The following is a 70,369-nucleotide window of genomic DNA, read 5'->3' as shown; positions in this document are numbered from 1 at the left end:
CTTGTCTCCCTCAGAGCCAGTGATCCAAGAGGAACCGAGCCTGAAGCTGCCCTCTTCCCGGCCAGGCACAGACACCAGCGCGGGTCCCACCCCGTCGGTGTTAGAAGCTAGTTGTCAAGCAACCGCCTTCGCGCGGAGGGGCTGGACTTTATTCGTAAGGCAGGAGGTCAACTTATCTGTGGACATATTTAAAAACCACCACACAGATGGAGAAAAGAAAAGAGAGTCGCCGTTAGGCTCCGTGTGTCCTATCTTCCCTGCGACACCTTCCCTTTTGGCCCAGCCTGGGAGAAGGAGGCCCTGCGGCCCAGGGCGAGTCAGGAGCAAAGGATTCCAAGAGGCCAGCCTGGGCCGGGGGCCGGGTGAGGCTGCGTCTGCAGGTGGCCGGAGCGGGTCAGCAGGAAAGCTCCTGTCTGCGGAGCCCACCCCCGCGGAGCTGGGGGCCGTCCAGCCGGCCTCTGGGAGCCTGGGGGTGCTCTGGGCTGAGCCTTCATTCCAACCGGGACACCGGGCCCAGGGAGAGCAGGGACACGCTCCGGGTCACGGACGGCGCTGCGGGGACAGGTGCGCAGCGTGACCGCGTGCGGAGAAGGCTGCCTTCTGCTGGGTGCCGGCCAGGCGCCGCTCCTGCAGCCCAGGGAAGGGCCAGGCTGGGGGCAGGAAGGGAACCACCGGGGCCGGGAGCGTGAGGACGGCCCCTCCGTCCAGGAAGACTGGATCCCATCCTGTTGGCAGCGGTGGCGTTGGAAACTGTTTCAGGACAGCGAGTAACCACACAGAACGACGATGCCAACACACTTTCTCCGGGCTCTGATTTAGGTTCGAAGACACTGTGGTGGCTCCCGGGGGCCTGTGGATGGGGCGTCTGTGTGTCCTCGGGGCACGGTCCTTTCCCTCCCCCCCGGACTCAGTCCAGCGGAGTGACTGCCACCAGGAAGCTTCTCCTGGAAGCCTGGCAGTGTGCAGTGACCCCCTTCTTTATGCAGACTCACCCCATCCTTGCACACTCTGTCCCCCAAGTACCCCCACACACACCCGTCCACCTCTGGCTGCTCCTCTCGGCCTGGTTCAGCACTCGGGGGTTTGGTGCTGGAACCTGTGTTGGGGCGGCTCCCTCTCAGGCCCCTCCAGTCTCTGTGTTCACCTGGGTCCCCCCCCAGCACGGGGACCTGGGGATCAGATCATCGGATCTCCCTTTGTCTTGGGTGGCAGCTTCCGCCCAGATTCTGCTTTGGTGAAATCCTGCCTCTACCTCTGTGCTGGGCGAGTCCCCTCCAGAGGCCGCCCGCTCCCCAGAAGAGGCCTTCACCCCCATAATTGCAGTGCAGCAGCAGCCAGGGACTGCAAATGCTCACAGATGCCATCTCCTCAGACGTTCATATGTCGGCCCTGACTCAACGGCGCCACCTCGTCCAACCCTCAGAACAGCCTCGCAGGCAGCCAGATGATCATCACCGCTGCTCAGGGCACAGAGAGGCCAGCTCGCTCTCCGGTTCCCGGGCTCCTGCGTGGTGGAACGGGGGTTCGAAGGCAGACCTGTCAGGCCGCAGGGGCCCCAGCTCGAAGCCCTGGTGAGGACAGCTGGGCTGGACCCTGGGGAGCACTGCAGACGGAACCCAGTGGATTAGAGGCTCTGCTCATAGTCCAGCCCCCGGCTTCTCACGGCGGTGGCATCGTGGGTGGGGTCCTCCCCATGCGGGCAGTGCCGAGTCTGTCCTGTACCCACGTCCTCAGAACCCGGCAAGCGTTAGGCACCTGAGGATGGGCGTCCAGTCCAAGCCGAGCCATCCCCTGTGCGGCAAGAGGAAGAAGAGGCGGTGTCTCTCCCAGCCAGACCTGCCCATCGGAGCCCGGGACACGCGTGGGCCCTGAACAGCGCAGGGCAAGCCTTCCCTGCAGTGGGCCAAGGGCACTTACAACGAACGCAGAAGGGTGGTTCCCAGGGACATCACCGGGTGCCAGGATCTGGCTTTTCTGAAGCTGAGCTGAGCCTCATTTTATTTGCAGAAGCCAATACAGGGCCATTTTTGTCTGAGCCAATCGACTGAGGCTTCAGTCGTTTGCCACCAACGTGCCCTGATGAGTTCTGGGGACTTGGGTGGGGGCTTTGCTTGAGCGGAAACCAGTCAGATCCTTACCAACCCTGCCTCCCCTTCCAGAGCTCCGAGCTCTGGGTCCTCTGGACCACGGGGTCGTGGCTGCGTCCCCTGCAGGCTGGCCCAGAGGACACCGCGAGGCCGGACTCGGCAGCAATTAGCACAGGGCGGGAAGGGCTCGTTAGTCTCCACTCCATCACAGACGCAGCGGCCCGGTGACCGCCGTCGCCCTGAAAGATGAGCCTGGAATTGTCATTAAATTATGCACGTGTCCACTGCGCCTGGTTATTATGTCTTTGACAAATCAATTCTTTGTGGCGTTGTAATCAAGATCAAATAAATAAGGAGAAGGAGCTCGTGGAGGGCTCTCATCTCCCGACTTCCTCTCGTGTCCCGCTGCTCGCTGTCCGGGGGCGTGGGCCTGCCTTCTGCCCTGCTCGTTCCGGCTCACCCCCTGAGTCAGTGTCACCGCCCCAGAGAGGCCCTCCCTGACCACCTTGTCTAAGGGAGCCCCGTGCTTCTGCCGCCTTCCCTGCCTCGGTCTCGACTGCATTCGGCATCCCTAGACGTACGTGGTTGTGTGTTTGCTCGCTTGTCTACCCTACGCTGCCCCTGTTTGAGTGTGGGCTCAGGAAGGCGGCCAGGGCCTGCCTCCAGGTGGGACTCCCTCTCGCGAGGGTGAGTGGACGAGGTTGTTATTGCCAGACAGGTGGGGTTAGGACCCCCAGAGTCAGGAGAAAGGAAGCCTGCGGGATCAGAGAGGCAGGAGCCAAGGCTGGAGGCAGGGACAGTGGGCTGTTTGCTTCGGAATAAGTGAACCCCAGCCGGGGCTGGAGGCAGGACGGGCTTCGAGCGGAGTCGTCTCGGCTGCCTCATTTGCTCTCCTGGCTGCCTTCTGTACGTCCAGGCGAGCGTGCTCACTGACCAGGCCCTTTCTAGCAACATCTTCCCCGAATGACAGAGGCATCCGTCTCCTGAATACTGTCCAAGAACCTGCAACGTGGGCAGAACCGCAGTCTTTTTATCCTTCAAGACCCATCGTGTTGATGGGGTTTCCTTCCTTCTGCTTAAGCTGATGCTAAAGTATTTGTGTTTTGGTTAAATATGCCAAATTCAAAGAACAGTCTAAAGCAGGAGCCTGGGCACTGTGACCTGCAGACCAAGTCTGGCCCCCTGCTTATTTTGTGCATAAAGTTTTATTGGGACACAGCCGTGTGCATTAGCCTACATACGATCTATGGCTGCTTAGGGGCCATGAGGCAGAGTTAAGTAGTTTTGACAGCAGTCCATATGACCTTCAAAGGCTAAACTATTTGTTATCTGGCCCTTACAGAAAAAGTAAATAATTGGCAAAAATCACTGGAGTTTGTCAGGCACAGAGACCCAGGCCCATCCTTTAGCGGTCAGTGAGGGCTGATCCCACAACCTCTGCGCATCTGCCTTTGGAGACAGTGGCATGGAGGGGCCACGTTCTGTCCCACCCCATACATGCTGTCCCTGCTTAGCCCCAAAGGCTCCCTCTGGCTTCCCATTAAAGGTCAAGTTGGAAACAGGACCCGTTGCCAAACCTGAGACAAGGTTACATTTATCTGGTGGTTCAAGACATTAGGGTGTGGAGCCAGCACCCGGCAAAGGGAGAGAAAGAGACGAGACCTGTGGGTACGGGGAAGGGACCCCCACACCTGCAGCCGGGCCAGGGCTCAGCGGCGAGGAGGGCACACCGGGGCACACTCCCAATCCCTGTTCACGCTTCTGCCTGCGCCTTCTGGGGAACGGAGCTCCGTGAACAGCCACTTTGCAGCTGTCCCGAGAGCCCACTTCTCAGGGAGGGAGTTCCCGATTCCCGAGAAGAGTCCGGAAAGGGCCTTGAGTGTGACTGGAGGGAGGACGGGCCGGTGTAATTAAGGCAGGGTGGCCCCGGCTCGCTGGGGAGCCTGCAGCCTCGCCCACGGAAGGGACCGCGACGCGGAGCCAAGAATGACATAATAAAGCTCCCGAGCCGGTCCAGTGTAATTTCCCCCGGCACCCTCTGTGCACGCACAACGCACACAAACAGGAGCGATCAGATTTGAAATATCCCTTTAATAATCTGTTTGCCAAATCAAATATTAAAAATAGAAGATGGAGAAAGGAACAGCTGCCCTCCCCCCCCCCCCAGTGGCACCAGCCCCATAAGCGTGGCTTTGTGAAGCTGCTGGCCTGGGTTCAGAGGGACGGATTGCAGGCCATGGCCGAGCTCCAGACTGCTCGTGTGACGAGGCGTCCCCTCGTCCCTGCTCCCCCGTGCTGTGCTCCCCGCCACAGCGAGGGGCCCTGGCTGACAGCAGGAGCTGCCCTGGCATCTGCCCGAAGGCCGTGTGTTTATTTCTTTGGAGAGAAACCCTCCCCATCCGTTCGCCAGTGGCTCCCATCCCAGGCAAACACCAGGGAATGAATGATGATGGCATTTGACTTTCCCAAGACCTTCCCTTGGCCAAGTTCGCACCCGCCCTCCAGGCATCTTGCTGGGATGGGAGGCAGGATGGGGAAGGCGGAGGCTCTGTCACCAGCCCAGGTCCAGGGTCTGCAAGAAGGTGGCTCCGTGGGAACCCAAGCCCCTGCCAGCCCACTCTTGACTCCTTGGCGAGGGCTGCAGAGCAAGGGGAGGGCTGCACTGCCTCTGCGTCTCTGCGTCATTTGAGGCCACAGACACTTACAGTTGGGTCCAAGACTCCCTGCCAAAGAGCAGGAGGAATAATTGCTGACACTCGCTCGTCAGATACAGTTCTTGGACTATCAGGGAGGTACACTCCCGTGACCCAACAGCTGCGAGCATGCTGTTTCCCCAAGTACGTCGGTCAGGGAGCCGGCACCTGTCGGCTCTCAAAGGTGCAGAGTCCAACTCGAGTTGGTTGGGGATGAGTGTCCACGGTCACAGGTACGCAGTCCTGGTTCCCAAGTCCACGAAGTCTTTCCCCTCCACTTCGTCTGTCTTCTGGCAGAACACCAACTGTGGAAGGTGGAGCTCAGACATACTCCCAGTCGACCCCCGTCACCCTGGGAAACGGGTTTGCCACCCACATGGGAACGCACAAGGGGGGCCATTTGCCAGGTGTTGCAAACAAGTTACATTTAAAGTGTAACAAAATAGCCCTGGCCGGTTTGGTTCAGCGGTTAGAGCGTCAGCCTGCGGTCCTGAGAGACCCGGGTTTGGTTCCCGCTAAGGGCACGTACCTCGGTTGCAGTTTGTCCCCGGCCCTGGTCGGTTGTGCGGGTGGCAGCCACTCGATGTGTCCCTTCACATCGATGTTTCTCTCTCTCTTTCTGTTCCTCTCTCTCCCTTCCACTCTACCTGAACAAAAAATGGAAAAATGTCCTCGGGTGAGGATAAAAAAAATAAATAAATAAATAAAATAAAGTGTAACAAAATAATAGCTAATTTAGATACATTTCTGTTTAAGTGTGTCCTCTAAGTAAAAGTTATGAGTCACTTATCTGAAATTCAGAGCACACTGGGGTCTTGTGGTTCACCTGGCAAATGGAGCGCAGGGCAAAGCCACGTAACTGCTCAGTGGCAATGTCACTCACATGGTTGTTTTGTGGTTTTGTCCCCAATTCCCTGCACCTCAGGATGACTCTTTGCATCCACACTGGGGCTGTGGGGGGGACAAATACCAACGTGACAGGGTTGTTGGCCAGGCACAGAGGACCTGGAGACCAGGTCTCAGATCTCAGCACGGCCTACAGCTGCCAGACCAGACACCGTCCCGTGGTCTGGGGGCTGACGGAGAACACATGACCAGGACTTGTGCCACCAAGACGCAGAGCGTTCTGCTGTTGGAGACAGAGAGAAGCGGCTGCTTTGACGTGGGCTGAAGTCATGGGGAGACCTGGTCTCTGTTGCTGTGGGGGTGACAAGTCCTGGATCAGTGGGGTTGCCCTGTTTCTGGCCACCCTGCTTTGAGTCACCTGCCACTCACCAGCCTGTGTGCCCCGTCCCAGCGTATAAACCTATTATTTCTCTGCTCTCTTTCCATCCACTCCGAACACCAGCCAATGGACACGCCCTCAGTTTGGAGCACACACAGTTTTGTTTCTCCCTGTCCGAGCCATCCCCACCTCTTTCACTTTCAATAGCATCTGCAAAATCTATGCCAGAGGGTCTTTAGAGACCCCCTTGTGTTCTCTCTGATCTGGGGCTCCCTGCAGCGTCAGGAATTACACCCCACTGTTAAGCAGGGTCCTCTGAACGGTCCAGCAGGTGACCGTGGTGTTAAAGGCCGCAGTTAGGGAGCCATCATCAGGATTTCTACTGCGCGCCTCGGCTTTGAAGTTTAGGACCTGGATTCTTTAGCTCATCACTTGTTTTGCAACCTGACATTTGGATGTGTGGCTCAGGATGAGTCTTACTTAAAAAGGAGGGGGGCTTCATTTGAAAGCAGTAAGTAGAGGGGTTCCCAAGTTAATCCTCATACAGGCAGGAAAGTGGAGGTGTGTTAGCTGGAGGAACAGCCTACTGCGCCCCAAGCCCTGAGGACAGAGACGCTAATAAAGAAGGAACAGCCCTTGGCTGGGAGCTCACCGTCCAGTGGAGGAGAGTCACCTGCAGTGGGAGGAATAATCGCAACTCATGGAACAGCATGAACAGGGGAACGGAGGGGTAGGATGCTCAGAGGTTCAAGAAAGAAGAGTGATGTTGTGGTTTGTGACCAGGGAAGGTATGTGTGTATGGGCAAGTCTTGAAGGAGGCTGTGCCCTGGGCTAAGGGGCTGGGACTCCATCCTGAGCCAAGGAAGGAGGCCCATTTCATCACTGGGATGAGAGGGACAAGTAACATCCATACTCAAAGCCCTGTTTTAGAAAAAATTTTTTGATGTTTCCAACCTGGACTGTCTGGCTGGTCACATTCATCCCCCCTGTTTGTAGGAGGCAGGGAGACCAGCTGGGGGGCGATTGTAACAGTCCAGGGCACAGGGGGTGGGAGGAGAGAAGGAGAAGGAGGCAGCCTACAGAATGAGAAATTCTGCCCACCTCCCCCAGCGCGGGCGCCCCAGCAAGCCGGGGGAGAGGGACTCTCCCTCCTGTTCATCCATCCGATTGCACACATAACTCTCACAGCGGGAACCTCCTGAGCAGGGAGAACTCATGCACTTGACTGTATTTTCTGTACAGAATGACTTCCACACACAGCCCAGTGCCTGGTGCTGCATCAGGGAAGCAGAATCCATTCCAGTGTCTGCTGGGAGTTTCCAAGGTCCTTCTGAGAGCAATTTTCACCTCCTGCACTGACTGCAGCATCTAACTGCTGTGTAGGATATAACTCCACACTCCTCTGCACCCCTCTTGTATTCTCTATATAGAACTAGAAAGGACCCATGCCACGTCTAACGAGAGAGAGAGAGAGAGAGAGAGAGAGAGAGAGAACCTCATCAAACTCTTCTGCTTCTTCCCTCCCTAGAGGCAAAGACAGCCAGACACGAACTCACGGATGGCAGCCAACTGGTGCTGTTACTTAAATCTAACTTTTCCTTGGTCATTAATCCTCTAAATATGTCTATTCTGTGATGGCTGCAATTACCAGTTTGCTGCTTGTCATAACAGCCATTAGGAGTGAAGATATTACCAAATGGCTCCAGAGGGAATAATCTGGAAGCTTCCCTGCTTTTCTCTGTGGCATTGGGACTGTGTGTGGGCTGAGTGAGGTGCCTTACCAGACCGGGGGCTGCTCAGGGTGTGGTCATGGGGAGCAGTCACATGCCTGGCAATAAACACTTCAGAGACTTGATTGTTTGTTTGTTTTATTTATCTATTTTTTTTTTAAAGAGAGAAGAAGGGAGAGGGAGAAGGAGAAACATCGATGTGAGAGAGAAACACTCATCGGTTGCCTCCAGTTTTCACCCTGACTCGGGATTAAAGCCACAACCTGGAAATATGCCCTGACTGGGAATTAAACTGGCAACATTTTGGTGCCTGGGATCAGGCTCAACCAATGGAGCCACACCGGCCAGGACTGATCATGTTTTAACATTTTATTTATTTTTTTAAAGGTACGGCTTCCTTGTGGGTGGAATAAGAGGACTGGATGAGATCAGTGGTTCCCAAGTGCCACTCCGCCAACTGGTTCACTCACGTCTGCAAAATGAGCAGAGCAGGGACAGGCTGTGCTTGGGTGAACAAAACAAAAGGTATCTGCGATGAAGGACTTGCCTTTATTCCAAGATTACGTCCTGCAGGTGAGCGAGAATAGATGGCAGCTTACAAAAATATCTTTGATTAGCAAAATGAAAGGAGTGGACAACTCGATACCAGTCCCTAAGCTCCTTCAGCCCTCTCCCCCGCCACTTTCAACTCCACTGTGGGTCCCGGGCATTGAAGCAACTTACCTTCCCCGAGCAAACTCTGGTACTTTCATGTGTCCGAAAGGCTGTCTCTCTGGGGAATTTCCTCCACTGGTATAATTTGCTACTCATTGAATGTAAGGTGGAAGGATCTTTAGGTGTGCACATCTCTCATTTTCTCATCTGTCTTTCCACCTCTGCTACCTCCCAAATATCGCTCTACTTACCTCTAGAGGGAGGATGCCAGTAATGACGGAGCCCCAGGGTAAGTTACAGATAAAAGTAAGTTATTTTTAAGCACAGATATTTTGGGCTGGTCTGCCTCTTTCCTTGCTGTGTGACCTCAGGCAGATCTTTTAGCCACTCCGAGCCTTGGTCTTCGTTTGAAAATGAGAATAACGGTGATGCTAACTTGGAAGGCTGTGGCAATGATTCGGGTAGGGTGTGTACAGTGCCTGGTGTGTGGCTGGTGCGTAGCAGTTGGTAAACGTTAATTCCTGCACTGTTGAGGATGCTGGTTGGAGGGATGTTCCAGCCAAGCGATGCTTTGGCTAAGAGGAAGGACCTCTGCTGGAGCCTGGGTTGTCCTTTCCCTTTGCCTGTACCCTTCATCAGGGAACCCCCCGCGGTCCAGCTTGCACACTCGGCCCTGGTGGTGCAGGGGCAGGTTGGGATCAGCATCCTTTGAGGGCCTCCAACCAAGACCGGAGCTGTCCAGGGTGCCGACACGAGAGCCACGACGGGATTAGCATCTTCTCGGGGTCGCCAAGCCCGGGTGGCGCTGTCCAGGGTGCTGACACGAGAGCCATGGCGGGATTAGCACCTTCTCGGGGACGCCAAACCCGGACGGCGCTGTCTATGGTGCTGACACGAGGGCCATGGCGGGATTAGCACCTTCTCGGGGACGCCAAACCCGGGCGGCGCTGTCCAGGGTGCTGACACGAGAGCCATGGCGGGATTAGCATCTTCTCGGGGACGCCAAATCCAGACGGGCGCTGTCTATGGTGCTGACACGAGGGCCATGGGGGGATTAGCACCTTCTGGTGCCAAACCCGGACGGGGCGCTGTCCAGGGTGCTGACACGAGGGCTACGGTGGGACTAGTATCTTCTCGCCGACGCCAACCCTGGAGGGGGCTGTCCAAGGTGCTGACACAAAACCAGCCCTGTCCAGCTCACTGGAGTGGAGGCCACATGCACTCCCCTTCTGACTGAGCATTTTGCTTGTAGCTGGACCCTGCTGTGCGCCCAGGTGAGTGACCCTGCTGTGCTGAGTCACCAGAAAAGCCTCCCTCCCAGCCTTGGCTCTCTGCCCAAACACGAGGTCTGTGGTTTAGGGACACGTGACCTCCAGGACAGGAATGACCATCTGGAGTAATGTTGTCTATCTCTGTGGTTGGGCTAAAGTGAAAGTTCATTTCCTTCAGCTTTAGAGGGGTCTAGGCCCCTTAGAGGTTTCCAGAGACTTCAGGAGGAGCCCCAAGTAAACCTGAACTTTCTCTGCCTCCCGTTTCCTCCCCTCCACCTCCCAGAGTCAGTCTGGATTTCTCATTCTTTCGAGCTTTGGCCTATAAAAGGAGCCCTGCAGGTGTTCTCCTTGCCATAAGCAGAGCCCTTGTGTGATAAGGGTTTCTTCTCTCTGCTCTCCCAGTACCTCCTTCCCTCCTGGACCTCATGCTGGTCCCTACAGGGGAGTGGGGCTCCCTGCCTCCTACCCCATGCCCTTCCAATCATGCATAACCTGAGAGAAGAGACTAGAGAGGCCATTTCCCTAGTAGTGTTCTGGGGCCACCCGGGGAGCAGAAGAAAGCAGGGGGCTTTAGAAACGACAGCTCTTTCTAAGTACAGACTTGTGCACCATCCCTGGCTGAACTGTACTGTGTTTGTTATATTCATCCATCACCGTAAACTGCCTGCTGCTGTTGCCTGAAATTTGTTCTGGTGGTTCAGAGATGTTGGGCTTTATTCGAAAGAATGAAGCAAAATAAAGGATAAACAGAAATTATGGGTGGACCCATTACCTAACAGATGGAAAAAGACACGGCAGTTTTCTCTTTCTATGCATGGTTGTCCATGGGGTTTGTGTGAGGTTCTGATGTCCCTGAATGTCTGTGTGTTGGAGTTTAGGGATAAGAAGGCGAGAATTTGGCTTAAGGCAGGATTTTCCTGTGTGTTTCATGGAACTGAAATTCCAGGGTTGAAACCCTGAGGGCACATGGTGACCTTGGTCCGGCCCTCCATTCTTTTGAAGATCACAATGGCTTTAGCACATCATGCAGGAGGACCCTCAGGGCTTCCACCCAGAGGGGTCCTGAGCCTGGTGCTCTGCTCGGCCATTCTGAATGATTCTGGAAGGAGGGCCCCTGTGTTTTCATTTTGCACCAGGCCCCACAAATTGTGTAGCTAATCCCAAGCACAGCGAAGGCTCTGATGTCCGCTAGTAAAGAAAACTGTTTACTTCTGCTCATTGCAAAGTTTATTTCCCAGAGTTGTTTGAATTTGAAACATTATTTTAAAAGGTGATGATTAGCCACCTGTGGAATTTGTTTGATGGTGGCATTGGAGTTTCTTGAAGTTCACCTCCAGTTCTTCTAGGATACAAATCCTGGAGAAACCGGGTGCCCCTTGGCGGGGGGGGGGGGGGACCTGGGTAGAGTAGAAAAAGCTGACCTTGGACTCAGACCCATCACTGCCCCCAGCATTGCCACACTTGGTCAGGCTGCTCTGAAACGTCATCGCTGGCAATGTAGAGACGAGTCGAATGGTCATTTGATGTCACATGGACAAATGGGATGTGGATGGTTGATTTACTTCCACAGTCCTCTAACCACTTTCCTCTCAAGCCACTTTTTGGGGTGTTAATTCTGGCCTCCTGGATCTTCAGCCACCATTCAGACAGGGAAGCCAGCTCTGCTCTCATGGCAAGCATGTTGAACACCTCTAAGGAGCCATCTGGGGCCATGTGGCTGGCGGGCGGGGGGACCACAGCCCACCTGCTCCCCTGGCTGGCCTCACCCCCAGTAGTCCTGATTCATGGCAAGAGCTGGCCATGGCCACCATGCATAGAGACACCCCTGGAGGGCCCAGCCCACAGCCTGGGCCCCAGGGAAGGGTGCGGGATAAGCGTATGTTTGATTGCTGTTCTGCAAAGGAGATAAATGTGTTCTAAGTGACTGATTATTGTGAAGATGCCAATCAAGTGAAAACACTGAGTGGTAACTGGTTAGAGGCATTTCCGCAGGAAGGAAAGCTAACACAGGCCAGCACCTTGACTCTGGTCATTTAGCCAGGTGCAGAAAATGTACGTTCCCACAGAAGCTGGGCAGGGAAAATGAGGGAATGAAACAGGTGGCTGTCACACACATGGGAGCTGTGGGGACTGTGGCAAGCTGGGGAGCTGAAGGGACAGTCCCCAAGCAGCCACCGCCGACCGCCGTCACCCAGGGTGCCACGTCCGTGAGAGTTAAGTTTCTGAAAGACATGAGAATTCTGAATTTGGATACCTCCCAATTTCTAAACATTGGGAATTAGTTGAAAACATTCCAGAGTGAGTTGAATCATTGGCTCGCAGGCCGCCAGGGTGTCGTGACTGAGCTGAGAATGAAGAGGTGCGGAAAGGCGTCGCCGGGTCTCGAGCCTCGGAGTCAGAATTCTCAAGTGATTTGGAGGCATTTGCTGGTCTCTTACAGGAAAGGGATGGATGTATTCAGGACCTGCTTGCAAAACCAGGACCAGCACTGGCCGCTCTGTGGTGGCACAGCCTGGGCACCATGTGCAGCCTGCAGAAGCCAGTGTCTCCTGTGGGCATGCCCGCCCTGGTGTCCCCTCCTCTCTGCAGGCTCATGATGGCAGGGATACTGCCCCATTCACCACCTGGCACATAGTAGGTGCTCAATAAATCGTTGCTTATCATAAGGACGAAATACTCTGTAGCTCACTTTGCACTGGATACGGGGATTTTTCTGGAGTTGGTGCTGTAAGGTAGGTTATATGAGCCAGTGCAGGAAGTTTAGTCTGAATAAAGTGAAGGAAGCATCTGGGGGGGCTGGCTATGAAGTAGCCCCAAGGCAGAGAGATCCAGTAAGGAGGCTTCCACGTGCAACATCAAATGTCCCCGTCTCTGCGGAAATCGCGCAGGTTCCCGGGGCGGTGCTTCCGTGGCATCGCGCAGTGGAGGCGAAGTCTCTGCCTAATGGGCCTTAATGTTATCACGGCCACTGCTGCCTTCCCCCAATTTCCCGCTCCTCCCGCGCCGCCTGCCCCTGCACACTCACCTGTTGTGGCCGCAGAGCGCTGTCTCCTCCGGGCCTCTTGATTAATTCTTTGCAGGTTTAAATCGACAATTATTATGCGTCCCATTAGTCATCTCCCCTCTGGGCTGCACAAATTCAGTTCTCCTGCTAGCTATGAATCATGGGACAAAGTGCTCATTTGCATGATGCACCAGCTCCTTCACTCAAACCCTGTTTTCATAGCAGCGCATTGCAAGTCTCCTTGACATCTCTGTTCTGAATGTTACATGCAGAGCTCGAAGGGCGCGGGTCTGTCCCTCCCACTCTCCCTCCTCCCACACGAGGCCTGCAGCACCTGGGGTGGGCGGGGCTGGACGCCCCCCCTCCCCCCCCCGCACCTGGGCCCAGGTGGGGAAGCAGATCAAGGCTCATTGGGGGGCTGACAAAAACTGGTAATAATGATCCCATTTACACGGAAGAGACTCGTCACCAAGCCAGTTACCAACGCGTGGGGTTGCTGGGTTTTTGCCAATAAACTGGATCTCTTATAGTGAGCAGTTTTCCACCAGCTCGGGGGGACTCTATCCAGCTTAAACATGCTTCGGGGAACTGATCTCTAGCGTGGAAAGAGAACAGAGTCCACGGTGGTGTATGCGTACGTGTGGGGGCTGCCCAGGGGCGCTGAAGGCGTCACAGACAGGTCACCATTGCACTGAGACCTGGGCCTGCAGCTTTGTCCTGTCCCCTGGGGACACGCCGAGGGCTGCGAGATGGACAGGGTGAGGCAGTTAGCACAGTGCCCGGTTCATAGTAGGTCCTCAGTTACTATCTCAGCACAGCCGAGGAAAAGGAAATCCTCCACGAAGTCATCAACGTGATTGATTTTCACAACAAGGAGGAGGAAAATGTCGAAGCTGCTGCTGGCCCTCCAGGAGGTGACACCTCTGTGGGGAGGAGATGCTGAAGGCGCGGGCAGAGAGGGGCGGGGGCTGTCTTCCCTCCACAACACAGTGATCTCAGTCCTGGTCCAGATTCCTCCCCAGCCATTTTGGGGCTCATCTCTCTCTCCGGGAGCTTCATCTCTCCATCTGCACTGTGTGGGAGTGAGCAGTGACACCCCAATATGCCCCGGGCTCCTGGAGCACATGCCAGCTCGGTCCAGGCCGGTGGCTTGGGCGGCCAGTCTTCTGCCTTTGGCCACTGGGACGGTCAGCCTTGCAGGGAGACTGGCGAAGTGCTTTGCAGGGCTGTCAGGGTGAACGGGGCTCTGGGCACGCAGCTGCGCAGTGAAACTGACCCTCCAAACCATGGCCAAGAGTTTTTCACTTTAATTGGCTCAGCATATGACTCAAGAACTTTAAAAAATCACAACTTAGGTGATGACCAGCCTGCGTGGTTGACTCAGTGTGACTCTGTCATGTTTTTTCCAATAACCAGATTGGCTTCCTCTCTTCTTCCTTGTTCGGACGGATCTGGAGGGTTTGCAATGCGCAGAGCAGGTAGACTGGCCAGCTATTGATCGGGAGTGAATTATGAGCCCTTCAGGTAGAAAGCTTCCCATAAACACAATTTAGAAGCTGCTGCTCCCGGACTCGGCAGCCAGAGACGAGTGTCTCAGGACTCCTGCAGAGAGATAATCAATACCTAATATTAGTATTAGCAACACAGATCGCTTTATCTGGTAGCTCTTTGGGAGTGTGAAGGGGGCTCCCCACACCTACCTGATGCGGGAATGACAGCTATCCACAGGATTTCAGGTGCCTCCTGCATTGGGCTGTGGGGTGGTGTCCTGGGTGTGTCCCGGTTCTGTCCCCTGCTGGTGGGACACATCAGTGTGTGTGTGTGTGTGTGTGTGTGTGCATGGCCCTTTGCTCTGGGAGATGAACCCCTCACATCCCCTGGTGAGGACTATTTATTGCCTAGAAAACAGCTTTTTCCTGTTCACTGAGGACATCTGAGACACGTGTCTTACAACATCCCCTCTGGAGATTGTCTCACGCCAATTGGGGAGTCCTGGTCTTGGGTGCACACTCCCAGCAGTTGAGGGGGCATTTTTATGGGACCTCCAGGTGCCACGGGGGCTAGTCCACTGTCCCTGCCAGCAAAGGACACTCAGGGAGACGCACTGCAGGCCTCGGGCAAGGGTGGGCGGAGACTCCGGGTGCTGGCTTCCCCTCCCCCATTTCCGTGCACAGGCTCATCCGAAAGGAGAGAGCAGCAGGGTCTCTGTCACCCCGCTCCCTGCCTCGGCACCCCGCACCTGCGGTCTGGGCTGGGACAAGGGAAAGGTCCCACCGGGGCTGATGAGACGAGACCATTCCAGACTCCAGGCTCTGGAAGCACAAGCCAGAGAATCCATTTAGAACAACGGAAGGTCGTGTGTGCTGCCTGCTCACTCCATCTATTCTTTCACTGATGTGCTCATTAGTGCCGGCCACGTGCTGGGGCCTGGAGTCATGGTGGGTCCTGCTGAGAACAAATCAGACAGGACCCTGCCCTCCTGGAGCCCACCCTCTCCTGGGCCACGCGTGGAGGGACTGAGGTCAGCACCTGGGACAGCGACGGGCGCACAGGGCCCTGAGGTTTGGGGAGGGGCTCACAAAGCTGGTGGTGCCTCAGCCGGCTTCTGAGTTTCAGAGATTGACCAGGTTAAAGTGGGGCAGGGGCTCCAGGTGGGCACATCACTGAGCAGTGAGAAGGGGCAGGGCGTTTGAGGGTTGCTAAGTGGTGGCACGGCGGGGGCATTCGGTGTCATGGGGTGGTGGTGGGGGTGGCGAGAGGTGGAAGTTGCATCAGAACTAGTTGCGAAAGGTCCCATGAGCTGCGTTGTGGATGGAGAGCTTTGCCTTGCAAGGCCACGTGGGCGATGAGAGAACTCTGTGGAAGATGACGTGGACGGGGAAGATGACGTGGACCACTGAGGTCAGGAGTTCAGTGCAATAATCAAGGAACTCAATAGAGTGCGAATATAAAAAATCCAATGCAAACTTTTATGGAATTTGCCAAAATCACTTCTAAAATGTGCTTGGAAGAATGAAAACCCAGTGATAATCATAATCATTCTAAACATGAAGGGAAGAGGTGGTACTTTTTCTATCAGATGTCAAGACATGTTATGAAGTTATGACATGTGTTTCAAGTGTGGTATTGCTTCCAAGGTAATGGTGTTAGAACAAGTGAGCCGCCCTCACGTCTGCCTTGATCACGGTGCCTTCCCCTTACCGTGACCGAGGCCGCAGGGCCCACAAGACCTCAATTATTTACTATTTGGCTCATTATAGGAAAAAAAAATGTACCAGCCCCTGGCCTAGAAAGACCCACGCATTTATGGGAACTTGGGGTATGATTCAGGAGAGAGGAGAGACTTTCCAATAAATCCTGCTCAGACATCAGCTTTCCTGTGGGGAGGAAATGAAAATGAGAGTCTTACGTCATTCCATAAACAGATTCCAGATGGATTAAGATGCAAATGTGAAGAGCAGACCTTTGTCACCTTAGGAAGGTAAGAGGAGATCAGTCTTTGTCAGCTTAGGGTAGAGAAAGACGTCTTAGACGAGGCACAAACAGCACAGCTCGTCAAGAAAAAGATTATGTGACAGCTACTGCTGTCGCTACTATTGCCACACATGAGCCCACACATGCACGCATGCAGAAACACGCGCGCATACACACACATGTGCAACACACGCGAACATGCCCACACACACGTACACACACGCGCAAGCATGGGCTCACAGCCTATTTGCTGAGAGACGCCATGAACCGAGTTTACGGTCCGAGTGGAAGAAGACAATCACCATGCAGGTAATGGCACGGTGCCCAGAACGTGGCAAGAAGCGAATTTTCTTGGCAAAGGACAAATAACCCGATGGAGAAGTAGGGAGAGATGCAGACCAGAAGTTTCAGAGAAGAGAGACCATCAGTGGCCCCAGATCAATGGAAAGTGCCGAGCCACGTTCGTTATCAGAGGAACGCAAAGTGAAACGACAGTTGTCACATCCAGTTTCACATTCGTCCAACGGGCAAAGCCAGAAAGGCTGACAACTCACCCCCCGTGTGGCCAAGAGAAGAAGCAGCGGGTGGAGGGTGGCAGCAGCCACTCAGCTGCGCCCTAGTCACACCCGATACAACCGGAACCGGCCCCTCCAGGCCCAGACATGCCGTGTCCCAGGGCATCTGTGGCGCCCGCGCAGAGCGGCGCGGGCAGCGTTGTTTGTGACGGTGGAAAACAGACATCGCACACCCTGGATACGAATGGATTCAGATGATGGTGCGCTCAGGTGCGGAACTACTGCAGAGCAGGCACGGCGGCCAACATCCACCTGAAACTCAGGTGAGAAGTAAGCCGTGATCACACCTGTGGAAATTAAGATTCACAGAGCAACGTGTCGGTTGTGTGCGGATCCATCCTTCCCTTTAAAATTAGGACTAGTTCTCTTCGCCGAAATAAAATGAAAATACTTATAAACAAGTAAGAACAGCTGCAGGGGGTTGGCATCGGAATGAAATCGGTGACGTTCTAGCTTTTTGCACAAAAGCTATTTTTGGCAGGCGAGCACATTTTCTCTCACCGACCGTGGATGGCAGGTGTCTGGGTGGGTGAGAGCGGCGAGCACACTGAGCTTTTCAGGCTGCGAGAAGACACTGCGATTCTTGGGGCCGTGAGCGTCCCCGAGGAGGTGACGTCTTAGCTGAACGGATGGAAAGGGGGCAGCTGTGCCCAACGACAGGACGAGTGTGGCCAGGCCGCGACCCCGGGCACGTAGGCTCCGCAGGCTGTGGTCAGGCGCTCGGGCCGGATTCTTGCGAAGCGAGAGGCTGACGCAAAGGTTTCAGCAGGAGCGAGTTCTCTGGTTTGCATTTTGAAGAGAAAGTGACTTGGCCGGGAGCGAGCGTGGGAGCTGGGTGGCCAGAGCGAGGCCATCCGTGTGGCCAAGCCTGGTGCCGGCACTTGGAGGGCGGACGTGGGGACTGCACGGTCTGTGGATTCCAGACCTGTTTCCACCTGCTCTGGGCTCGACAGGGCAGACGGATGGTTTCTGTCTGGGGCTAGCAGGTGCGCCTCCCTCCTAAATTACTGCTTCCGGCAGGAGACGCCCTTGACGCAGACGCAGGAGACTTGGTCTTTCGCTTTGTCACTGTGATGTCAGGGAGCCGTGCGGCACTGTGCTGGGGTCCGGTCTGCATCCAGGGCAGCAGGGGGATACATGCAGTTAGAAGCTCTAGGACCACTGCGATCATTTAGGGAGACAGTCGACAGGGGGACGACCATGGGGCCAGGGCCTGTCCTGGGAAAAACCTACACTGCGAGGTGGGTTGGGTTAGGTGAAACTCACCCAGCGGGGTGAAGGAGAGGGGCCAAGAAAACAAGGCACCATGGAGGCTGAGAGCAGGCGGGAGTGAGGTGGGGGGCTCTAGGACTAGCCCTGCTCAGAGATTCAGCGACATGATGATGACCATTGGCTTTGGGGGTAAGGAGGCCGTGGTGGGGTGCACGCTGACCAGCTCAGGTTGGAGCAATTGAAGGTGACGAGGGAGGTGAGGAGGGAGCCATGCAGGACCGTCTTCCCTGGAGCATTACATTCCAGGTCCCTGGCAGGGAGGTGGAGCCCTTGACTAGCATTGACCAATGAAATGTGAGCAGCGCCTGCCACTCAGGGGCAGAGGCAGTGACCAGGCCCTGGACTGGGTCCAGGTGAAGCAGCTACAAGATGTGGAGGCTCCTGGTCTGGATCCTGAGTGACTGTGTGGAGTGGAGTGGTTGCAGGGCGACCACTCTGTCCCCGTGTTCCTGATTCTCTGCTTTCATCTCAGAGGCTTCGGTAACCAGAAGGGGCAGGAACCTGCACCACCTGCACATTCCCGGCTGGGTCCCCCCCCCCCAGGCTCAGGAGGGGAAATATAGTCACTCTTCTCTCTATGATCCTGGCGCACACACTGCTGTGTCTCTTCCAGGCCCACCTCATCCATCAGCAGCCAGACACCTCTCAAATCAAATACCGTGCAACCCCTCCCCCCAGTACCAGACCCCTCAGAGCACGTGCTGCCGCTGTCCATCCCCGGGACGGCCATCCGTCAGCCAGCTGAGCGGCCGTGATTCACAACGGGTGGGAAATACCCACTTGGCGGCTCCGTCATTGTGATTGCCCTTAACTATGACTTAGAGAAGAAGCATAGTCAATACCCTTAATCTATGGCTTTCTCTGAACATTTCGCTAACAATTCATTTCAAGCAGTAGGCAGTATCCAAGGACCGGTGCCGTAAATCTGCAGTTTAATCCCGCCGGGTCTCCTCGCCGACGCGCCGCACCGAATGCGCACGGTCCCTTCGGACTTCATGGCCAGTTCACGGAAGCTCATTTCCTGCCCGTCCCCCTGCCCTGCCCTCTCCGGGCTGCACCGTGTCCTGGGATCAGGGAAAGCCCAAGCTGGTCTGTTCCGATCACAGTCACTGCTGGGCCGTTGGCAGCCAGAGCACGGGCACCGGGGATCCCACCGCTGAGCAGCAAACACGCCACATGATTCAGTTCTCAGGGCTCAGCTTGCCACGCCAGCCGCTCTCCGAGGCAGCCGCGAGTTCTGCAGCCAGTCTGCCGGGCCCCGCGTGGTCTCGCGGATGCAATTGGCCCCATGGCCCCGTCCTGCGTGGGTCAGTCTGCAGAATGACATCAGCACCAGGGGCCTGCAGGACGGGGTCCGAGCTTGTCCTTCAGTGACTGACGTGCGCTGTCTTTGTTTAACTGTCAATTTTCTTAGCAAATCCTTTGTTTTAAATTAAGTTTTTTCTTTATTGATTTCAGAGAGAGAGGAAGGGAGAAAGAGAGAGAGAGAGATGGAAACATCGATGAGCGAGAACATCGGTTGGCCGCCTCCTGCACGCCCCCCACTGGGGATCGGGCCCACAACCTGGGCATGTGCCCTGACCGGGAATCACATGGGCGACCTCTTGGTGCAGGATCGATGCTCAACCACTGAGCTACACCCCCCCCTCCCCCCCCCTTTTAATGCAAAGAACAGAAGCAAACTACAGCCTGGTGTTGGTGGAATGCGCCTGCCTTTGGCCTTGTGTTCTTGTGTCTTTAGATATTCAAGCAGAGACTGTCTGTTCCAGGGACACCTGCTAAACCATCATTTTTAACTGAGCAAGTATTTGAGGGACTGCTATGTGCCTTTTTTAGTGAGTTCTTGAGTACGATTGTGTTGTAAGAAATACTTCTGGAAACTTCTTTGAGTGAAGGGGGTAGTGGTGGTGGGGGGGAGCAGGTGACGTGACTTCTCAGGACAAGCTCAGACTCCCTGGCGGTGGCCCCTCCCGCAGGCGAGTCGGGGGGACACTCCCGGGCATTACACGAGTTACGCTGTCACGGTGCAGCCTGGCAGGCGGTTACATGGGCTCTTGCTCCTTTAACACGCTGAACGTTTGGTATCTTCAGTCGCCCGTGAGGCCGGTATGGCAGAGGTTGTAGGGCCCCATTTGACGGGAGAGAAAACTGAGGCCCAGAACGGTGAAGTTCTCACCCAAGCCCCACACCTACTAAGTGACACCGAGGCCCCAGGACCCCTGGGTGCCTTCCTCCCTCTTGCACAGATCAGCAAAGCAAAGCAGAGCTGGTGGTGCCTCCACAGAGTGGCCTCCTGTCCCCCACCCCACCCCCATTCTCTAGCACAGGAGCACGGACCATGCTCCCTTCCCAGCACCCCGGGTCTCCGCCCGCTCATCGGCTTCCTGGTCTCTTGTTTGCCTCTTCTTATTGGCGTGCCGACTGTTGGTTCGGGGGTCATCTGCGGCCCCCAGCAGGTGTCCACGGAACACTGGTTACAGGAATGGATCTCTAACAGGCAGTACGGCTGTGTTCCGGAAGCTCTATTTAGAGTTCCCAGTAAGTCGATAAAGACTTTTTTTTTTTGTTTAATTTGCTTTCTTTACTGATTTGAGAGAGAGAGAGGAGGGGAGAGAGAGAGAGAAACATCGATGAGAGAGAACATTAGTTGGCTGCCTCCTGCATGCCCCCCACTGGGGATCGGGCCCACAACCTGGGTGTGTGCCCTGACCAGGAATCGAACTGGTGACCCCTTGGTGCAGGGTCGACCTGCACCAACCACTGAGCCACACCTGCCAGGCTGATACTTTAAATGCTGACTTACCCAAGGTCGTAACCTGTCTCCCTCCATCTCCACTTCTCCCTTACTGTCCCTGTGACCATCCTGTCCTTCCGCCTCCTCCCGCGCCCCCTCTTCCCTTCCCTGCCTCCTCTGTCCCATCCCCCCCTCTCTCCTTCCCTTCCTGGGAAGCAGGTGACTCACGGGCAGACATGGGGCCACAGCAGCCACCATCACGCCTGAGGAAAGTCTTTCCGCTCGATCACAGACGGACCAAGGTGAGGGAGCCCCCAGGAAGCCTGGGCCAGCCCGGGCACTGGACAGGCCTGGAACCAGCTCCCCTCTGAAAAGCCTGTCCCTTCTGGGACCCAGCAGTACTGTCACGTGGAGTGCGTTTGTCGGCGACTTTTGGGCCTGGCTGCTGGAGACGAACAGTGACAGTCACTGTGGGCACAAAGGCCAAGCAGACCGAGCCCCTTGCTCCGACAGGGAGTTTCATACACGTTGAACGCCCTGCCTCGCCTGACCCCCTGGGAGGCGTCTCTGGAAAGTGGGGTTCTGCCTCCCGGATCCTGCTGATGGAGAAAGTCCCAAGGGGACCCGAACTTGAAAACAGAATAACTACTCCTTCGTCCTAACCTTAAATCCAGCGCCTTGGCTGGACCCGCTGAGCACGGGTAACGAGGGTTGAGAGGCGACCTGAGGACCGTGCTAGTATCAGACCCGGACAGGCACCAGCCAAGGGGTGTGCGGTCTGGCCCCGCGGGATGGCCATCTCCCACAGCCCCTCACGGCGGCGGGGGCCGGGCGGAGTGCCCGCCGGCAGAGAGCAGCGTGATTGCGGAGCCTCCAGCAGCCTGGGTTCGTGTTCGGCGCTTCCTCGCCTTGGCTGCCTGCCAGATGTGGTGCAACACGCATTTCTGAGCTGCAGAGTGGTAGGTGGGAACTTGCCTTTCGTTGTGAGCAGGTGCAGGGTGGGTGGTGTGGAGCGCTGTCCAGCAGCTGCCTGAAGCTGCACTGAGCGGGTCTGCGAGGAGCACGTGATGGGGGGGCGGGGAGCCCGAGGTTTCAGTGACTGTCACGTTCTTCGGAGACGCGGGCCAAAGCTCTGCATTTCTGGGCAGTCCTCCACCCAAACATCCCTCCCACGTCACACATACACGTGTGCGAGTGCACACAGGCACACATATACATGCAGGCACACACGTGCACATGCAGTCACATGTACACACAGGCACACACGTGCACACATGTACACAGGCACGCACATGCACACATATACATATATGCATACTGGCACACACTGGCACACACATGCACACATGTATATGCACATGTGCACACAGCCCCTCTTCCATTTCATTACTCTCAGGCCAGTCATGTCCATCTACCTGAGACCTTTCTTACAAATGCAGTTTCCTAGTTTCTACCCCAATCTCATCTGAACATCAGGGGTCTGTGTGACCAGTGAACCCTCTAAGTATGATTGTTGCCAGATAAAATTCAAGACACCCAGTGAAATGTAAATTTCCATTAACAACAGCTAATATTTTAGTCTATGTATGCCTCAGGCAATATTTGGGGCATACTTAGACCAAAAATTAATTTATCTGCAATTTCAGTTTTCACCTGTGTTTTGTTGGCTTCGTCTGGCCACCTGGGCGCTGTGTCCAGGAAACTGTGGGGTGGCATAAGCTCAGACCCTCGAGGGTGTTTGCAATGCCCACCAGCATGTAATGACCCCAAGAGGCCCTGCAGAAAGTTCATTAAAATGTATCTGAAATCAAACTCCCCTAGCACCCTCCATTTGAGATATATTGAGATGTAATCCACATGCTACAAAATTCACTCTTTAATTGTACAATTCAGTGTTTTTCATTTGAGAACATTTCATCACCACCCCCAAAAAACCCATCCCCATCCCCATCCCCCAAAACCCCCACTTCTTCCTCCCAGCCCCTGAAAACACTGACCTACTTTCTGTCTCTGTGGATTTGCCTATTCTGGATATTTATATAAATGGAATCGTATAACATGTGTCCCTTGAGTCTGCCTCTTTAACTCAGAATATGTTTTCGAGGTCCATCCATGTTGGGGTGTGTGTCGGAATCTCCTTAGCTGAGGAACATTCCATTGCATGGAGGTGCCACATTTTGTTAATCTGTCCGTCTGTTGGTGGACACTTGGGAGACCCCCCAAAACCTAAACAGAGTTAACTCTAAGTAAACACAAAGGTCCTCAAAAAGAGGGTCCATAGAACTCAGGAATGACTGTCCTGCAGACGTAACCAAATTAACAACCTATGTCTCCTTCAGAGCGTGCAGGAATGTTCAAAGAACACAAAGTAAAACTCACGAAATCATGTCCGTTTGTGGGGAAACCCCAAAGACGCAGCAATCGACGTGGGGCGCGCCCTCCGGGGGGGGGGGTTGGATTGTCCTCAAGAGCATCATCCGTTTTAAGCGGCGACTTGCTGCAGCGGGAGCTTCCTGCTGCTCCATCTCAGAAGACGCCGAGAAAAAAAACAAACCATTTTTCATTCTCGTTAACATTCAGGACTAATGCATTATTTTTGTTGATGGATGTGTTGAAATTTGTGCACGTCTGTGCGTGAATTAGGTTTCATCCCGCAGCCTGAAATATGTTTTTGGTGAACGTGCGAACCTGAGGTCTTGGAGAGGGGGTTCCCTTGCCGCTTGGGGCTAAGTTGTAAGATCTGACTTCAATGGAGGGTTAGCCACCGAGTGTTTGACTCCTGTCTCTGAAGCTGACGAGTGATGTTTGCGATGTTTATGGACCATTCCTTCAGAATTCAGACAGAAAGTCACCAGCCCCTGGGACGTGCCGTGATGTGCTGAGCTCCTTGGCTGCGCATGGGGTCCCTCTTCTTTGGGGAGTATAAGAGGCAAAGCAGGACCAGTTCATGCCAGAGTGGGGCACGGGGGGCTGTGGTGGTCCCAGCCTGGGCACCCAACGGCCCCAGGAGGCCCAGACCTGGGACTTCGTTGTTTTCTGGGCTCCTCTTCAATATACCGCCAAGGATGCGTTAGGGATCCGCTACCAGACAACCATGTGACCTGGGGCCAGTGTCTTCTCTCTTCACCTACCGGGCAGGGATCAGACAAGATCAACTTTGAGGTGTCTTTTGACCAAATATTCTTCCATTTCTCTAGAAAGCTCTGTGCAAGGACTTCCCTGTGTCTGGAGGACTTTTCCTCAACAGTTGTGCGAGGCAGATCAGGGTGGTATGGATGGATTCTGACGGCTGCCCTGCGGGTGAAGCTGGTTCCTGGGGTCCCCCTGCTCTGTGCCCTGGATGCTGCGGTGGCAGGAATGGGGCACAGCCACGGGGGAGGGGCAGGAAGACCACAGGGAGCCAGGCTGACAAAGTGGCTGGCTGGGCACTTGTGGCTGGAGACCTCAGGGTTCCTCAGTGAGAAATAACAGATTCGGGCTTGCTCAGGTAGAGGGGACCCACTGGAAGGAGGGTTCGGAAGGAGGCTCCCAGGGAGCTCCAGCAGCAGGGTGCTCTGGAGGGCAGCACAGGCCTCTTTGGGGGGTGCGTGCACACCAAAGAGAAGTGCTGTCCTTCTTCCAAATGCAGAGGGGGGGGGTGGCGTCTGTCGGCCCTCTTCTGTCCCTTGGGGGCCATGACACATTCAGTGCCTGACCTCTGTGCTCGGTTGGGGCTGGGCGTGTCGTCCTGGCCAATGAGTTCGCAGCAGACGTGCCATGTGACACACCGGAGCACTGATGCTGAGGAAGACCTTGCAGAGTTTCTTCCCGTCGCCGCCTCGGCCGTCACCAGAGCAGGTACCGGAGAGCAGCTGCTTCGCCGTCAGCCGAGCCCCCTTGACCTGGGAGGATGTGGCCTGAGAAGAAACTGCCTTTGACACTCCCGGCCACTGAGGAATTGGAGCTGCTTATTACGGTAGCATTAGCCCCTACCCCACTGACCCGGGAGGCGCCCCACCGCCTGGGCCACACGCTCACCCCTGGAGAGAGCAGGACACCCGTGGGGCCGCTTAGTCTATCCAGGGGGGACAACGGGTGTAGCATTACGAAAAGAACAAGCAGCACGTGCCATGGTGGTCCCGGGACCCGCCCAGGAGCCAAGCCCAGGACGCTGACCTCACAAACGCCTGGTCCGTGCAGACAGCTGAGCTTCCATGATGACACGCTTCTCGAAACAGCGGCCGTGTGGCCCTCAGCCTCAGCACTTTGGACACCGAAGCAACCCCTGCCTCTGAGTTCTGGCTGCTCCCAACAGGCACCGGTCTCCGGGGAGGCTCAGAGGGACCCATTTGTCACCTCTTGTATTTAATTTAGTTTTAAACCACAAGATCTTTTTGGAAGAAAAAAGTTCAACTTTACAGACCACATTAAATATTAACGTGCATCGCATTAACAGGCTGTATTAAAATACTCAATAAATCATGATTTGCTTGTACCATGGGTAGCACATGAATAATGCATCGAGAAACTTTTGTGCACTTAATGGGATAAGAAAATCTTACGGCACTTCTAGACTTTTCTTCTCTCTCCTCCGGCAAGGTGGTGCCTTTGTCACCCCCTGACACACTTGGCCGTCGTCTGGGTCCCCATCTACCTCCCACTAGAGTGTTGGGTAATTTAAAAGAACAAGAATAAGTAGACATGATAAATCCAGAAGGCCTGCTAATTATGTGCATATTGTACTATGTTAACACTGCTAACAATTCAAAAGACAACCAATGCAGGAAAAAAGCATCTAATTTGCCATGCTCTCCGAGACCCCTCTTTAGACCCCACCTCGGGGAGAGGCGGGGGTTCGATCGCACGCCTTTCTTTGGTCTGGGAGAGTCAGGAAGAGTGTGAGATGGGGATGGGTCTCCACACTGTCTGGACCTCAGGTGTCTGGTGTTTTTTGGGTGTTTGTGTAGATGGGGAGACGCAGAGGGTCCGGGGAGGTGGGGCTGCTCATTGTGCCAGTCGGGACTCGGTTCTGGTTCAGGGTCTGCGAGAGGGTTGCTAGGTGACGAGATGTCCGTGTCAGTCTGTGTTCAGGGCTGTGGTTGCCAACTCCCAGGTCTGGTTAGCGCTCAGGGAGTGTCCCTGGGCCGTAGGTGGGGGCTCAGTGGACAGAGCAGGTGGCAGAGCTCAGGGCCTGCTGTGCAATCTGGCTGCAGGGGTCCAGGGCGGCTGTGGGCCTATCGGGGGCGCTGTGTCCTAGCGTGACGGCCACCGCATCACACGGCACACTCCCTGGGCCCCGCCCCCACCGTGGCCAGGTGGACACCAGAGCCCCTGCAGGAACCGATAACTTCCTCAGGTGAGTCCACCCCTTTCAGACCCCATTCTCCTCCGGAGCAAGGCAGAGCGCACCTGCCTTTGGCGAGGGGAGAGAGGCGGCTGGGTCTCGGTTCCCCGCCATGGGACAGTCTCGGCTTGGCTGAGCGTGAGCACTGGAGTCAGAGTCCCGAGAACTGACGGGCTGCGGGGACGTGAACATGTTCAAACCTGCTCGGCCAGTGTGGCTCGTGCATGGAGCGACGTCCCGTGGACTGAGAGGTCCCAGTTTGATTCCTGGTCAGGGCACATGCCCGGGTTGCTGGCTCGATCACCAGTAGGGGGCGTGCAGGAGGCGGCCGATCAATGTTTCTCTCTCACATCAGTGTTTCTCTCTCTCCCTTCCTTTCTAAAAAAACCCAATAAAAACATATATATATATTTTAAATCCTCACTTGAGAATATTTTTACATTTATCTACAGACAGAGTGGGAGGGAGGGAGAAGAGAGAGAGAGAGAGAAACATCGATGTGAGAGAGACACACTGACTGGTTGCCACCTGCACGACCCCAACCTGGGCCAGGACAAACCACAACCGAGGTACATGCTTTTGGCGGGAATTGAACCGGGACTCTTTGGTCTGCAGGCCGACGCTCTAATCGCTGAGCCAAACCGGACAGGGCAATAAAAACATATTTGGGAAAAAAAAAAAAAGATGTGCACCCCTGCCTCCCTCCACCTTGGCTCCACTTAAATCCGGAGCAAGGAGCTCAGAGCCTGCAGAGGCTGGGAGAGGAGAAGAGGGGCAGAGGAGGGAGGAGTGGGGGAGGGGAGGAGCGGGGGAGCACGCATGAAAGCTCACAGAGGGGTGCGAGTTAGAGAGAGGGGCCCAGCTACTTGCGTCCTCTTTTCAGAAGCTTCATGAGGCCCCAGCTGGTTTGGCTCAGTGGGTAGAGTGTGGACCGCAGACCAGAGGGTGGTGACTTTGATTCCTAGTCAAGCACCTACCATACCTGGGTTGCACGCTCGATCCCTGGCTCCATGGAGGGTTGCGGTAGGTCATGTGGGAGGCAACCAGTCGCTGTGTCTCTCTCACACGGATGTGTCCCTCTCTCTCTCCCTCCCTCCCTTCTACTCTAAGAATCAATGGGAAAACATCCTCAGGTGAGGATTAACAATAACAGAAAAAGAAAAACAAGAAGCAGCAGCAGCTGTGTGAGCCAGGCCAAAGGACCCGAGAAACACATCCTGGGCCGAGTGAGGCTGGGGTCAGCCTGCTGTGCCCCCAGAAGTCACTGTATCGATTTGGAATCCCTTAGTGCCCTCAGAGGGCCACAGTCCCTGATGACACTGCTGGACATATCTGGCAGGTGGATGGTAAGAGGAGGGCACCTTGGCCGGGGAATGAACCAAGTTAAGAGCAGTTGGGTGATTCCGAAACCTGGAGCACATTGCTGAGGAGGGTGACTCTTCCAAGCGGACACATCTAATTGGCATGTCACAGCCTCATGCACGGGCAGGAGGACCTCACCCGGACCCAGGGGAGGCTCCGCCTGCAGCAGCTTTGTCTGATGAAGCTATTCATTACCACAGGGCCACCAGCCCCACCCCCACCCGCCCCACCCCCACCCGCCCCCCCCCACCCGCCCACCCCACCCGCCCCAGTCAGCCCAGCCATTTGTTTGCTTGGCAGGGAAGGCACTGCCCTCGGCCAGGCCACAAGAAGCTGACATCCATATTTTTATCAGCCTGACTTTGGGCGATCCGCTGGGATCATCATCACGGACGACATCTCCATGATGTGAGCAAATAAAATTGATTAAAATGTGCTGAATCAGAAACTCCGGCTGAACGGTGAAAAGCGACGACACGTTACTGTGTGAGATCACGTCTGCCTGCCTTGGTCGGATTGTTTCAGATCAGAAGACCCAAGAGCTGTGCAGCTCCAGAGAATAGAGGTTGTAGAAGGGGTGTGACCGTGGCCTTTTACAAATCCATCAATAAAAAAATAAATCCTGGGAGACCAAGCACCCCTCTTCACGGGCTGCTGTGAGGATGCGCTGAGAGAATGTGTCTAGCTCAGGTTCAGAGAACACCCCACGGATGGTAGCTGCTGGCACTCCCCAGAGCAAACAGGCTGAGCCCCCCGCCCCCTGCCCTTCCTCTCCCTGAGCCACCTGCAGGCAGAAGGATCCCAGCCGGTGTGGGTCCTGCAGGTGGCCCTGCACCCGGGTCCTTCTCTCTGGGGTGTTTCACCATCACCGCCCACCAGCTCCCTTGGGGTTTCTGTGGCACCCCAGGGAGGGAATGCCAGTTAAATGTCACCAGGCAGCAGGTCCGCCTTTCTCTGTTTATTTCCATTCTGGGATTGGACTCTGTTCAAGGAAGAGGCTGGCAGGGACGGAGGAAGGTGTTTACGGCTCTGCCCAAGCGGGTACCCCTCCCAGCTCCCAGCTGGCCCTGAGGCCATCGGCACCACGCTGGGGTCTCATGTGAAGATGAAAATTAGGGGATAAATAGACGGGTTTAATACTAGTCCGTCATGGTGCCCCCGCCCCTGCTTGCCTGTGATAGTCTAATCCACTTCGCAGGCTGTCGACAGGCAGGACTGAAAAGTCTCACCCAGGAGGTAATGTCTTCATCTAATAGCCTTGCACTGTGGCGACTCAAAACACACACGTTTATTTGCTTCTATCACTTCGGACTAAAGCGAAGGCCCCGTAACGCTCTCCCTTACCTGCCCCGCTCAGGCAGCCTGGGCTCCTCTGCCGCTGCCTCCTTCCTGCGCGTGGAGATGAGCCAGCTTAGTGCCAGGGGAGGGGCTCCTCGGTCTGTGCAGTAATGCCAGCCGTCCTCATGCCCCTGTGCCATCCCCTTACCTCACTTAAGGTTTTAAATGAAGTCTATGGGGGTTTCCTCCCCCTCCTCCCTTCCCCTCCCTTCCCCCTCTTTTTCTTCCTCCCCCCCTCCCCCAATCCCTCTCCTCCCTGCCCCTCCCTCCTTCTTCCTCCCCCACTGCTTTGTGGCACCCTTTGTGTAGCAGGCACAGTGCTAGGTGTGGGGTCGGGGTCAAGGGGGGCACAGTGTCTGGTCAAGGTTAAGGGGGAATGGATGGGACACCCAGAGGGGGGCCGACGTGAAGTCCAGGGAGGAAGAAGACACATCACTGAAGAAGAGTTTGGATTTTGTCCCCTCACTGGGACACTGGCGGAGCTGACGCAAGGCGTGGGGGCTGGGAGGCCAGTGGAGAGAAGAGGGGCTACCCGGTGACAGTGACGTCCAGGTCTGGGCTGAAGGCGGAGAGATGGACAGATTGGGAGTGCACGTGGGGTCCTAACACCGCGGGCACCATAGCTCAGCTTCCCTTCCCCTCCTTTCCCCTTTCTTCCCGCCTCCCCACAGGAGAGAAGTGGGTTCAGTTTTCCAGTGAGCTGGCTGCTTTGCTCTAGTCTGGGCTTAAGTGAATGACACCCCACGGGCACACACATAACAGCTAGAGGTGCCCCCTGGGGAGCGGAAGGCGGAAGGTGGAGGCAAGGTGCCGGCCACTCAGCAGACCAGGCGCCTGTCCGCTGTCCCGGTCCCGCTCAAAGGCCCCACCTGCCCCACGGCAGGGAGAGGGGCAGCTGGAGAGAGAAATGCCCACGCCCCTTTGTGCCCTCGGCCTGTGGACTCCTGGAGTCATGGGGCTGGGTGTCCCCAACTTTAGGCACAGGGACAGAATCCTAGAAGAGGCAGCCCCTCTCTGCCCACTACTCGCGCGGGCACTCAGGTCAGTACTCGTTCCTGCCGCGTCATCACTGAACTGCATGGAGCTTCAGCAACTTTCTCTGTAAACTGGGCCGCTGACCTCCACCAGCCTTCCGAGCCCGGGACGTGCCCGCGATGGGGGCCGGCTGGTGCCACTGCTCTGCTCCAGGGCGGGGCTGGGTGTGTGCACAGTTCTCTCCGTGGGAAGGAGCACGTTACTCCTGAGCCCACCTGTGCCAGCCCACAGCCTCAGCCGGGCAGTGCCCACACCTGAGCGAGAGGGGGGAGCCAGCGGGTCCTGGGTGACGGTGAAGACTGGCCAGAGATCCATTTACCGAGGACGCTGGGACCTGAATATTTCTGGAAACTCCGCTAATATTCCGTATTGGCAATGAATTCACACTCAGAGATTCTGTGTGGACCAAACACACACCATCACACACCATTGGAGGTGAAATTCGGCCTGTGGGCCTCCAGGTGTGCTCACCGCCCGGAGTCACATTCTTTCGTTCTCCAGGACGAACACAGACTTGCTGGTGGCATTTTGTTCTGGCTAAAGAAGCCCCTGGACAATCTACCCTTTCGTTCTCCTGGGTGACCTGTGAGTAGAGGCGCAAATGGCACCAGGAGGAAGCAGCCTGCCAGTTTTTCTTCACATGCCCTGGGCAGTGGTTGGCTCAGGAATGGGCATTGACCATTCACCCAGAGCCAGTGACATGGGACGGGGCTTTTTCTAGGAGCTGCGGAAACCATCTTGCAACCCCTGGAGGGTGGCTTATCTGAGAACTGACGCTGCACGAGAGAGGAGCCAAGAGGCAAAAGCCCCGTTCTGATGACAGTGGTCCAACCCCTGGATCAAGCTGTGCCTGAAGTCCCACTGCTGGACATGTCCGTGATAAAATCCCTTTTTGAGCTGTTTCTTGGAATGAAAAGTAATCTAGCAGATAGAGGAAGATGTGTGTCTGGTCAAGAAGATGAAGGTGGGTCCAAAGTGAGGTCACAGGCACCTCTCCAGCCACAGGTGACCAGCACGAAAGTCCAGGCTCAAGGGCCACTCTAGCAGTCAGGAATTCGGCCAGCTCTGGAGGCCCAGACGTGAACACAGGTCCGAATACGCGGGAGAATAATGAGTAGGGCATCCATACCTCGGCTTTGCCACCAACTTGGGTGTGACTTCCGAAAAACCCACCCTCACCCCAGGGCCTTGGTCTCCCTGTGTGTTGTAGCGGTGAAGTCGTGAAGTCCCCTTTGTTGACGGCTGACTACGTGCCAGCTCATTTCACTGGGTCCCCCTGGCAGCCAGCAGGCACTGCAATTGGGCCTCCTGGCCTTCCCCTGGGTCTTCACCGCAAAGGGTCAGCTCAGGACTGCCCGCAGGGGGTGGGCTCTGAGGCCCGTGTGGGGCCAGGTGAGGGCAGGGCCCGCCTGCTGGGGGAGGAGCTCCGCGTCTGCTCTGGAGGTCCCGGAGCTTCTGCGCAGCCGCGCTGGGACAGCTTCGCACTCCTGGGGTTCAGTGCGTCCTTTTGGGGGGCAGTTTTGGAGCTGCCACTGGCTTAAACTGAGAAATAAAGAGGATGTGGGAACATCGTCCTATTCAATATTAATGTTTCCTCTTTGCTTTAATTAGAGTCTTTCCCGTGGGGCAGGCAGAGGGACAGCCTCACGACAAAACCCTTCGCGATCAGCGCCCTAATGAAGGAGGGGTGTGTTCCCAGCTCAGGCGGCTCACCGTTTCCGCCTGTGCCCATGGACCCATCTTTACGACAGTTTAAAACGTTAGGTGCATTTTGCGAACCATTTGTGAACAGTCCCAGCAATGGGGGGGCCACTGGCTGTTTGGGGCGTGGGGGGAATGTTCCCCAAATGGAGGCCCCAAAGCTCAGCACCAGCTTCGCCCACGCCTGTTTAAGACTCTCCGAGGAATACAGGCAGGAGGTTACAGAGAGCTGGGCATGCTCTGCAGGGCGGCCCCTCCCCAGGCCCACCCTGTCCCCACAGGAGCACAGCCTACCAGTCCGACAATGCCCAGCCAAGGGGCACCTCCCCGGGAAGCCCTCCAGGACCCCCAGGTGGAGTGATCCTCCTCCTCCGGCCTTCCACAGCCCTTTGTCTGAGGCTTCCGAGCCGGGCCACTGTCCATGTTCATCTGAGGCTGCTGACGGGATGCTGCCCCCACTTGCCTGGGGTCCCTGTTGGGCCAAGGAAGCCCTGAGGTTCTGCAGACACCTGATGGACGCGTCCACCGGGAGCAAAGGAGCGAGAGAGAGAGAGAAAGAAGAAATAAAACCCCTCACTGTTTGATATTTTAAGATGGAGATCATTAGATAGAAATACACTTGTTAAGTACACCCCTCCCTTGGGGAAGAGAGTTGCTTGCTGCTTGCAGTGATGGGTATGCAGACACATGGATCAAGGTAAAAGCGCCACACTTCCGCACGGGAGGAAGGGAGATGGGGGTGGGTGGGGAGCCGGGACTGGGGAGAAGAAGGGAAGAGTCCAGGAGGAAGGGATGGAGCCAGGCAGGTAGCGACAGAGGGACTTGGGGAACAACGGACCCCTTTCAAAAGGATTCTATGAAATTGTTTCCATGAGGCGTGATGTGAATTCTCCACCTCACCTTTCCATGTGTTGTCCTGTTAACGTGTGGGCCTGTGGAGCTGGAAAAGGCTGTTCAAATGTTCCAGATATCTCATGGAAGCCACTGCGGTCTGGAATAGCGGCCGGGGCACTGAGCAGAGATGGTACCTAAAGAAAGAGCTGGGCACTGTTAGAAAGTGACCAGAAAAGGAGTTCTGGGATGGCACCTACTCTTGCTCCCTGCGTCGGTCAGTGGTCGGTCTCCCTGCACTGTGCCAGGCTCTGGGACCGTTTGGGGAGAGCCCAGATAATAATCTTCTCGCTGGTATCTCTGCTCACTGGCCCAGAGCAAACGTCGAAGCACAGAGAGGGAGACCAGTCTAGGCCGTTCCTGGGTGTTGAATCAGACGTGGGTGTGTGTCTGGATTCTAGAGATGGACACTGTCTGACAAGTTTGTGTAGTTCTAACCTGAGGGGCTTGCTGGGTTCGCATGAGTGTGCGCTGCTTGGGGTCTCGGGAGCTCTCCCCTTCCTCTGCCCGTGGCTCAGCCACCCCGCCCTGTCCTACAGCGGCCCGCACAGACAAGGGCCACACTCTCTGTCTTGTGTGTGCTCTGTCTCTCCATCTCTCTGTCTCTCTCCCCTCGCTCCTCTCTCATCTCTCTAATTTACACAGTTCTTTAAAAAAAAACCTCCGTGTTTCCCTGCTGAGACTGTCTAATGAAGTATTTTATCGTATTCTGTCCTTTAAAAAAGAAGGAGGTGGAATGTTTATTAAATTAATTTTTTGCTTTAATGTACTCCCTCCATATTTCATGCTGTGGACACAACTGTTTCGGCAAATGACTTTTTCCAAGACGCCTGATTTATTTTTAATTGCCTCTGTCCCTCAGTTTGGTTCCGAGCTATGCTTGTTATTTCTTTTTGTTTGGGGGTTCGAGCCGGGCTAGCGCGCGTGAAGGCTTCTCCCTTTGGCCAGGCGAGGCTGCGGCTCAGAGGCAAGGATGCGTCCCTCCTGAATAGGGTACAAAGCACACGTTACTCTCCTGTGGCTTCCAGAATTACAACACAGTAGCATTCCGCCCAGGGTAGGAATTCTGTAACAGACGCCTGCCTGCGGCACCACAGTCTCCCATGCGCCACACATTGGTGAGGTCTCCTCCACAGCTGTGGGGACCGACCTCCAACAGCATCTCTCCACTGCACTACAACAATTCCTCCAAGGAGAGAAAACCACGCCCACTCCCTACATATTTCAGTCTTAAATACAGGTGGGGCAAAAGCAGGGTTTCACTTGTGAGTACCCAAAGCACAGAGCTTATTCTTGCATGACTGTGATTAATTATTGTATTGTTTTCCATACACAACTAACTGTAAGCCTGCTTTGTCCCACCCTGTACGTGTGCTTTCTAGAGAAAATATGTATACAGAAGTCATCTGTGTTCACTGTGGAACTAGGAAAAGGAACCAGAAACAAGGTGTGTGCGTGCAGGCAGACAGGGGGAAGGGTGTGTTGGAACCAAAGAGGTCATCAAGCACGCCCCCTGCAGGTGTCCTAAGGAGGGAGGTGGATAGTAATAACAGTGCTGGGAAAACACGCGTGGGCCCACAGTCTGCACGGCCCGAGACGGTGCTGAGTGCGTGTTCGCTCACCTTCCCGTGAGAGACACGCTCTTCTGACCCCTTTCCTGTGAGAAGGCTGACGCAAGGGGACAGGAAAGAGGGGCAGAGGCCAGACATCTTCCCGGGTCTGCTGAGTCCTCCCGGGCTTCCCGGGCATGGGGAGCCTGCAGGGGACCTGCCCCCAGAGAGGGAGGAGCGGGGTGACGGAGGCAGAGCAGTGAGCACTGCGGGTGAGCACGGCAGGGGCCGGGAGGTGGGGCAGCAGTCCCAGCCTCTCCCCCTTCATCATCCCCATCGCTTCCAGCTCTGCCACGACGAGGGCCAATCATCAGTTATTTGGACTCAAATTTGACAAATTAAATTGCGGAGAATTAAATAAGTTGTAGATCAATACATCAGAACATTCAATTAATTATTCCTCCTAATTAAAACGACGAATCCCTAATACCTTTCCGTTATATTTTATTGCCCACCTTCTAATTCAGAGCTTTTAGGCGATTGTATTGATTGCAGGTATAGTTATACCTGGGAGTCACATAATTTATTAATCAGCACAGCTCATTACGGGAGATCCGGTCTGATCACCGTCTCCGGGATGCAGAGGGCGTGTTTAATGCAGCCCAGGCTCTTCCTGACTCGATGAAGGTTTGTCGTTTCATTCCGCTCGGTGGCTCTGCACGCCACATGAAGTCCCTTCTTCTGAGAAAAAGAATTACAAGGAAAAGTAGGGGCGCGTACTCATAAAGCAGGTAAATGGACGAACTCCATTGGTTCTTCAGAATTATGTTTTCACTTTCATCTTTAATCATGAAGGTTTTGCAACGGGATTTATGGCCGGTAGGCTGGGAAAAGAGCGCTTGAGATTCAGGGATGAAAGGGCCTTTGCATGTACAAATGGGGCCTGCTACCTGATTGCTCAGAATACTAATGAAGGCGCAAGCTCTTTGCAATCTGCCGCGTGGCAGCCATCAATTTTGAAATAAGTACAAATAAAGTTTCTCATTTAACCTATGAATCTATTATTCCGGTGGCGACGCTGGACAACTGGCAGTTGTCAGAGGAGGAGACTGAAGCTCAGAGTTTTAGTAACTGGCCCAAGTGAGTCAGGCAGCAAGCGGAGAAGTTGGGACCAGACCTTGGCAGCTGACTCAGCAGCCCTGGGGCTTAGCAAGGATTCTATACAAATGAGTTAAATTAACTCAACACATTTTTCAGGGGGCACCTAGTACCATCCAAATGTGACAAAGTAGGCGTTTTCGGGGCCCCTGCAGCAACTCACTTGGCAAGAGATGGATGTGCGGCTGATGGGGGAACTGATATGGTTTTCCACAAAGCCTGACAATTAATCATACTTAATGAATGTGACTAACGTGTTAAAGGGACGAGCGATTAAAGTATTAGCATTCTGAACTTCTCCCTGGCTAATTTCTTCTCCTCCCCAGGGTTACCATCTTTCAAAGAGGTAGGGGCACAGAATTGCCCATAGGGATTTTATGGAACAGAAATGCATTTGAAATGGCTTAAATTGGGGACAGGCTGTGCAGTTCTCAAGTGGCTGTCAGTCTTCATGTATTGCTGCCCAAGCGAGGGACCGTTGGCTGAGCAGAGAAGTTGAAGCTGTCATAATGCCTAGAACTGGAACTGGGAAGCCAGGCACTTTCTGGCATAATGGTGTGTAAATAGGGCACAGACACAGGGCCTTCACGGGGGAGGCAGATTGCCTGTCTAAGCACAAGGTGGGGTGACAGTGGCCAAGGAGGCATGTCCCTGGGGCAGGGCCACAGGTGTCTCACTGGCTTTGTCCTTTATCCAGGATCATAACACAGAACTGCTGCATCATAAACGCATCTTGAGGACCATCTTCCGAGGATCCTGGCGCAGCCTCCTAAGAACACACTCCCCTTCCTGACTCCATCCACAGCCCATTGTGCAGATGGAAGCCTCAAGTCCGTAGAGAACAGAAGTGTCTCCGGATACAACTCACAGACTCGGGACTGGAAGGTTCCACCGCTTGCTGGCATTTCACTACTTCGGCAGTCGATCAGATTGGCTCATGGGGTTGTAAATGCCCGGGGTCCCAGACTCAGCGGCCTCAGGGGACAGGTGGGGGATGGAACTGAATGCAGTGGACAAGATGGGAAAAGGGACAGGAATGACTGAAAGACGGAGCCCTTCACATTCTAAAATCTCACTTAGGGAAACTGGCATGGTTAGGAGCGCAGACTCAGAGGGGGACGACCCCACTTCACCCCTTTCTGCCTATCCAGCCCTGGGCACAGGACCTCGGTTTCCTCATGGGAACATTGACTATCAATGAAAGAATGAAGCTAAAGCACAAAACCTAGTACATAGTAAACGCTTAATAAACATGAGCCGTTATCACTATCATCATCATTCATAAGCTTTGCACACAAGTCCCTGGCCTTTTAAAACCTATATATACATATTTTTTATCCTCACCCGAGGACATTTTTTAATTTTTTGTTCAAATAGAGTGGGAGGGAGAGAGAGGAAGAGAGAGAGAGAAACATCGACGTGAAAGGGACACATCGAGTGGTTGCCACCCGCACGACCCCACCAGGGCCGGGGACAAACTGCAACTGAGGTACGTGCCCTTAGCGGGAACTGAACCCCAGGTCTCTCTGGACCGCAGGTCGACGCTCTAACCACTGAGCCAAACCGGCCAGGGCCTAAAACCTATTTTTTAAGTAATGACAATAACCATTATAGTAAACACATAGCAGCTAATATATGGTGGTCTCTCTTCTAGGTTTTATATGTATACCCTATTTTACATCTATTAGGATATATATTAGCATATTCGTGCACATATGTTGCGAGCTATTATTATCCCTATTTAAACTATTATGAAATGTTATTCCTCTCCCTAGGTCCCCATACACGATGTTTTTGCCCTAAGGGGAGACATTCCCGGGGGGCCTCCACCGCCCCCTTTCTTCGGGTCAGATTCCAGCACAATGACCACAAGCCGCCCGTGCAGACGGACCGGGAAGCGGCTCCGCCTCCCCGCGCGGCCCCGCCCTCAGCGTGGGCTCTTAGCCCCGCCTCTGACGCACGCCCCTCCCCGCCGGCGTACTGCGACCGGCGCGCTGACGTCATGGCCCCGCGCCTCCCGCGCCTCTCCGCGCCTGCGCGGCGGCGGAAGGTCGTCTCTGTGACCGGCTCGGCGCTTGGAGCAGCTGTCGCCATGTTGTCGGTCGCTGCCCGCTCGGGCCCGTTCGCGCCCGTCCTGTCGGCCACGTCCCGCGCGGTGGTGGGCGCGCTGCGGCCCCTGGGGCAGCCCGCGCTGCCCGCCGCCTCGGAGCCGCTGGTGCTGGACGGGAAGCGGCCCTTCCTCTGCCGGGAGTCGCTGAGCGGCCAGGCCGCGCGCCGGCCTCTGGTCGCCGTCGTGGGCCTCAACGGTGAGCGGACGAGGGGTCGCCTTTCTCGCTCTCTCCGCCCTGGGCCCCGGCAGCCGCGGGGGAGGGCGGGTCTGCGGGGAGACGGAGCGGAGCCCCGCGGGGGCCGGGCGGCCGCGCTGGGTGGACCTGGGCCGGCCTGGCCCTCCGCGGCCTGCGCCCCAATGTGGGGGCCCCTCCGGCTCCCGCGCCCCGGCCTCTGCGCGCAGCCCCCCGCGGCGGCCCGGCCCCAGCCCCAGCCCCAGCCCCTTGCACGTCCTTTGAACTGGGGCAGATTTCCAGACAGTTTCTCACGAGCGAGATGCATTAATGATGATCCCAAGTCCGTAGGTTATGTCCTGAGATGCAGGTGGAAAAGAGCCTACATGAAGTCGTTCGTACACTCGGGGAGCACTTTCTGGACGCCCAGCAATAGGAGCTGCTGGGAATGCTTGGGGAGGTGCTGGGCGGGCCCCCACCTGTCCCTTAGTGCCCCCCACACTCAGCATCCCACACAGGAAGGGGCACACAAGCCTCAAGATCGCTCATAGTGTAGGGTGTCGGCAGTGGTTCCCAGCGCTGGGCCAGCGTGTCACCTGATGGTGCATCGCCAACCGGCAGAGAGGTTGATGATGTGCCCGTTTTACAGGCGAAACAGCTGGGAAGAGGTGAAGTGACTTGCACAGGGACGCACAGTGGCCGAGAGCGCGGGTTTGAAAGACTGACTCACCCTAGGTCCTCGTTCACCCTCTTCCATTTCTCTGCACTGCTGTCCTGGGGTGACCGGCGGCCTGCGGGCCTCTGCGCCTTTGTGGGCTCACCTGCACAGTTTTAAAAACTGGGAAGCTTTCTGGTATCATGAGATATTGGAAGCTGGCCACCCTGGGCCCTCGTTTCCACTCGGGAGAAGTCTCGTGTGCTCCTTAGCTGGAGCAAGTGCTTGTCCAGTCCTCCCCAGTCCCCACCAGGCCTACCTGAGTCAGCGTGTCACCTGCCAGGCCCCAGGGGCACTTGCCCTACGTGTGACCCAGTTGCCCCCACGATTCTGCCTTCATTCACCCTCTTCTCTGTACTTCCAGTGATACTGTCACATTTTCGACATTTCCAGTATTTTCCCCATCCTGTTAACCTCCAGGGTCAGGTCAAAATTTTATATTTGCTGATTCCCTTATGTGTGAAGGGACAGAACACTTTCCATTCTGTATTGTGTTTGCTTGTAATTCCTCTGACCTTGAGCTTGAGGGCGTAGAGAGTGTCTCCTTTATTTTTCTATTTCCCACAGCCTTGGATTTTGCACACAGTTGGTGCAGAGTATTTCTGAACGAATACGTGACAGTTTGTTAGGGGGCATCAATGGGTTTTGGAGAAACTGTTCAAGGTAGGAACAAAGTACTGTCCCAGGCCTGTTTGACCTTGAGGTGGGACACAGTGAGGGAGGAGAAAATTTCAACAGCAGAGGTGAACAGCACCATTGTAGTTTGTCACATTGGCTAAAGGGTTTCTTCTAAAAATCGGAGGCTTACCTGTCTTCCAGGAACTGGCAGATGATAGAGAACTGTAAGGCCAGCCCCGTTTCTGTGATCATGCCTTCAGCTCGTGGCTATGCTCACGGTAGAATCTCCCGTCCAGGTGGTGTGTGAGGAGGAGGAAAGCAGGGGGCGTGGGAAGGGAGCGGTTGGATCAGGAGAAGATCCCTGAGTTGAGAAGATTTCCAGGGTGCATCAGAGCTGACAAACAAAACTAGACAAATAAAAAAGAAACCTTGATTTGTTATGATGCCTTAGTTTTTCTCTATTTCTGGATGGTATTTCTACAAGTAACTGAGTTTGCTTTAATTTGAACTAACTCTAGCTACCATCTTTGCTATTAAAAGTCACAATAGCCCTGGCCAGTTTGCCTCAGCAGTTAGAGCGTCAGCCTGTGGACCAGAGAGTCCCAGGGTCGGTTCCCGCTAAGGGCATGTACCTCGGTTGCAGTTTGTCCTGGCCCCCGGTTGGGGTTGTGTGGGTGGCAGCCACTCGATGTGTCCCTCTCACATTGATGTTTCTCTCTCTCTCTCTTCCCCCCTCTCTTTCTCCTGCTGTATCTGAAGGTAAATGCAAAAATGTTCTCGGGTGAGGATTTAAAAATTTTTTTTTAAAAGTCACAATAATGGTTCATGTAGGTTATTTGCAGAATGATTTTTGCAGGCTGGCAGTCATTGCCCAGAGCACTCAATGGTAAAGCCCCGTGTAAAGTGTAACGGCTGCACAGAGTGGAGCAGACAGCTGGGTTTCTTTTGCCCACAGATCTCCAGAGGAAACTGTCATCGCCACTCTGGTTAGTGTTTCTGTCCGTTTCCGCAAGCACTGTTAGCATGGTTGAGGGCTGTGGCGCTGTTTTTGATGTAGGAGTGTTTCCTTCTGGTCCATCGTTCAGTACAGTGCACATCTCCCCTGTGTGACCCCTGCAGTGCTAAGGGAAAGCAGGTCAGACTCAGCCCCAGTCCCCCCTGACAGGTGAGCATGAGGGGAGGGAGGGCAGTGCGGCATGTGATGTCACTGCCATAGTTGTCAGTCTCAAGTAGGCACCACCTGTGTCCTGGTTCCCTCCAAGACACGGTGGGTTAGCCAGAAAAGTACAGGGAGTGGTTTTGATAGGTCTTACCGTTTGTGAATACCTGACGGCTTCCATGAAGGGATGGACCTTGAGAGCCAGTAGAATTTGCAATTTACATGAAAAAGCAATTTGTTGCCCTGGCCGGTTTGGCTCAGCAGTTGGAGCGTCAGCTCGTGGTCCAGAGAGACCCAGGTTCGGTTCCCGCTAAGGGCATGTACCTCGGTTGCAGTTTGTCCCCGGCCCCGGTTGGGGTCATGTGGGTGGCGACCAGTTGATGTGTCTCACATCAGTGTTTCTCTCTTACCCCCGCTCTATCTGAAGATAAATGCAAAAAAATAAAATGTCCTTGGGTGAGGATAAGAAAAAAGAAAAAGCACTTTGTTTTGGAAACTTCTTTCTTTTTAGAAACAACATATTTTCTAAAAGTGAGAGATATTAATGTTCTATTTTCTAAACAGGGAAACTTGGCAAAAAGTGATACCAGTAAGTTGATTTTTTCTAGACATTTAAAAATGCTATGGGGCAGAAGGGCGTGATCGTTTTATAAAAAATAGATAAACAGCTTGCATTCAAGGTACTACATAGATAGTAAACTTTTTTAGATGTATATATTTTTATTGATTCTAGAGTGAGAGAAAAGGAGAGAGAAAGATAGAAACATTGATTGGCTGCCTCCTGCACGCCCCCTACTGGGGATCAAGCCCACAACCCAGGCATGTGCCCTGACTGAAAATCCAACTGGCAACCTCTTGGTGCATGGATGAGGCTCAACCAACTGAGCCACACCAGCCAGAGCAACAGTAATTGTTTTTTTCTTTAACATTCGTTTGACACAAATATCTGGCCTGTGTGGCCTGCGGTAGTGGGCTGTTGCCCTCACTGAGAGGGGTGTGGAAGTGTCCTCTCCCATACTAGTAAAAAGATTGGCTCTTCTGGAGAGTTTATTTATTTTGATAACTATTTATTCTGATAAGGGTGTCCTTTTCTGCCCATTAGGGGTTTCACTTGAAGTTAAAGTAATACTAATTTATACTCTAAGGTCTGAAATAGAAGTCTCTAAATTTTCTGCACCAAAGTTATGCTGTAGTTCGCAGACTGTTCACTGTCTTGTAGTTAGTATTTTGCGAATTTATAGCAGCTCTTCTAGAGAACAGGCAGCAGTAGAATAAGATGGTTTAATAAGATCACACACATCAGTGTGTTGGTGGACTGGATGAGTGTAGGGTCCTTTCTAATCCAAAGAATGTGGGAGAGGTTTCACATAACTATTATATCTTGTCACCTTGAAGTGGGGGACTTTAAAATGTTATTTCCAGTGCTTTGACTCTTCAGACTCGATGCCGAGTTGTGGTCCTGAGTCTGCAGGGGTTGGTAAGGACGGACTCAGTGTCTGCATGTTGTCTGATGCTCTCAAGCCAGTGCGGTCAGTGTGCTTCATTTCGTTCTTAGTGTTTCATATGCCAGACCATCTCTGAGGCTGGTGGGTGGGATTTTTCACATTTTTATCATTTGATTCATGCTTGTGAATTGATTTTTGTTGTTGTTAATCCTCACCCAAGGATATTTTTGCATTGATTTTTGGGAGGCAGGGAGAGAGAAACATTGATGTGAGAGAGACACATGGTCTGGCTGCCTCCCACATAACCCTGACTCGGGCCAGGGATTGGACCTGCAACCCAGGTACACGCCCTTGACCAGAATCAAACCTGTGACCTTCTGGTCCTCGGTCCGATGCTCTAACCGCTGAACCAGACCGGCCAAGGCAGATTCATAACGGTCCGTTGCCTGATGGCTACCCGGCTCCGGGTCCTCTTCTGATTGCATCTTTACTCTGTTTGCCTTGCAGTCCCTGCTTCGGTTCGTTATTCCCATACAGACGTCAAAGTGCCCGACTTCTCTGACTATCGCCGCGCTGAGGTGTTAGACAGCACAAAGTCGTCAAAGGAGAGCAGCGAGGCCAGAAAGGGTTTCTCCTACTTGGTGACCGCGACGACGACAGTGGCCGTCGCGTACACTGCCAAGAATGTCGTCTCCCAGTTTGTCTCCAGCATGAGCGCCTCTGCGGACGTGTTGGCCATGTCGAAAATCGAGATCAAGTTATCTGACATCCCGGAAGGCAAGAACATGGCTTTCAAGTGGAGGGGCAAGCCCCTGTTTGTGCGTCACAGAACCAAGAAGGAGGTTGACCAGGAGGCCGCAGTGGACGTGTCCCAGCTGAGGGACCCACAGCACGATTTAGAACGAGTGAAGAAACCTGAGTGGGTCATCCTGATAGGTGTTTGCACACATCTTGGCTGTGTGCCCATTGCAAATGCAGGAGATTTTGGTGGTTATTACTGCCCTTGCCATGGGTCCCACTATGACGCATCTGGCAGGATCCGGAAGGGACCTGCACCTCTCAACCTTGAGGTTCCCTCCTATGAGTTCACCAGTGACGACATAGTGGTTGTTGGCTAGGACCTGAGCCGAGTCGTAGGCTCTTTCTGTCTCCATGTCACCTCAGCAGGGTTACTAGAGCAGGTCTTCTGTACTTCAAGTTGTTGATTTGGAACATTTAAGCTTTGCTGACAATGTATTTGCTAATGTTAATGTGAAGTAAATCGAATCTAATGTTGAATACCTTTGGGCATTCACCTAATAAAGCCACTGTTAAGTGTTGTGGGCGTGAAGACTTGAAAGGCGCAGTGTCTTTGACAGTTACTTCCAATTAAAGTCGCTGGCTGGTGCACAAGATGTCTGTGAAGTCTAATCACTCTTTTGTTTACATCGATGGGGCGCGGGTTCTGCAGAGCTCACGCTCAGTTAGGTTACATCAGCGGGTCGTGTCCCAGTCCTGAGAAGCTGGAGTTTGCAGGCCTCCCTCCTAGTCTTGCACGCCAGTCCTGGCTGTGCCCCTCCCCCCCCTCCCCCCACAAACACTGAAAGCTGTATGAGCGTGCTGAATGTGCTCCGTGGAAAAGAGCCCTGAAACTGTGTTCAGCCCTGAGTCTAGCCCCAGCTCCAGCTGGTGCCTTGCCTTTGTGACGGGCCAGGACATGTATTCGTCACTCACAGGAGTAAGTTAGTAATTAGAACTCTTTAGTGTTGACAGGTGGGCGTGGGCATTATCCGATGGCACCTTTCCAGACTTGCTCCTTCCTCGGGTGTGGGCTCGCACTGCCCAGCGAGGGGCGGAAGGGAGCAGTGTGCCGAGCCCTGACCCTGTCTGAACGGTCTGCTGTTTGTTTCTGGAGTGCTGGTTCCATCGGAGGTGCCTCTTCCAGTTGGATTTGCAGTAACAACTTTCTGCTGTGAAATGAGGGTGGGCACAGGGAGACATCAGAGTGAACTCACCTCCTGCCTGCTTCCAGTTCCCCCTGCAAAACCACCAAAGTCTGACACGCCCCCTGAGACCGGGCAGTGGGCTTTCCTGTGCTGAGTCTCAGCCACCTTGATAAGTTTGTCTTCTCTGCTGTTGGGACATTGACCTTAAGGACTCTGCCGGGTCCACCCCTGCCCACATGTGCCTCTGGAAAGCGGCAGCTCCTTTCAGTGGTGAGGCCTGCGAGGGGGGCTGGCCGGCCCGCTTCCAGTCTGTGTGCAGGGGGGCTGGCCGGCCCGCTTCCGGTCTGTGTGCAGGGGGGCTGGCCGGCCCGTTTCTGGTCTGTGTGCAGGGGGGCTGGCCGGCCCGCTTACGGTCTGTGTGCATGGGGAGCTGGCCAGCCAGCTTCCGGTCCGTCAGTCAGTGTCAGAGTGGAAAGGGCACAGTTCCCACGCCTGGGCAGATGCTAGTCTGGTTGGAGTTTTACTCACTAGAAGGAAATGAGCAGGTGTGATTGACGAGGCATGTGACACTACGTCATGTTCCAGCCTCTGCACGATGGCATTTAAGCTCAAACATTGAGGTGTAAGTATTAGACAAAAAGTGCCAACCATTGCTCATTCACTGCCCTCGGTGTGTTGTCTATTTTAAAGGGAGGGCTTTCAGATCTGCTGAGCGTATGTAGGTTACCAAGGAGACGTGGGTGTTTAACAGCAGTGAGGTGGTATCGCTTATTAGCAATGTAGACACGTGCTTGGTGTTGGCATTTGGAGTGCCTCGTGTGAATGCCCCTCCCCCCCCCCACAGCATCATGGGGCCAAGAGAAGTCGGTACAGCCCTGGCCGGTTTGGCTCAGCGGTTGGAGCGTCGGCCTGCGGTACAGAGAGACCCGGGTTCGGTTCCCGCTAAGGGCATGTACCTCTGTTGCAGTTTGTCCCCGGCCCTGGTTGGTCGGGCGGGTGGCAGCCACTCGATGTGTCCCTTCACATCGATGTTTCTCTCTCTCTCTCTTCCTCTCTCTCCCTCCCGCTCTATCTGAACAAAAAATGTCCTCGGGTGAGGATTAAAAACAAAACAAAAACAAGAAGTCGGTACATATCTGTTAGATAACTTGCTTGTGTATCGTCGTAAAGATTGTTTTTCAGATATTTATGGGGCAATCATCTTACCCTTTTTTTCTACTCATGCTACCTTTACATGATATCACTTGCCCACAGCTCATGGCTTAAAACTACCAGTCTGTTGTCTAGTCTAAGCTGACAGGTTTTGAGTTTGCACTGGAAATGGCTTTCTTTTCTAATAAGGCACCAGGAGCTGTTCATCCCTGCAGGAGGTAACTGTGCGGGAACTCTGCTGGCATGTATGTTACGTCCATGGAGGACTCTCATGGGATGATAGATAAAAATGCAACTTTTGATTGGAAGGTGAGCTATTAAAGCTGGAGTAGAAACCTGGAAACACTGTTGTAAATCTTTGGAGCCCAGCGAATCTGGGTGACCATTGTCCTCATAGGTCAAAGTTGAACCTTTCCTTCAGGACATAGTAGAAGCCACGAGCTCCTCCCAGGTCCATGCAGGAGGTGGCGTGATATAGAAGTGCTGGACCGGAGCTGGAGGTTTTCGCTCTGGCTTTGCACTTCCTGGCTGGGGAGCCACGGGCCTGTCACCTCACCTGCTCTGGACATTGGCTCTGTTATCCGTAAAATTGGGATGGTCGGACTGGATCGGCCATTTTTAACCGGAGTGCCGCAAGAATTTTTATAGCCTGCGATACCTAACTCGTCCCCAAGTGGGCCTGATCCCCGCTGGTGTGCCCAGTCCTCTGCCCCCGGGGTCTCGGTATCTGCTGTTCTGCTGCTTGGGACCCTTCCTACTGAGGGACCTAGAAGGTGCCAGTCTCAGACCGCGGGTGAACACGGAAGCCTGTTTGGTGGAATGGGGGCGTCTCCAGGGTGGTGTCCCCAGAACACACTCTGGGAACCGCCTGTTGCCTCATGGGTCCTGGGTCTTTCACTTTCTGTCAGTTGGATTTTCCTCAGACTGGAGAGGCCCTAAGGTGTCACCATGCACTGTGTCTCCGTTTCAGCGGAGTCGCAGACAGGAATTCCCACGCCTTGGGGGGAGGGGGGGGGTTGAGCACAAATACAGACGGGGAGGCAGGGAGAACGGAGGAGCCAGAATCCACTGTGCTCTCGCCCTGTCCAGACGACAGCATTGGCAGAAAGGGAGCCTGCGGCCGCCTGCCACAGTGTGCTCTCCACTGGAGCTCTGTGGCCATGCTCTGTGGCCATCCTCAGGTCTGTGGCCATGCTCTGTGGCCATCCTCAGCTCTGTGGCCATGCTCTGTGGCCATCCTCAGGTCTGTGGCCATGCTCTGTGGCCATGCTCTGTGGCCATCCTCAGGTCTGTGGCCATGCTCTGTGGCCATCCTCAGGTCTGTGACCATGCTCTGTGGCCATCCTCAGCTCTGTGGCCATGCTCTGTGGCCATCCTCAGCTCTGTGGCCATGCTCTGTGGCCATCCTCAGCTCTGAGGCCATGCTCTGTGGCCATCCTCAGGTCTGTGACCATGCTCTGTGGCCATCCTCAGGTCTGTGGCCATGCTCTGAGGCCATGCTCAGCTCTGTGGCCATGCTCTGTGGCCATCCTCAGGGAGCTCACGGAGACACGGGAGTGACCGTGGGGTGGCGTCCAGTGGCATGCCCCTGGGAAGACTGGGAGGGGCTCTTTTTCCTGTTGTAAGAGAGCAGCCTGCCTTGACAGTCGGCCTGGGCTTGTGCTTAGGTCTCCGCTGGCATCTGGACCCCCCGGCCTGTGTTCCATACATCAGCCTGTTTTGCTGTGAGTTTCTTGTCATCTTGGCACTGCTGGGCCGAGGTCGGGAAAGGCTGCTGCTGCCAGTACTGTTTATCTTCTAGCTCTGTTTTCTCTCCCGCCTTCCTAGGCCTCTTCTCTCAGGCCGGCCTCCTTCAGGGATTCCAATAGCTCATTCCCTCGGTGACACCGATCTGTTTTATTAGTTTAACTCCAGCTAATGTGACAGGCCGGTGGCCTCAGCTGGCCAACCCAGCCCAGGGATGATTGACGATGTTACCCCGCCCCCCATCCAAGACCATGGAGAGCAGAGATGGCAAGGCGGTGGGTTGGGAGATAGTTGGGCTTCTCGGCAGCCATGCAGGTCTGGGGGCTCATGCAGCTTCCAGCCACCGACCTGTCTCTCTGGCCGCCCTAAATTTTCTCCCACCCCTCTCTGGTCTGGAGCTGGGCCCCTGAACAAATGCTCCCTAAATGCCAGTTGAGAAAATGGATAAAAGAATAGATGGATGGCCCTGGCCAGTTTGGTTCAGCGGTTAGGGCACCGGCCTGCGGACCAGAGAGTCCCGGGTTCGGTTCCCACTAAGAGCACGTACCTCCATTACAGTTTGTCCCCGGTCCCGGTTGGGGTCGTGTGGGTGGCAGCCAGTCGATGTGTCTCTCTCACGTCGATGTTTCTCTCTCTCTCTTTCTCCCTCCTGCTCTATCTGAAGATAAATGCAAAAATGTCCTTGGGTGAGGATAAAAAAAAGAATAGATGGATGAGTATCATTATTCAGGGAATCAATGTGACAGCAACAACAGACTCGAACCCTTTACCTGGAGTAAGGTTCTTTCCCTCTGTCCCCTAGCGGCTTGCTCAGTCTCCTGTCCCCCGTACCTCTTACACTTTGCACCCCGGTGATTCAGGACGGCCCGCCCTCCCGAGCCCCGCCCTCCCGAGCCCCGCCCCAGCAGCTCTCCTCCCGCTGGGAGACACCTTACCTTCGCCCGCTCTGTGAGATGATGTTTTCACACCCATTCAATACTGTTTGTTAAGAACCGATCTCCAAAACACCCTCTAGTCAGCTTCCCCTCTCTGGGCCCCCGGACTCACAGGCTCCCGCAAAGGTGCCCTCGCCCACGGGCTGCGGTCAGAACCAGTGTTTCTGTGGGTGGGTGAGCTGGCAACTCCCATTCCACTGTGTCGCTGATGTCTCTGGGCCACTGGTACTTAACAAGCTCCAAGAACCCTGGACTCAAGATGGCAGGCACTGGTATGCCATGCCTGGCACCTGCAGGGGCACAGAAAGGGGTGCACTGGGTTGAGGTGAGCTGAGGGCGAGCAGCTCACCTGAGAATGGCTGGTGCTGCAGCAGGTGGGGCAGGACTGCTGACCCCACAGTGCTGACCCCACAGTGCTGACCCCACAGTGCTGACATCACACTGCTGACGTCACACTGCTGACGTCACACTGCTGGCCCCACACTGCTGACGTCACACTGCTGACCCCACAGTGCTGACCCCACAGTGCTGACCCCACACTGCTGACGCCACACTGCTGACGCCACACTGCTGACACCACACTGCTGACGTCACACTGCTAACCCCACACTGCTGACGTCACAATGCTGACCCCACACTGCTGACGTCACACTGCTGACGTCGCAATGCTGACCCCATACTGCTGATACCACACTGCTGACACCACACTGCTGACATCACAATGCTGACCCCACAGTGCTGACCCCACACTGCTGACGCCACACTGCTGACGCCACACTGCTGACACCACACTGCTGACTTCACAATGCTGACCCCACACTGCTGACGTCACACTGCTGACCCCACAGTGCTGACCCCACACCGCTGACGTCACACTGCTGACCCCACAGTGCTGACCCCACACTGCTGACGTCACACTGCTGACGTCACACTGCTGACATCACAATGCTGACACTACACTGCTGACGTCACAGTGCTGACACCACACTGCTGACCCCACACTGCTGACATCACAGTGCTGACACCACACTGCTGACATCACAATGCTGACCCCACAGTGCTGACCCCACTGCTGACGCCACACTGCTGACACCACACTGCTGACCCCGCACTGCTGACATCACAATGCTGACCCCACACTGCTGACGCCACACTGCTGACCCCACAGTGCTGACCCCACACCGCTGACGTCACACTGCTGACCCCACAGTGCTGACCCCACACTGCTGACTTCACACTGCTGACGTCACACTGCTGACATCACAATGCTGACACCACACTGCTGACGTCACAGTGCTGACACCACACTGCTGACATCACAGTGCTGACACCACACTGCTGACATCACAATGCTGACCCCACAGTGCTCACCCCACACTGCTGACATCACAATGCTGACACCACACTGCTGACACCACACTGCTGACCCCACAGTGCTGACCCCACACTGCTGACCCCACACTGCTGATATCACAGTGCTAACCCCACAGTGCTCACCCCACACTGCTGAGATCACAATGCTGATCCCACAGTGCTCACCCCACAGTGTTGACATCAGAATGCTGACACCACACTGCTGACCCCACACTGCTGACCCCACACTGCTGACGTCACACTGCTGATGTCACAATGCTGACACCACACTGCTGACCCCACACTGCTGACCCCACACTGCTGACGTCACAATGCTGATTCCACACTGCTGACCCCACACTGCTGACACCACACTGCTGACCCCACACTGCTGACGTCACAATGCTGACTCCACACTGCTGACCCCACACTGCTGACATCACACTGCTGACCCCACACTGCTGACTCCACACTGCTGACCCCACACTGCTGACACCACACTGCTGACCCCACACTGCTGACCCCACACCGCTGACATATTGCTGATACACTGCCAACATCACGGGTGACTGAAGGAACACGGATGGAAGAGCAGAGCCCAGCTCGGAGCGGGAGTGATGTGTTACTTGAGGGCTTGGGCACAGCTGTACCCAAGGGTCTGCCTGCACTTTCCAGGTACGTGGATTAGATAGACCCTCTTTTCTCCCTCCACGCAGTTTTGGTCGGGTTCTCTTTCACTTAGAACAGGACGAGTCCCTCCCGGCACAGCTCTCAGAGGCCTAAGGGGGGTGTGCGCCAGATAGGGCCCCCAAAATGAGAAGGCAGGCCTGGCTCCGTGACTTGTCTCTGCTTGAACACACTGAAGTGACGACGTCCATCCCCGACTCACCGCTAGCAGCCTCCCTTTGGCGCCCCGCCGTAATTCTGGAATTTTCCGGAATACGTAGCAGCAGGCGCTAGATCCGCACCTCTGACGCCATGTCCGTCAGCGGCGTGCTCTTACCCACCGTGCAGTCCTGGCTCCCAGGGGCCTGGGAATCCTCTGGGGACGTCAGCCTTCTGTGTGTCTCCTTCCCGAGCTGGGCTCCAGCCGCTGTCTCCTGGACGAGAGGGAACCTCGGAGCGGTTCGTGGGAACGGTTCTGACTGTTCCTGGCGTGGGGACATCAGCCTTCTGTGTGTCTCCTTCCCGAGCTGGGCTCCAGCCGCTGTCTCCTGGACGAGAGGGGGCCTCGGAGCGGTTCGTGGGAACAGTTCTGACTGTTCCTGGCGTGGGGACGTCAGCCTTCTGTGTGTCTCCTTCCTGAGCTGGGCTCCAGCCGCTGTCTCCTGGACGAGAGGGAACCTCGGAGCGGTTCGTGGGAACGGTTCTGACTGTTCCTGGCGTGGGGACGTCAGCCTTCTGTGTGTCTCCTTCCCGAGCTGGGCTCCAGCCGCTGTCTCCTGGACGAGAGGGAACCTCGGAGCGGTTCGTGGGAACGGTTCTGACTGTTCCTGGCGTGCCTGACCTTGAACGGTGCTCACCTGACCGGAAATCCCCACACGCTGGTTTAGAAAACGTGCCTGCCTTTCTCTCGAGGTGTAGCCAAAAATTCCTCAGCCATGTCTCCCAGACGTTTTAAACCTGATTCCCTGACATCTTACCTAGTGATCTGCCAAATATATTTTCCCCTCCTCGAATTACTATGGTGTTTAAGACCTTTGGGGCACATTTCGAACAGACAATGAAGCTGCAGAGGACGGTCTTCCCCTTGTTTCTGTGTGTGCCGCGTGGCCTTTGTCCAGGGCCCCCCAGATCAGAAAGTCTTTAGAAGGATGGTTTTCAACAGGCAGCAAACTCACCTTGGACCAGATAAACACCCCTGTTTCCTTCGTGACACCTGCTTTCTGCACGTCAGCGTGAGCTCAGCCCGCGTTATCCCCTGTCACTGTTCACCTCGGACCAGCTTCGTCGGTCAGTCACTTGCCGGTCGGTGTCTCAGTCTCCTCAGCAGTTCTGCGAACCAGGTGTCTCCCGGTTCATCTCACACCCCGGTGTCCGCTGCCTTTTCCCCAGGTACCGGTGCAGAATTCTTTACTTCTGTCCGCCAGGAAGTCAGCTCAGCCGTGTCTGAAGACGGGAAATAAACGAGTCACTTACTTCATTCCCTTTGTGCGAGCAGCTTCCCCATCTGCCAGCACCAGGCCTGGGCTCGGGGATGGAACTGTAGTCACCACTCTTTGGGAAGTTAGCTTGTCTTCTTTGATCAAATTAAGAACCCCGAGGACAGGGTCTGTGGTGGGCATTTCTGCCCTCACCAATATTGGGGAATCCTCTCTTTCATGGGCACAGGGAGGCCACACTCCCCGATCCTTTGCATTTAGTCCGGGCCACGTGACGGACCCTGACTTGCAGGATGTGAGAACAAGTGATACGTCCTGCCCGGGCCTGGGTGGTTTAAAGCCATTGATTTGCCAGCTCGTCTCCTCCCAACCGGGAAGCTGCAGGGGGCTCCGTGGACGCAGAGCGGCCCCGCCCTGCAGGGCACTTGAGTTAGTTGTGTTGAGTCATGAAGATGTGGGGGTCGTTACCCCAACATAACCTGTCCTGTCCTGAATAACAGGAGTTTTAGACTTAAAATTGAGATGTGATTCCCGAACAGCGGAAGACTCAGATCTTACATGTGATTTGAACTGTTTTGACCAAAGCCTTGACTCAAGGTAGCCCACACCCACCTGGAGACACAGAACATGACGGTCGCTCCAGGTAGTTCCCTTGTGCCCCTTTCCAGCCGGCACCCTCCCTCCAGAAAAGTCACTTATTCCTTTTACAAAGTCCTGCCAATTCTAGAACTTCTACAAACGGACTCGTGTAGTGTGTCCATTTTAGTGTGTCTGGCTTCTTGCACTCTAATGCTTTTCAGATTTGTCCTTGTTGACAGCATGCATTAGGAGCTTTTTTTCTTGCCGAGTAATGGTCCATTGCATGAATTTGCATAGTTTATCCATTCTCCTTGGGATGGGCTTTTTCCAGACTGGGGTTACTGTGAACGGAGTTCCCATGGACACTTGTTTACAAGGCTTCTCTCGTGGATAAACACTGTGGTGTGGAATTTGGGGGCCATGCGATGTTTCAAAGGCCAAGAAACTCTCAAACTGTTTTTGAAAGAATCATTTAGACTTATGCCACACATGGGAGAGTTAGGTTTGCTCCACATCCTCTCCAACATTTAGGGCTGTTAATCTCTTTCAGGGTGGGTGTGTAGGACTGTTTTAAATTAAAACCATTTTAATTCTAATTTCTCAGATGTTGAGCATTTACCCACGTGTTCATTGGCCATTTGTACAGCTTCATTTGTGACACATCTGTTCTCGTTTTTTGCTTCATTTAAAAAGTGGGTCATTTGTTTTTTATAATTGAGCTGTAGAATGTATGTATGTATGTGTACACACACACACACACATATATATACATACATATATATATATAGATATATAGATATAGATAATATGTTATAAATATTTCTCCCAGTCTATAGCTTATCTGTTTATTTCCTTAATAGTGTTTTGGGTGAGAGCATAATGTTTTTTATCTTGATGAAGTCCAATTAATCAATTTTTAAATTTCTAATTTAATTAGTTTATTTTTAGAGACAAGGAAGGGGAGAGAAACATCAATTTGTTGTTCCACTTATTCATGCATTTATTGGTTGATTCTTGTATTTGCCCGGACCAGGGATCGAACCCACAACCTTGGCGTATCAGGATGGTGCTCTAACCAACTGAGCTACCCAGCCAGGGCCCATCAATTTTTTTTTTTATGGTAAATGCTTTCTGTGTGCGTTCTAAGAGTCTCTACCTACACCAAGGTCATGGAGATATTGTTCTGTGTTATCTCTTAGAAGCACTATGGCCTTTGTCTGAAGTCTAAGCCTTGTCTCGAATTGGTTTGTGAGCACCGAGTAGGATAGCGCTCACGGAGCTTTATTTTCTTCACATGACTATCCCTTGGGTTTAGCAAACTTGATGGAGAAGTCTTCTTTTGCCCCCTGGATTTCTTTGGCATCCTGGCCAAAAACCATTTGATTGTATCTATTTTCAGGCTCTCAACTGTGTGACATCATTCTGTCATTATGAACACATTTCCTTAACTATGACAGTTTTGCAATAAGTCTTGAAATCAGGATGAGTCGGTCCTCTAACTTGGTTCTTCTTTTTCAAGATCGTTTTGGTGATTCTTGGTCCTTTGCGTCTCCAAATAAAATGGAAAACCAGCCTTTTTTCCCCCTTCAGAAAAGTGTGCCTGAAGTCTATGTGGGATTCCACTGAACTATAGGTCAATTTCGGGACAATTGACGATCGGAGATACTGAGTTTCCACGTCCACCAGGATGATACTCTCCATTCATTCAGGACTTTGTCCAGGTCTGTCAGCAGCATTTGATAGTTCTCAGGACTGTAGTCTTGCCCCGATCTGCTAAATGTATCTGCTAACTGTATTCTAAGCGTGTTACGTTCCCAACAGAATCTTAAATGGAATTTGAAATTGGACTATTTTGAAACTGTAGCGTCGCTCTGAACAAGAAGCAGATTCGGACGTCAGCATGTGCTCTGTCCGCCTCTGCTTGTGTGCTTAGACCACCTCGTCCATGCCCTCACCTCACCTCTGTGTCAGATAAATCCTGTTGTTCCACCAGGACCATCCTCTCGGACGACATTCCTGAGTGGGGCCCTTGCCACTGTCCCCGCTGTCCCCACTGTCCCCGCTGTCCCCGCTGTCCCCGCCGGTGTCCGCGCACCTTCCCTTCACGCCCTCGAGAACCAGAGAGGCGCTTCCGTGGCCGGGCAGGACGCACACGGTAAGTGACCACTGAGCAGAACACAGTCATCTGGAAGTTACAGATAACACGAGAGGTACCCTTGGCCGCGGGGAAGGTAAGACCAAGGGAATTTGTCCGGAGGACCTTCTGCGCTCTGTTGCCTGCAGGCTCCCGTAGCACCTGTAAAACGATTAAGCGCCATCTAAATGCCCCCATTAGAGAATGGCAGGGACCACACCACACTGCTCTGTCGTCAGTACGGTGGTCCTTCTCAAAGTCTGATACACCTGCAGGTCCCTGGGACTCGCTTTGGAAGTTGCTGTTCCCAGGCCCCACCCACAGGGATTTTGATTAAGTAACTCAGGGGCTGGGCCCAGGACTGTTTCTAACAGGTACTTTTGGTGACTCTATGGCATCTTTTTAAAAAAAATGAATCCTCACTTGAGAATATTTTTCTGATTATCATCAGATAGAGTGGGAGGGAGAGGGAGAGAGAGACAGAGAGAGAAACATCAATGTGAGAGAGACACATCGACTGGTTGCCACCCACACGACCCGACTGTGGCCGGGGATGACCGCAACCGAGATACGTGCCCTTGACCGGCATCGAACCCACGGCTCATTGGTCTGCGGGCCGACACTCTAACCACTGAGCAAACTGGCCAGGGCTCCACCTGCCTCTTTTCAGGCAGACACACGGTGCTGAGACAGCAGAGTGCTGGCTCATGAGTGGGTCTGAACGGCCCAGAGGAACGCAGAGACCGGAGCCGTGGGAAGATCCGTGCGGCATCTTTGTATCCACCATGTTCTGACTCCCGTGCTAACAGCTCCGAGCATTCTCCTGTCATCTTTCCTTCTGCTCAGAACCTGTCTGGCCACCGGTTTGCGGTGAAATCGCCTTCCACATGCTGCTCTGCTTTTGCAAAATCCTATCTCTTTGGGCACCCCCCATCCTGGTCCATCGCCCCCCGGGTATTTGTGTGGCTTGTCCGCTGTTTGTTCTTCCCAGACCGAGGCCGCCTCTGTTTGATTCCGTTCTTGCCTTGTTCGCTCACAGGAAGAGTCTGTCTTCACACCCTGCTCCTGACTCCAGCCGGTCCCCTGGCGGGGAGCCCACCCCTCGGGCTTCCTGGGAGACAGATCAGCCGTGCTCGGTTAGTATGACAACCCTATTTGGCTTCCTACAAGGCCCTCCGCTGTAACTCTTCACCGAAGACGAGGTTCCCAGTGCGCTCTGTCCCCCGACGTGTGGGGTCCAGCACGATACCGTTCTCCCAGACACCTGAGATCAAGGGTCTTGAGTCTCAATGATAATGGCTTCTTCAGAGCCGGCGCATCGCGGCTCAGCTCCACAGCCGCCGCTTCATCTCCCAAATGAGACAGGCAGAGGCCAGGAAGGACATTTTTCATAAGCAAAAAGGTTTTAAACCTTGAATGTAGACTTTAAAAACTTGCATATATTTCAGGTAACCGGTACTTGGCCGCTGGGTAATGAAAGGTCTCCTGGATAAATATCCCAGAAGCTGCTGAAACTCGTCTCGGGCAGGGGGAGAGCCTCCGGCCACGCGGGGTTCATGTTGGCAGAGGGGTGTGTCAGCAGGGCCCCCCCAACCGAGTTGCTTATTTGTGTGTAGGTCACGGAATGCGCTTCAGATTCAATACTCCGGCAGGTTATTCCTGGGGTGCCCGAGAGAAGGCCCTGCGGCTGTGTAAACGGACTGACTGAGGCTGATGTGCAGACACCCGGCTCAGACCCGTCCCAGTCACACACCGGTCCTGACAGTCCCTTCCCCGCCCGTCCATCCCCAACAGTGACCCGTAGTTCTGAGCTGTGGCTGGAGGACGCTTGACCAAGCCGAACCTAGGACATTCACTGAGATAGATGCCCATCAGCAAGAATTATTGGCACAGGGTGGTCTACGTCGGGCCTGGAATGCTGTCTGCCCTGGCCAGAGGCTGCAGACCCGGAGCTGGCCGTGTATGGCTTCATAGACCTTTCTGGATTTGTTTTTATCCTCACCCGAGGACATTTTTGCATTTATCTTCAGATAGAGCGGGAGGGAGAGAGGGGGAAAGAGAGAGAGAGAGAAACATCGATGTGAGAGAGACACATCAAGTGGTCGCCACCCACACGACTCCAATGTGGGGGACTGGGGACAAACTGCAACCAAGGTACGTGCCCTTAGTGGGAACCAAACCTGGGACTCCCCGGTCCACAGGCCAACGCTCTAACCACTGTGCAAAACCAGTCAGGGTGCTTTCTGGATTTTTTAGTTGAAGAAACAGTAGTGCATGGTGGTCAAGAACATGAACCCAGGAGGCCGTCCCACGGACAGTCCCATGGACAGTCCCACGGAGGGTCTCACGGAGGCTCTGCCTCTCCACAGCCGTGGGATCTTGAGCTGATGACTCCGGTCTCCCCAAAGCTGAGTTTTCTTATTGGTAAAGTGGGGAGTCTAATCCTCTCCTTGGGTTTCCTTTGTGGGTTTTTGGAGGGATTAGATGAGATGTTTGTATGTCCCACCGAGGTCACTGAGAGCACACGCTCATTAAATGTTTGTCGTTTGCCCGTTAGACACGCGTGAGGCCGGCACTGTGGAAGGTGATGGTACACAGACGGACGGCCCTCGTCCTGAGGCCCACCCCGGCTCCCGGGGGCAGGGCACACCGACGTGTTCTGCGGCTGCACTTCAACAAGGGACCGTGGTGGCCGAGCCGACACCGACTGGTCTTGCCCCCGGCTTGGGCACACCGGTCTGTGCCATGGCCGAGGCTCCTGAAGGGCAGCAGCGATGTTTTTCCAATTTGCTTTTCCCAGGTCCTCAGCCAAAGGGGGTTAAACAAGCCGATAGCTCGTTATTGAATCCAAAACACACCTGAGCTTTCCCTGTCTTCCCGGGTCCGCGGACCCTCCCTTTGCCGCCTGGGGCTGCAGGTAGGACTGGGCAGGCCCCGAGGGCACCTGCCAGGAGGGGGAGGGGGCTTTCAGGTTCTGGTGGCCGTGAGTCGATGCCCAGGCTGGTCAGCACGAAGGTCCCTGGCAGAGTGGACTCACTGCCCTTCTCTGCCAAGGTCAACACCGCGGGTACCTGTCTTCCCGCAGCTCGGGGGACTGTCCCCCTGGTGGGTCGTTCCATAGGTTTTTACGAGCCCGGCTTGATGAATCCGCTGCCGAAAGGGCAGTAGTTCTTCCCAGAGAGGCTGTGAGGAAGCAGCTGGTCCTCGCGAGAAACGATGGACTGAAATTCACACTCTGCAGGATGATGAACCGAGAACGGTGACCCCTCATCACGCAGTCGTCCTGGGGAAAAGGTCTCTCCGACTGCGACTCGGAACTTTACATTATTTCGGAGACCAGCTCTGGCTTTGAGAGAGATTAGAAGCAAATTGTTGGACATTTTAACCACCGGCTTCTTTGAAAAGGCGGTCTGCTACGGGGCTGGCGATGGTGATGTGTCTCATAAACGCTAATTGACAATCTCCGTCTCTAAATACCACAGGAATCCATCACGGTTAACTCGACTGTGATGAGCACCAAAGGGATTCACGATGATGTGCCAGCCACTGAGACACCGCGCTAGTTTTATACGCACGGAAGGAAGTAGGAAAGGAGACGGGTGTCCTGGGCCACCTCCAGCCTCCTCGAGTGTGAGCAGAGGCCAGGCCCAGGGGCTTGCGCCCGGCGGGGCTGAATCCGCAGCACGGCCGCGGACGGCTTGCTCCTGTGTCTCCGTCGTCCTTTCCCTGGGATTGTCCAGGCCCCGGGGGTGTGATGGGGCTCTTCCTGAGACAGCGGGTTCCTTCGCTCATCTTGTTCGATTCTTTCCTCTCTGTAGCTGGCCCAGGAGTCCCTGGCAAAGGACACACTGTGTCCCCTGGAGACACGTCCGTGTTGACCGTCTGCCCTTGCTGACTTCACAGACTGACGGGGGCTGGGGAGAGGAGAGAAGGGCTCTGGCAAGCTGAGGGTCCCTCTCCGAAGGGCGCGAGAGGGGCCTCACTGAGTCGGCCCAGGGTGTTCCGGTCCTGGCTTGGAGACCAGAAACCACATCTCATAACTCAGACGGCTCCATCCGTCCTCAAAGGCTTGAAAAAGCAGTTTGAGTCACTGTTTTAAAAGCTAGGCTTTCTTTAGGGGTCTTTCTTGGAAAACCGGAAACCTGACCAGACGAGGCTCAGACTCCGACGGAGCAGGATGCCGGGCCCTCTGGGCAGGACACAGGCCTCTCCCACCCTCGCTGGTCCACTCACGCTCGCCTCCACGGACCTCGAGCCTGGGGCCGGGGCTCCTGTCAGAGGTCCGGCCTCTGGAACTCGGCAAAAGCCCGAGGGAGCAGAACTGCGGGAGGGCTCTGCTTTGCCGGCAGCAAGATCCTAGCCTAGCCGCCTGGCTGGACACAGGTCCTCTGGTTTGGCCTCGTGGTCCCCGGGTTTCTCCGCCGAGAAGGACGTGGCCCAGCTGCGTGCTAGAGAAGAAGGCATCCGCAGAGCAGACGAGCGAATGCAGTGCTGGTGAGGGGCCGGGAAGCTGGCACCCCGCCATTTCAGGCTCACTGTTTGCCACACGTCGAGCTCTTTGTGGACAGGGACAGGGGACAAATGGTCACTGTTAGGTCCTTTCCCCTGTAAGAGGAGCCCTCTTTCTTTCTCTCGCTGTGTTTCCAAGGCTTGGGTAGTGCAGTTTTGTGGCCTCGTCCTGCAAAGCTATCACTTTGTTAACTTGCTCCTTCTTCCGCTGGTTAGTAAGCTCACGAGGGTCAGGGGTAGTGTTCTATCTACCTGGGGGTGCACTGGGTTTCCCAGACCTCACCTGCCTGCAGGTGCAACGAGACAACACGCCCCGTCCCGCACTTGGCTCTGCCGCCCACTCGGGATTTCCAGGAGGTTCGAGCAGGTGGCTCAGCTCTGCTCACACCTGCGGCTGGTCAGCTGCCCCGAGATGCCTGCCGTTTGCCTCCATGCGCATGGAGCCTCTCTCGGCTGCGTCTGCTGAGCTTGGCACTCAGGCCCCCGGAGAACTGTGCCCACCTGGCGCCCAGCCTGTGCTTCTGATGACCCTTCTACAGCGGGCGGATGCACAGCCATGCTGCTCCGTCTGCCACCGTGTCCTCATGGGCACCGCGATGATGACCACCAGAGCTCCCGAGCAGTCCCCTGACACCGGCTCTTTCCGGGAACCGGCCTTGCCCATCTCCCAGGTGCTGGGCACCACAGGGGACGGTTCCCACTGTAACTGTAATGTTTCATTCTGGAAATACAAATACCTCTGAAACAAACGGACACGGGCAGGGTGTGGTCGACGTGGGCAGTGAGCACACAGGTATTTCTGTATATTCGGAATAGTATGGTGAACATGACTTTGAGGTCGACGTGGTCCAAGGAAAGTTTCAGCGTAGCAGTGGGAGGGCACAGTGGCGGGCGGAGTCCCCCTTCTTTGTACAGCGAGTCTGGGAGGGAATCAGCGAGTGAGCCGCCGACAGGCCGCAGGAGGGAGCAGGCGCCGGAGTCCCAGCTGCGCGCGGGGTCCGGCCCCACGTAGGAAGGGGGCCCTTTCCCCTGACGAGGGCTGTGTGCAGGGCCCGGGAGCAGTTCTGAGCGTGGAAGGAGAGTGTGGGGTCTCCTCTACGAGGTCCTCTGCAGAGGGACGGCGACGCTGAAGGAGCCCGAGCAGGGCCTCGGATACGTTGGGGGGGGGGGGTGCCCCAGCGGGGGATGTCGCAGTGGGAGACAGTCTCAGTTTGCATGATGTGCTCTCAGGGTGCCTAGGCATGCCCCTCCTTCCTCAACCAGGTTACAGTGTGCCAGTTAAAGAGCTCTTCTGGGGGTGCTGAGCAGTCGGGGGCTGGGTGGGGGACCGTCTGGTCGCAGCCACCTGTACCTGAGTTCCTCCCCGTGCTCCCTCAGCCCAGGCACAGCCAGTGCTTCCGAGGTTTCCTGGAGAGTTCTCACGCATTCACGTTCCAAGTCAGCGGGCGGGCGGCCCCTGAGCTGTGGGCTGGCAGAGCGCACTTCGAGCAGCCGCGTAGCCCGGCCCTGCTCCTTTGGGTGATTCTCATTCTCTCTCTCTCTCTCTCTCTCTCTCTCTCTCTCCCTCTCCTTTTGGGAGCCTCTTTGGTTCTTAATCGAAACAGTTTGGGCCCATTGTCTGACCAGTTTGCCACCTGTGCCCACCCCAATCGGAACCCAGGCTAGATGAACTTTGTCCCAAATCTGGGCCTTTGCTTCAGTTGGGTCCCAGCACCCAGCTTGGTGTTGGGTCAGGGCAGAGGCTCCAGACAGTGGACTTCCGGGACACAGCCAGGGACTTCCTGCCCCAGCTGACACTTCCTGCCCCAGCTGACACTTCCGGCCCCAGCAGACACTTCCGCCCCAGCTGACACTTCCTGCCCCAGCAGACACTTCCTGCCCCAGCTGACACTTCCTGCCCCAGCTGACACTTCCTGCCCCAGCAGACACTTCCTGCCCCAGCTGACACTTCCTGCCCCAGCTGACACTTCCTGCCCCAGCAGACACTTCCTGCCCCAGCTGACACTTCCTGCCCACAGCAGGGACCTGCCACCTGGGGCGTGAGCGGCTCTGCGCAGGTAGGCCAGGTGTGCGGCGGGCCCCTGCTCCCTCTGTCCGAGGGCACGGCGCAGGTGATGCATCTGTGAGCAGCTGCCGGGACCCGGGAGGCAGGCCGGAGCCCGGGGCAGCCCCGGCCCTGTGGAGGTGGACAGCCCTTAACCCAGGTGCCCACCTGCTCCTCGGCGGACACGTCCCTGCCCCCAGGGCTCCCGGCCTCCCAGGCTTCTGTTTCTCTGCCGTCAGGAGCTGGTCATTCAGCGCGCGGTTGTCCCCACGGTGCGCGTGGGAGCGGCGGTCAGTGCCCGGCGGCTGCTACCTGGGAGCTCTCTATTCAGCCACTTTTGGAAACGATTTCTGGTTGCCTTCTGGTGCTAATAACTTCAACTGTAAAAATGCATTGTGATGAGGAAAATCGTGTCAAGAGAGTACAGATTCTAGAATTCTGGTCGGTGTCTTAAGGAAAGTATCTGACTGTCCAAGGATGGCAGGTGGCAACCAACGCAGTGGAGGGGGTGGGGGTGGGGTGGGGGGCTGGGGGGCTCTGCTTTCCTGACTCCCGGGCAGTGTCGGGTGTCCCTGCTGCAGGCCAGATTGCACAGGCAGGGAACCGATCATCATCTACGTGTCGTATCAGCTGGCTCCGAGTTGCACACCACGGCTCTGTAGGGTTCTCACACCGAGGGTTCCCCAGATCTTTCCCGTGTATGGTTTCTGTGCCGATGTACGATTGCGGCGGAACGCCTCTGGGCGGCGCTTGAGAGCAGTCCTTCCACACCGTCCTGCGCGTCAAAATGGAATTTCAGGTGTCTCACCCTCAGACTCCGCCACGCCCCAGGTTCAATGTTAAGTTGATGTTACCCTGATTTTCAAGTCCCACAGACGAGCCGGAGCCCGCGTGGCTGCGCCAGCGATCGACTGGTGGCGAAGCTCCTCGCGCCCCTCGGAAGTTCTCGCTCAAACGCTTCTGCCGCGAGGGAATAGGAGGAAGGCTTTGCGGAGGGCAGGGCCCTGCGTCCCTCCCACCTCCGCCTCTGTGCCCTCGGCCGGTCCAAGCTCTGCTACAGTGTCTGTCCTCGGGCGTGCGCAGGCGGCAGGGGCCGGGGTCGCAGAGGGCGTGGGAGACACCTGCCTTCCTGCCCCCCGCCCCAGACTCTGCAAGCTCCATCCTTGACTACTCTGGGAGACAGGAGAGGCCCCATCCTTTCCCGAAGGCTGAACGAGGACGGGAATTAGGACTGGCTGCACCAGGGCGGCCTGGACAGGTAGAGGCGGTTCGTGTTGGTGGTCACTGGCGGCGGCGGGCGGCACCCCTGCCAGAGTGACCGGCAGCAGGTGGCTTTGCTTGTTTCTGCAGCTGCGGGAGGTTGGAAGGTCCAGATCTGAACTTCCATAGGCAGCTCCCGGCCCTGGAAATGCGGCCGCTCACCCAGCATCCGATAAACTGGGGGACGCCCTGGGTGGCCTCCTTTCCCTGCCTTTGTCCCGCCTCCGCCGCCCTTCCTCCCCCGCGAGGGCGAGGGGTGCCCGTACCCTCCCTGGCAGCCCCTTGGCTGTGTCTCAGCTTGTTCTCTGAGAACACTGCTGGCCTCCAGGTAACGAGGGACAGGTGTGGGGTCACAGAGCCGTCCTCCAGGTAACGAGGGAGAGGTGTGGGGTCACAGAGCTGTCCTCCAGGTAACGAGGGGCTGGTGTGGGGTCACAGAGCTGTCCTCCAGGTAACGAGGGACAGGTGTGGGGTCACAGCTGCCCCCAGGTAACGAGGGGCAGGTGTGGGGTCACAACTGCCTCCACGTAACGAGGGACAGGTGTGGGGTCACAGAGCTGTCCTCCAGGTAACGAGGGGCTGGTGTGGGGTCACAGAGCTGTCCTCCAGGTAACGAGGGGCAGGTGTGGGGTCACAGAGCTGTCCTCCAGGTAACGAGGGACAGGTGTGGGGTCACAACTGCCTCCACGTAACGAGGGACAGGTGTGGGGTCACAGAGCTGTCCTCCAGGTAACGAGGGGCTGGTGTGGGGTCACAGAGCTGTCCTCCAGGTAACGAGGGACAGGTGTGGGGTCACAGCTGCCCCCAGGTAACGAGGGGCAGGTATGGGGTCACAGAGCTGTCCTCAAGGTAACGAGGGACAGGTGTGGGGTCACAGCTGTCCTCCAGGTAACGAGGGACAGGTGTGGGGTCACAGCTGTCCTCCAGGTAACGAGGGACAGGTGTGGGGTCACAGCTGTCCTCCAGGTAACGAGCGGCTGGAGTGGGGTCACAGAGCCGTCCTCCAGGTAACACGGGACAGGTGTGGGGTCACAGAGCCGTCCTCCAGGTAACGAGGGACAGGTGTGGGGTCACAGCTGTCCTCCAGGTAACGAGGGACAGGTGTGGGGTCACAGAGCTGTCCTCAAGGTAACGAGGGACAGGTGTGGGGTCACAGAGCCGTCCTCCAGGTAACACGGGACAGGTGTGGGGTCACAGAGCTGTCCTCCAGGTAACGAGGGACAGGTGTGGGGTCACAGCTGTCCTCCAGGTAACGCGGGGCTGGTGTGGGGTCACAGAGCTGCCTCCAGGTAATGAGGGACAAGTGTGGGGTCACAGAGCTGTCCTCCAGGTTCGAGGGGCTGGTGTGGGGTCCCAGAGCTGTCCTCCAGGTAACGAGGGACAGGTGTGGGGTCACAGAGCTGCCTCCAGGTAACGAGGGGCAGGTGTGGGGTCACAGAGCCGTCCTCCAGGTAACACGGGACAGGTGTGGGGTCACAGAGCCGTCCTCCAGGTAACGAGGGACAGGTGTGGGGTCACAGAGCTGTCCTCCAGGTAACGAGGGACAGGTGTGGGGTCACAGCTGTCCTCCAGGTAACGAGGGACAGGTGTGGGGTCACAGAGCCGCCCTCCAGGTAACACGGGACATGTGTGGGGTCACAGAGCTGTCCTCCAGGTAACAAGGGACAGGTGTGGGGTTACAGCTGTCCTCCAGGTAACGCGGGGCTGGTGTGGGGTCACAGAGCTGTCCTCCAGGTAACGAGGGACAGGTGTGGGGTCACAGAGCCGTCCTCCAGGTAACACGGGACAGGTGTGGGGTCACAGAGCCGTCCTCCAGGTAACGAGGGACAGGTGTGGGGTCACAGCTGTCCTCTAGGTAACGCGGGGCTGGTGTGGGGTCACAGAGCTGCCTCCAGGTAACGAGGGACAAGTGTGGGGTCACAGAGCTGTCCTCCAGGTAACGAGGGGCTGGTGTGGGGTCACAGAGCTGTCCTCCAGGTAACGAGGGGCTGGTGTGGGGTCCCAGAGCTGTCCTCCAGGTAACGAGGGACAAGTGTGGGGTCACAGAGCTGTCCTCCAGGTAACGAGGGACAGGTGTGGGGTCACAGAGCTGTCCTCCAGGTAACGAGGGACAGGTGTGGGGTCACAGAGCTGTCCTCCAGGTAACGAGGGACAGGTGTGGGGTCACAGAGCTGTCCTCCAGGTAACGAGGAACAGTGTGGGGTCACAGAGCTGTCCTCCAGGTAACGAGGGGTTGGTGTGGGGTCACAGAGCTGTCCTCCAGGTAACGAGGGGCAGGTGTGGGGTCACAGAGCTGTCCTCAAGGTAACGAGGGACAGGTGTGGGGTCACAGAGCTGCCTCCAGGTAACGAGGGGCAGGTGTGGGGTCACAGAGCTGTCCTCAAGGTAACGAGGGACAGGTGTGGGATCACAGAGCCGTCCTCCAGGTAACACGGGACAGGTGTGGGGTCACAGAGCCGTCCTCCAGGTAACGAGGGACAGGTGTGGGGTCACAGCTCTCCTCCAGGTAATGCGGGACTGGTGTGGGGTCACAGAGCTGTCCTCAAGGTAACGAGGGACAGGTGTGGGGTCACAGAGCCGTCCTCCAGGTAACACGGGACAGGTGTGGGGTCACAGAGCCGTCCTCCAGGTAACGAGGGACAGGTGTGGGGTCACAGCTGTCCTCCAGATAACGCGGGGCTGGTGTGGGGTCACAGAGCTGTCCTCAAGGTAACAAGGGACAGGTGTGGGGTCACAGCTGTCCTCCAGGTAACGAGGGACAGGTGTGGGGTCACAGCTGTCCTCCAGGTAACGAGCGGCTGGTGTGGGGTCACAGAGCTGTCCTCAAGGTAACGAGGGACAGGTGTGGGGTCACAGCTGTCCTCCAGGTAACGAGGGACAGGTGTGGGGTCACAGAGCTGTCCTCCAGGTAACGAGGGACAGGTGTGGGGTCACAGCTGTCCTCCAGGTAACGAGGGACAGGTGTGGGGTCACAGAGCTGTCCTCCAGGTAACGAAGGACAGGTGTGGGGTCACAGAGCCGTCCTCCAGGTAACACGGGACAGGTGTGGGGTCACAGAGCCGACCTCCAGGTAACGAGGGACAGGTGTGGGGTCACAGCTGTCCTCCAGGTAACGCGGGGCTGGTGTGGGGTCACAGAGCTGTCCTCAAGGTAACGAGGGACAGGTGTGGGGTCACAGAGCCGTCCTCCAGGTAACGAGGGACAGGTGTGGGGTCACAGCTGTCCTCCAGGTAACGAGGGACAGGTGTGGGGTCACAGCTGTCCTCCAGGTAACGAGGCACTGGTGTGGGGTCACAGCTGTCCTCCAGGTAACGAGCGGCTGGAGTGGGGTCACAGAGCTGTCCTCAAGGTAACGAGGGACAGGTGTGGGGTCACAGAGCCGTCCTCCAGGTAACGAGGGACAGGTGTGGGGTCACAGCTGTCCTCCAGGTAACGAGGGACAGGTGTGGGGTCACAGAGCTGTCCTCAAGGTAACGAGGGACAGGTGTGGGGTCACAGAGCCGTCCTCCAGGTAACGAGGGACAGGTGTGGGGTCACAGCTGTCCTCCAGGTAACGAGGGACAGGTGTGGGGTCACAGAGCTGTCCTCAAGGTAACGAGGGACAGGTGTGGGGTCACAGAGCCGTCCTCCAGGTAACACGGGACAGGTGTGGGGTCACAGAGCTGTCCTCCAGGTAACGAGGGACAGGTGTGGGGTCACAGCTGTCCTCCAGGTAACGCGGGGCTGGTGTGGGGTCACAGAGCTGCCTCCAGGTAATGAGGGACAAGTGTGGGGTCACAGCTGTCCTCCAGGTTCGAGGGGCTGGTGTGGGGTCCCAGAGCTGTCCTCCAGGTAACGAGGGACAGGTGTGGGGTCACAGAGCTGCCTCCAGGTAACGAGGGGCAGGTGTGGGGTCACAGAGCCGTCCTCCAGGTAACACGGGACAGGTGTGGGGTCACAGAGCCGTCCTCCAGGTAACGAGGGACAGGTGTGGGGTCACAGGTGTCCTCCAGGTAACGCGGGGCTAGTGTGGGGTCACAGAGCTGTCCTCAAGGTATCGAGGGACAGGTGTGGGGTCACAGCTGTCCTCCAGGTATCGAGGGACAGGTATGGGATCACAGCTGTCCTACAGGTAATGAGCGGCTGGTGTGGGGTCACAGAGCTGTCCTCCAGGTAACGAGGGACAGTGTGGGGTCACAGCTGCCTCGGAGGACAGGGCGAGTAGGAGGTGCACCCACACGCTCTCGGGAGCCCCCGAATCAGCTGCCCCTTCCTCGGGGCGCCTGCTCGGGCCCTGCCAGGGGGAGGTGGAGAGCAGGGGGTGGGGGTGATTCTCAGAGTGGCCGCGGGGTCGCTGTGGGGCAGGGGAGGCTCCTTGTTGAGATGCAGGTTCCCAGGTTCTCGCCCACGGAATCCGACCCCGAGGGGTGGGGCTTGGCGTCTGGTGGTCACAGGCTCGCGGCCGCCCACACCCAGGGGACGCTGGTGCTCACTAAGCTCCAGGAGGACATCCGAGCCAGCAGAGGACAGCAAAGGGGACGACTGTGAAAACCAGCTCGGGCTCGAGGGACCGCCTGGCTCAGCGCCTCTGAACGTGAGCTGGGCTCATCGGGCTCGGGAGCCGGCCGCGCAGACGGAGCCGGAGCCTGGCGATGGCGGTGAGGGGTGGACGCGCGGGAGCTGTGCAGACCGGAGGGGTGGTTCCCCCAGCATGAGGCCGGAGGAGCTCACCCCACCTCTCCGAGCCTGTGTCCCGGCTCAGGGATAAAGGGCTAGGGGTACAGTTGTCCCACGACAGCCTCACAGGATCAGGACCTGCAGTTAAGGCAGGAGAAGGACCGAGGACGTGCTGAACGCTACCTGGATCTGCCTGGAGTCAGCGGATAGGAAGTACCCCCTGGGGCAGGGAGCAGCTGAGAGCCAGACCTTTCTTCATGGAGTCAGCGGATAGGAAGTACCCCCTGGGGCAGGGAGCAGCTGAGAGCCAGACCTTTCTCCATGGAGTCAGCGGATAGGAAGTACCCCCTGGGCAGGGAGCAGCTGAGAGCCAGACCTTTCTCCATGGAGTCAGCGGATAGGAAGCACCTCCTGGGGCAGGGAGCAGCTGAGAGCCAGACCTTTCTCCATGGAGTCAGCGGATAGGAAGCACCCCTTGGGCAGGGAGCAGCTGAGAGCCAGACCTTTCTCCATGGAGTCAGCGGATAGGAAGCACCTCCTGGGGCAGGGAGCAGCTGAGAGCCAGACCTTTCTCCATGGAGTCAGCGGATAGGAAGCACCCCCTGGGGCAGGGAGCAGCTGAGAGCCAGACCTTTCTCCATGGAGTCAGTGGATAGGAAGCACCCCCTGGGCAGGGAGCAGCTGAGACCAGACCTTTCTCCATGGAGTCAGCGGATAGGAAGTACCCCCTGGGCAGGGAGCAGCTGAGAGCCAGACCTTTCTCCAGGCAGATTGTGTTCTCTGCTGTCCTCTCTGGTGGTGGCCAAGGATGGGGGACAGAAAGGACCTTAGGGTCACAGAGACGGGGTCCTGGAGGCCCGGGGCCTCCGGAGGAATGACATCCATGCCCTCCCCGCGGGGCGTGTTTGCTGCGCTGTCCTCTCCTGCATGCTGGGTGTTGCAGTGCGAGGTCACTTCTGCCTCAGAGACGTCCTGATGCTGGGAGGGGGTGGGTCACCTCTCTGGGGAAGGAAGGGGTGTGTGTTCTGCAGTCTGTTCCTTCCCGACCAGAGGGCAGGCCTAGGTCAGAGGAGGAGCTCACTGGTCGCAGGTGTCTGCTGCCCCCAGGGCTGGGGATCCTGCCCAGTTCCAAGGCGGCCGGTCTCCGGCTGTGACGTGTGAGTGGCGGCTGTTCCAGACGCACGTGCCCGGCCTCTCCTCCCGTGGCCAGAACAACTGGCAGAGCCCCGGGCAGGCCTTTCTGCAGCCAAGACGGAGACACACTTTCGGATCGCAGCCTCACGGACCCACGCGGGACCCAGCGCCCTGCTCTCTGAGCCAGGCTGGCAACGCTTCGGCCAAGGGCCAGCGAGGTCACACTGCAGGGCTGGCAGGCCCTGTGGCATCGGTCACCACTCTGCTCTGCCTGGTATTGGGACAGCAGTGTAGTGCGTGCCAGCCAGACTTCAGTCCAGACTAGACAGTGTGCCGGCTGAGCCCTGACCGCAGGCTGCCGCCCTGCTCCGAACCCGGGAGCCGTGGGGTCCTTGGTCTCCCCTGGTCCAAATCGGGACCACCTGGAGGGCTTGTCAGACCCAGACTGCTGGGCCCCCGGAGGTCCCGGCGGACAGGCCTGGTCTGGCCGGGCACATGTGTTATGATCAGCCATACGCTTCAGCCATAGAGAGAGGAAACATCGCCTTTGACGACAACACGATGGTCCAGGTCCTTCTTGACGGGGCGCTGTCGGAGCCTGCCTCTGGTGTCCTCACTCGATTGCGGGGTCTGTCGGGACACCGGAGAGGCCCCGGGCACTCTGCGTCCTCCGTCCACGTTAGGCACGCATCTGGGTCGCGGTTCACGCACCTACGTTCCTGCGAACGAACGTCCACGCGAACAGCACGCTTCCCGATGGGACGGCCAACGGAAGGAGGACCATTCGCTTCGCGGGCGAGTCCCCGATCGGCAAGGACTCCGCCGCAGGGCTGCAAGGGTGTATTCCTGGGGCGCATTTACCGTGGGGAGAAGGGCTGTTCCTCAGAGCAGGTGGGCCTCACCGCTCACATCACGGTCGCTGCCACCGTGTCCGACTCGCCACCTGCCGGGGGCTTTGCCAGCCCTTTGCGTCTGCATGTTCCTCCCAGGACACCCTGGAGTAGATGCCGCGGTCACCCCTCTTTACAGACGAGGGAACCGAACTTGCCCAGGATGACAGGCTGCAGGCGTGGGGACTGGAGTCCAGCCAGGGCTTGGGGTGCTGCCGCCCTCCGCTGGCCCTGTTACTGGCAGAGCCCCGCAGAGCCCCACCCAGCCCCCGTGAGGAGGGCGCCTTCAGCCGCACCTTCCCAGCAGGTGCTTCCTGATGGGCAGAGGAAGGTCTTACTGAATCCACGGTGTCAATCCACCTGCAGCCTCCGTGGGCTGTGCCCGGGCCTCCCAGGAAGGGGCCCGGGTGCCGGTGTCCTTCCCACACATGGCAGCAGAAGGCGCAGACCGAGACGGTGGCAGGGGCTTCTCTCAAGTCCCTCCAGCTCCTGGTGACCATCCCCTACCCGATGCACTGCCCTCACCCCTCCGGAGCACCGGGCTGGCTGACCGCACGGGAAGGGACAGCTCCAGCCCCGAAGTGACGCTGGCTGCGCCCAGCCCCGTGGAGAGGAGCCTCCCAAGCAGGAACGAGAAGTCTTGTCAATCAGGTTCACCGAAGGGGGGCACGTTCCCCGACGTTCCTTCTCGAGGGTCTGCTGTCCGCGGGCAGTTTCCGGCGGTGGTCTTTGTGCCAACGTCAGGGAAGTCCCTGCCGTGGGCTGCAGGGCATTGCCGTCCCTTCATTCTTTATGAGCCCGTGTGGGCCCCCACCCGAAGCAACGTGGCGGGCAGGCCACAGCTGGCCAACGAGCGTCCGGTTCCAAATGGCTCGTGGCGTCTGCAACCCCACGGCTTCCAAGCCGTGTTTGCTTTGGACGCACCCGAGCTGGGGAAGCTGTCTGCGTGGCTCCCGGTGGCCCAGTTTCTCCTCTGGCCGGACACACGGACGTGGGACTGAGTGTGGACGGCAGGCCGTGGGGCTGACCCTGTGCATCACGGGGCCAGAGTCCAGCCCCCCGACTCCGCTTCCCTGGGGTCCCCGGCCTCAACCCGTGCGGATGGGGCAGCGAGCTGGTGCTTCCCCTGCCGTCCACCCCTCCTCTCTGCACCACCTGAGTCCAGACCCCTCACCATGGCTCTGCTTGGCCGTCTCTCTCCTGTTTCTCCTTTTCAGTACACCCGACCTCCCGTAGTTTCCAAAAGTCATCCCTCTGCTCGGAAACCTTCATGGCCTTCCTATGGGAGCAACGTCTGGACTTTCTGTGTTTTTTTTTTTTTTTTTTTTATCCTCACCCGAGGATATTTTTCCATTTTTTGTACAGATAGAGTGGGAGGGAGAGAGAGGAAGAGAGAGAGAGGGAAACATCGACGTGAAAGGGACACATTGAGTGGCTGCCTCCCGCACGCACGACCCAACCAGGGCCGGGGACAAACTGCAACCGAGGTACGTGCCCTTAGCGGGAACCGAACCCGGGTCTCTCCGGACCGCAGGCCGACACTTTAACCGCTGAGCCAAACCGGCCAGGGCAACGTCTGGACTTTCTGGCCTGGTATTCAAGGTCCCCAGTCTGGCTTCATGTAACTTTCCTGCCCCCCCCATCCCTGAAGCAGACACAGCCAGTGCCCAGGCACAAACCTCGTCTTATCCCCCCCGTACCCCAAAATGGCTGCTTCCCGCCATCCTGTGCTTCCCTGCCAAGGGCTCACTCTGGTCCCCGAAGTTTTGGCACGTCCAGTGCCCAGAGCCTGTGAATGCCACCTCTCCCTGCTCCTTTTCCTCTGCACCCAGCACCAGCCAGCTTTGGATGGGGGGGTGCCCCTGAGTCCATTCAGAAGGAGGGAGACCCAATTGCAGGCCCCCAGGGCCCCCATTCTGTGGAGGCGTTGGTCGCCCAAGCTCAGGAGCCAGCAAGGCCCTGGAGGGCGTGGGCTGAGGCCCACACTCTCTGAGAAAAGGGGTTTGCCAGTGATCCCTGGTGGGTTCGGGTCAGAGGTTGGCGCGGGGACAGCCTTGGCTGCTCCGCTGAGTGAGGGCTCTCTGAGGATCGGGCCTGGGTGACTACTTCCAACCGCGCTCCACGAAGACCTGGAAACGCAGAGAGGGGTTCACGGTCGCCGTCTCCCATAAAGGAGATTCACGGCCCCGTTACACACGATTCCGCGGCTCCGGAGACAGAGAGGCTTCCCGGAGCCGGGGCCGCCTTCACGCCCAGGCTCAGTGGAAGGTTTATCTGCATGTTTTCAAAACACCATATTTCTCCCACCATTAAATTTTATCTCGGCGGTTGCTGCTTTACAGGACCGATTTCCCCAGCTCTTCTCACTTCGTAACTCAGCTTCAAGACACGTCGCCCCGGAAACCCCTGGAGAAGCCGTGGGTTCGGGCCCTGCACCAGGACGCGCCAACCAAGGCACAAGGCTCCCGGGGATCCCGGGGCATCAATACATGCGTGTGTGGCGTGTGTGCATGTGTGTGGTGTATATGTGTATATGGTATGTGCATGGTGTGTGCATGTGTATGGTGTGTGTGTGTGTGCATGTGTGTGGTGTATATGTGTATATGGTATGTGCATGGTGTGTGCATGTGTATGGTGTGTGTGTGTGTGCACGT

General features: G+C 56.1%; 1 protein-coding gene across 1 annotated transcript; it reads left to right on the top strand.

Annotated features, from left to right (window-relative positions):
- The first annotated feature begins 37,169 nt into the window (after positions 1 to 37,169).
- On the top strand, positions 37,170 to 42,690 carry LOC118638700 (cytochrome b-c1 complex subunit Rieske, mitochondrial). The gene is made up of 2 exons (XM_036274816.1): positions 37,170 to 37,383; positions 41,804 to 42,690. The coding sequence occupies exons 1-2, from the start codon at positions 37,170 to 37,172 to the stop codon at positions 42,412 to 42,414; spliced, it is 825 nt and encodes a 274-aa protein (XP_036130709.1). The 3' UTR covers positions 42,415 to 42,690.
- The last annotated feature ends 27,679 nt before the right edge of the window (positions 42,691 to 70,369 follow it).

This window comes from Molossus molossus, unplaced genomic scaffold, assembly GCF_014108415.1.
Source record: "Molossus molossus isolate mMolMol1 unplaced genomic scaffold, mMolMol1.p scaffold_m16_p_21, whole genome shotgun sequence".
Classification (NCBI taxonomy): Eukaryota; Metazoa; Chordata; class Mammalia; order Chiroptera; family Molossidae; genus Molossus; species Molossus molossus.
The sequence above is the reverse complement of the archived record's forward strand: the minus strand, read 5'-3'. Positions and strand labels throughout refer to the sequence as shown.

Bases quoted from the DNA above. Each gene is read 5' to 3' on its own strand.
- LOC118638700 (XM_036274816.1), top strand. From the start codon at position 37,170: ATGTTGTCGGTCGCTGCCCGCTCGGGCCCGTTCGCGCCCGTCCTGTCG. The intron at 37,384-41,803 runs GTGAGCGGACGA...TTTGCCTTGCAG, and splicing joins CGCCGTCGTGGGCCTCAACG to TCCCTGCTTCGGTTCGTTAT.